We start from the raw sequence: 60,948 nt of genomic DNA, 5'->3' as shown, positions 1-60,948 counted from the left end.
TTAGAAAGGATGGGGGGATATGTGATCCTTCATAGAAAATGGTGAGGTTATGCAGATAAAATAGTTAGCCCCATGCACCTATGTGATTTTTCGCACTTCCAGGGACAGGAATTTTGTCTTTGTTACTAAGACATGAGGGAAATCTTAGAGATAAACAAATGGAGATGGAACATAGATAAAAGTCTATTCTATGAAAGATAAAATGAAACAATACTAAGGTCATGGACTAATTAATCATGCCTTTTATCAAAACTAGCACACAGAAAGTTTGCTAAATTGTTAGATGACAACAAATTGAAAGGACCCAACTATGCAGGCTGGTTTTGTAACCTGAACCTAGTGCTCACGTTAGAGAAATTGGATAACGATGCCAAAAACCCTACACCGGAACATCTAGGTGATAGGACTTCTGAGGCAAAAAGGAGGGAATATCAGGAATGGAAAGAGAAAAATTCTCTTGCCCAGTGTTCTATCATAGCCTTCTTGGATAATTCTATGTAGAGACAATTTGAAAAAATTGATATCTGCAAAGATATCTTGGATAGTCTAAAAACCATATACGAGGAGAAGAATCGTTCTGTAAGACAAAAGGTCCTTAAGCTGTTGATGACCACGAGGACGATCGTAATCCAATTAGTTCATGACCATGTCATGCGGATGATAGGTTATATAAATGAATTGGAGGTTGTTGGCTCCCAATTTGACAATGACACCAAAACTAATACCATCTTGAACTCTCTACCCTCATCCTTCAATCAGTTTGTCATGAACTACAACATGGACAGGTTAAAAGTTAGTTTTCATGAGATCAGGAATATGTTGCAAAGAGCTGAAGAACTAATTAAGAAGGATAATCTGGTAGCCATGCTTGTTGAAAGCGACAAATCTGGCATGAAAAAAAAAGAAGGGTAAGAAAAGGCCTTAGAAAAAGGGAGCTAAACCAAAGAAATAGAAGATAGACAAGTCATCTGAAGAATGTTAATTTTGCAACCAGACTGGGTATTAGAAGAGGAATTGTCCTCAGTATCTAGAACCCCGCAAGAACAAAGAAGGTAATTTTGAATCTCGTGTCATAGAAACCTATATGCTGATCACTTCTGCATCTTGGTGTACTAACTATGGGGCTTTCACTCATGCATGTAATATATTGTAGGGGTTTAAGGAAAGTAGAAGGTTGAATGATGATGAGATTGTGCTTTACTTGGGGACGACTGCAATTGTTGCAGCTATTGGTATAGGAACAATAGATTTAATTTTTTGAGAATGAATTGTTACATTTAAAGATTGTCTTTATGTACCTTTACTTAGAATAAATCTGATTTCAGTTTCTAAGTTGTGTAAAGATGATTATTCTATTTTGTTTAGTAATAAGATTACGATTAAATTGAATAACAAATTCTTTACTCACGGAGAACTTAAGAATGGTCTTTATATTCTCCACCATTTTTTAGAAACAAATGTGACCGAAACTATATCAGAACACATCCCCAAGAAAAGAACACATGATACAGTTAATTCAACGTGTTTATGGCATTACTGACTTGGCCATATTAATATAGAACGTATCACAAGATTATGGTGTAGCTCATAATAGTGTTGGCCGAATTCATTGCTAAACGCAGTGAACCCCTAAGCACATCACTATAGGTTCAATATGGGCCCAACATTTACACTTAAATGATCCTTAAATTTAGCCATCTTATGAAGATCCAAGGATAATAGACTTAAGATAAATCCCATCAGGTAATTAGCCCTGTAATGGTCTCTTACACTTAACCTCTCGGTCCATAATGATCACAATACTACCCAACAAGGAATGACCTTTCCCCTAGCTACAAGGTACATTGTTACATTTTCTGTTTGGATGGATCCCAATAATTAAAACATTTTACAAACATTTTTCATAAAACATAATATATATATATTTCTCAAAACCAAATCTTAAATAGAGTTGAAATCCACTACCAGCAATTTAGGTTTCCACAAGAGAGAGTGTAAACTCTATCATTCACTTTGTCTAATAAAGGGGCCGATCCTATCACTATGATCAACCACTCAGATGAATTCTCAAACTGCCCCAATATACCTAGATTTTGACCCTTAGTGGATCTAGAGATGACAATTTTCCCCATTTCCCCGATCCCTATATGAATCCACTTCGAATGGGGTGGGGATGGGAATGATTTCCCTCCGCCTAGGGAAGGGGATGGGGAAATTTTCATCCCCGTTAGTGGGGATGCCCCATGGGATCCTCACTAATATATATGTATATATGTATTGATACGTTATATATGTACACATACATCTATATGTTCATATTTTTAAAAGGGCAAAATACAAAAACCTCTCCTAAAGTTTTTGATAATCAATAAAAACCTCCCCTATAGTTTCATTTTAGCAAAAACCTCCCCTCTATTTTTGATAAAATTAACATATATCTCCCTTCCATGAATGACCAAGATGGAAAATGTTAAAGGATGATATTTTTTTCAAAATACCTATTTTACCCTTTCTCGAACACTGTTCATCTTCTTCTCGGTTCGAACCCAAAAGCAGAGGCAGCGGCAACGCCCCTCTAAATCCGATCTCTTCCTCTTCTCTCATCTTCTTCGGCTTCTTGTTCTTTTCGGTTCTTCTTCTTCCTCTACTTCTTCTTCTTCTTCCTCTACTTCTTCTGCTTTTTCTTCTTCTGGCATTGTCCCCTTCCATCGCCCCCGTTTTCTACCACCACCGCTGCAACTCTCAGCAGCGGCGGTGCTTCATGCAAAACCTCTCCCTTTCCGCCATTCTCTCCCTCTCGATCTCTCTTTCCTATTACCCCTCTCGTCCTCAACATAAATCAATTGAAAATGCACTATTCCTCCCCTTTCCCGTTTGAACCCAGAAGCAGAGCAGCGGCGGCGGCACCCCCTCTCAGCCACTCCCTTCCTCCCTCTCTCCCTTTCTCTCATTTTCTTCTTCTTCTAGTCAGTTGGAAATACCCCCTGTTCTTTCCAACAACGTAATTTCAGGTGCATTACCGGAGACAATCGGAGGGCTGAAGAACCTTGAGTTTCTTAACCTTTCTGCTAATGCCTTGGTGGTAAAGATTCCTCAGAACCTCACTGCTCTTCGAAATCTTACTGTCATTTCCTTGAGCAACAATTACTTCACTGGTGGTGTTCCAAGTGTGTTCGAAGTCGTTCAAGTTTTAGATTTGTCTTCCAATCTGACTAACAGGTCATTGCCACTAGATTTCGATGGAGTCTGCCTCCGTTACTTGAACCTCTCGTACAATAGGCTCATCGGAAGGATTCCACCGGAATTTGGATAGCAAATCCCGGGGAATGTCACGCTTGACCTCTTGCTCAATAATCTCACAGGAGAAATCCTGGAAAATGTAGCTTTTCTCAATCAGAAAACGGAATCATTCGCTAGCACCCGAATCTATGCGGGAAGCCACTGAAGAACCTGTGTCGTGACTTCCGTTCTTTCTGCTCCGCTATTTCGAAGACCATAGACTCGACACTTGTAACTGGGTCATCTGGAATGATGAATGGGACTCAACCGCAAAGGCTGAGGGGTCTCAGACCAAGAACAATTGCCGGCATCATCTTTGGGGATTTGGCTGGTATTCGAGTTCTGGCTACGATATTCTGTTATGTTTACTAAATAAGGAAGAGAAGGAAGAAGGTGGTTAGTAGTACAGGATGCGCAGAGAAGAAAGACGAAATGGACGGGAAAGATATCTGGCCTTTGTCATCAACGGAACCGAAAGGGCCGGCGTGCTGGTGCCTGGGAAAGAAAAATGACGACGGTGAAGAGATGTCCAAGACGACGAGCATTGATAGTGATGAAGACGAAGACGAAAAGGTGGGTGATGAACAACAGAAAAAGCAACAAGAACAGAAGGGAGGGTCTCTTGTAATTGTAGACGGAGAAACGAAGTTGGAGCTGGAGACTCTGCTGAAAGCATCGGCTTATATATTGGGAGCGACTAGTTCAAGCATAGTATACATGGCCGTGCTGGAGGATGGGATGACACTGGTGGTGGGAAGGATCGGTGATAGTGGTATAGAGAGTTACAGAGATTTCGAGAATCAGGTCAAGCTTATAGCTAAATTGCGCCATCCCAATTTGGTGCGCATACGAGGGTTCTACTAGGGTTCCGAGGAGAAACTCATCATCTATGATTACGTCCCTCGTGGCAGCCTCACCAACTTTAGTTACAATAAGTTCCTTCTCTTTCTCTCCTCGTTGTCTGACTGTCTCTCTCAGTCTGTTTGGTGCATAGTAGCAAAAACCAGTAAGGTTGTACTAAAATGCACGGTAATGCTGTGTAAAGGTGCAACTGTGGAACTGAGAAGTTATTCTCAATGCCCGGAAAGCCAATTGCCCGTGGTAGGTCATTGGCCAGGCTTCGCAAAGCCCTCTACGGCTAACGATAGCGAAAAGTTCATGATTGCCAGAAAATGAAATGCAATGCTGCCCATTACAAGATAATCTGGGCTGATTGGTAATCTGTTATGTTTTCATTGGAAATGCATTGCTCTTTCTCATGTCCTAGTCTGGACCGCCATACCGCTGTCACTGGTGTTGCCGTTGCCTCTACTTTTGGGTTTGAATGGAGAAGATGAATAGTGTTCAAGAAAGGGTAAAATAGGTATTTTAAAAAAATGATCATCTTTTTAACGTTTTCTGTCTTGTTCATTGATGGAAGGGTGGTATTTGTTAATTTTATAAAAAATAGAAGGGAGGTTTTTGCTAAAATGAAATTATAGGAGAGGTTTTTATGATTGTCAGAAACTTTAGGGGAGGTTTTTGCATTTTACCCTTTTTAAATATATGGTTGAATATGTTTGAATATTTTCTAATAGGATTGTAAATTTTAATTATTTTATTTTTATTTTTTTTAAATAAAATAAAAACAAAACAAAATGGTTAACATTATACAAAATCACGAGGAATAGGGATCCCTGCGGGGATGAGGATCCCTGTGGGGATGGGGATGGGAATAACCTTGTCCTCGTTAATGGGGACGGGAAGAGGCCTGCCTCACTCCATTGCCATTCCTAAATGGATCTCACTAATTGGCATATCAAAGACAACCCAATTCAACACCTAGTACAATACCATAATCAAATCTAGGAGTTGTGTGTAATTATCCAGTTTTGCCCATCAATCTCCAAGGTCTAGGGCATAACTAAAACATGGTCGGAGTTTAGTGTTTCATCTAAACAACACAATACACGTGCCTTGGGTCTAACCCTAGCAGTTGAGACAAACTGCCCCAACTTCTTTGATAGTACATCAGTGCCATCATTGGTAAGATAAACTCCCCAAGTTTATCCAACGGTTGAAAACATTCTAAACAATAATGTACTATTACTCATTTACAAAAAATATATTTGTACATTAATTTGATTGGAGCTAAGGGCATACACTGTCTAACATCTTGTCTTCTTCCCTGTTGGTTTAAAGGCACCAAGTTGGGGGATTTTTTTAAGGTTCCCCTAAATAGAAAATATGATTTTATTTTTACGTTTATGCAAGGTTCAAAGTATTGATATGCTCCTATGTATCGGTAGAGGCGTATTTGTATTTACAACCATACGCATTTGTGTTTTTTATTTTTTTTCAAAATTTGGTTTTTACGAACATTTTAAGTATATTTTTAATAAAATATAATTATTAATATTATATTCCCAACGATACGATACGATACATACTATATGTGGCATAATGTATCAAAATTTTGAACCTTGCATTTATGGATGGAAGATTCATAAGATGCTTGATCAACAACTATACTAGATCCTTGGATTGTTGAGGTTTATCATTTGCATTTAACTATGCCATACGAAACACCTATGTATAGTTAGATTTTGCATATGATATACATATTTATCAAAAGAAAATGTTTAGTTTTTCTTGAATATGAAAACAAATGATAATTGATGCAAGGAATATTAATAAATGAAGACCGGTGGTATCATGAATTGTGATGATGATGGAGGGCCCTCCTTTTGTAATGGTGCCTCTTCTTCCTTTATTCAATGAAAAGTGTGCTAAAATGATGACAATGGTAGTAATAATGTATCATTTGCGTATGGAAATTTTAGATGATTACATAAACACCTCATCCAAATATGTGATAATTAGATTGAATTATGAAGTTTCAAAAATCATTGATAAGTCTACCTCTTTGGGTAAACTCTTATTTTTGTAATGTTTTATCTTTTTGGTTTATATTTTTTCTTGTTCATTTATCAAAAAAATATGTAAGATTTAAATAGAGAAAATTAAATGAGGTGAAAAATAGTAGTTCAATTTACAATTTAAACATCACAATTAAATATGGACTAAATTCAAAAGTTCCACAATCTTATTCATATTTCTAATAGTAGTGTAAATATTGAATTATACATGTATTCATTTTTTTATATAATTTTTCTATTTTTGTGTGTAAATATAATTTTGATATGTCACTTACTTTTTATTTAATATGATAAATATATAATATTATACATGTGCCCCAAATGTTTTCTTTGCAAAATTTATGTATTCTTATATTTTATTTAGTTTTATTATTTATTCATGATATTAATGGCTAACACATTTTGATACAAAAGTTGAACTGTTGGTTTTTGTCAAATAGTAAAATAATTTCATTTCAATTTTGTCAATTCTAAATTATGTATTTCATTTTCATTATCAATAAAAATAATTCTTGTTTATTACACATATTATTTTAAGTTGATTAATAAAAATATTATAAATCTATCTAATTTATTCTATATTTTTGTAATTTTTATATTTATTTATATTTTCAAAATTTTGTTACTAGACTTTGACTTCATATGTTGTTCAATTTGATTTGTACGGTTAAATTGCTTATCCACCACTTGAATAAAAAATGGTTTTATTTTTGAGTTTGTTCTAAAATATATGGGTTTATATTGATAAAAATATTGACATAGATCTAAGTAGTAGCATTTATTAGTGAAAAATAACATAAGTATAAGATTTTATAAGAGAAAATAGGAATTAATACTTTAAGTATAAGACTTAATGAGAGGGAATTAAATGAGATGGAAAGTAATAGTTAAAGTTAAATTTTCAACTTTACAATTAGATATGGGTTAAATATACAAATATGGACGTTTTAGTTGCCACTAAAACTGGTATTAAAACTATAATAAAAATGATTTTTATACCCTTTCTCAAACAAAGAAATAGAGTAATTAAAGTTCAAAAAACCTTTCACTCTACATCAATACTTTTATATATAGTATTGATGAGTAATAGGTTTTAAAGACATTATGATAAGGCATCATATGAAAGAAGTGAATAATATTGATGGCATCTATAGGCAAAGTTTTCACCTCCCAAAACTACATAAGTTTCTTTCTATTGATTTTTTTCTCAAATAAATTACTTTATATTATTTGAACTATATAATTACAAAAGAAATCGTCCGGATATGCACTTCATGGAAATCTAAACTCGTGATTACAGGTTTTGATTGATCAAAGCTCTTTTGGTATTATCCCTTTCCAGCATTGAAAACTGAACCAAATACTTGAAAACTGTCATCTACAGTTTTTCTCATAGTTTCGACAACCTACTCTTACCAAATACTTGAAAACTGAACCAAAATGATGAGTTAGGTGATGATATTTTTCAACAGTGAGATATTTTGTATACCAACAGAAGGCTCGCAATACTGTCCCAAGGGGCCATTGCAGTGGTACATTGGAAACACCTTCCTTATTCAAAAGAGATATTATTCCCAATGTGACTCTAAGACAATTCTGGGGCCACTTAAGAAATACTATTCGGGGGTTGTGGCAGCATACTTTGGGATTTGTGGGAGGGCAGAGACAGTAGTCTTCTGTACTCGGTGATGATTATTACGGGTCCTATATATCTGTTTACAAGTGTTTCGGGACCTTGCGCTTGTATCTATGTATCCATACGCTTCTGCTGACACACAGTGTAAAATTTAGAGTTTTTTATTCTAGAAATATCCTTAACAACTATCATTTACTCATTTCAACTACCAAGGAATGGAAAAGGGAGGGAATGAATATTTGTTTAAGGAGAATTGAAAATTCAGGGTATTTATTGTCACTATCCCCAAATTACAGGATAGCTACTTATAATTTGTCCTTTTCTCTTTCCTTTTTTATAGTTAAGAACTAGAGGAGCTACACAAAGCGCCAGGGGAGGGGGATAACTCGACCTCAAGAATCACTTTTAGGGATATTCCATCTCATAGAATGGATGTTGAAGGGTGAGAGAGGGTTTAAGAGTGTTGGAGGTAGAGGAAAGAAGAGTAGTACAAAAGGTAGCCTAAGGGGTGGTGCTTTTTGGTTCTTGTGTCGACTTTCTATATGGGTGACTTTTAGATCTTGCCTGCTTTCTTTAATTCTACTTGCAAGATAGTATGATAAATTAATTAGCATATATATTTCTCTCTTCCATCACTGTTTTCTTTAATTTATTTCATTTAAAGAATTAGTAGCTCTGAGCTCTGAAATAGCTAGATAAAATGTGGATTTAATTTTTTAATTCTTCTGTTTAATTTATTTCATTTATGGGTGTAGTACTGATCATCACGAGGGGAGAAAGTAAGCTGCTTGTTATACTACTAGTTGCTACGCTACCATCAGAATGTGGAGGCTTAAAATTGCCCAAGGAGGTGGCCCTTTCATTTACAGCACCAACAATTACATAGGACGACAGATTTGGGAGTTCGATCCCAACTATGGCACACCAGAAGAAATTGCCCAGGTTGAACAGGCTCGCCAGGAGTTCTGGAATAATCGCTTCAAAGTCAAGCCCGGTGGTGATGTTCTATTGCGCTTGCAGGTGAAGTAGCTAGTAACACACTAGAAGAGCCTTCTTGGTGGCTATTTTCATTTGGCCAAAACCAATGTTTTAAAAATCAATCCGGAAGTCAGAACTGTTTTTGTCTCCAGTCGTCGGTCACCGGTTCCACTGCCCAAGTGGAACGGGTCACACTGTCTCACACCAGCGTTTTATATATTTAAGTATATCTATAGTATACTTAGTCTTATACCCATATTTTACCAATATTATAATTTACATGAAATATATGGTTATTTTTGTTTAATTTATATTTTTTAGTTCAACTGTTAATTTTTTTTGTAAAAAATATTTAAAATTGCAATTCAAGGCAAAAAATTTTGTGAAAATAACAAAATTGTAATGCATAGATTTTGAAAAGTTACCCAAAATCAAAGAAAATATCACCTTAATTGAACACCGGAGCACAAGGTCAAGGCCTCTGGAAGTTTGAGCACAAGGTCAAGGTCAGTCACGGAGTCAAACAGGTCAATGGTCCAATCAGACGGGTGGAATGGTTTTTGACAAAATTCCGGATTGCACTAAAACTAGACCCAGAATCATTGCCAGATGACGGTTGAGTTGATGAATATTTTCTTTTTCTTCTACAGCTCTTGAAAGAAAATAACTTCGTTCAAACCATACCACCAGTTCGGATCGGAGAGGATGAGGAGGTAAGTTATGAAGCTGCTACTGCTGTACTGAGGAGGGCCGTCCGGTTCCATGCAGCACTCCAGGCGAGCGATGGCCATTGGCCGGCTGAAAATTCGGGGAGTAACTTCTTTGTTCCTCCATTGGTAAGTTGGGGGATATTCCATTCGGCACTCCTGCGCTTCCTGAACCAGATCAATTGATGATCAGTTTTTTAATTTGAACTATATATATATTAACGACCGATGATACATAATCAATATATGTATGCAGATCATATGTTTATACATCACCGGAGATCTTAACAAAATCATCTCAGAGGAACACTGCAAAGAGATTCTTCGTTATATATACAATCATCAGGTATATATATGAAGCAGAATTGAAGCTTGGAATATATGAAACTTGATGACTTTCATATATATATATATATATATAAGTTGATAACTGAAGGCTCCTGCTAATATTGCAGAATGAAGATGGAGGATGGGGACTACACATAGAGGGCCAGAGCATCATGTTCTCTACAGTTCTGAACTACATTTCAATGAGGATTCTGGGAGAAGGGCCTGAAGGAGGCCGAGACGGGGCCGTTCCCAGAGCACGCAAATGGATTCACGACCATGGTGGTGCAACTTCAATTCCCTCTTGGGGAAAGGCTTGGCTCTCGGTAGCTAGCTTGGACTATATATACCATTTCTATATATAATACACTAGTTAGCATCCATGCAATGTATAGGCTTTGTTAAGTGAAAGCTAACAATAGAAATATATAAGAGTATATAATTGTTTTTTATTTTTAATTTTTAAATAATTAATAATTATTTATATTTTATATACTATTTTTAATAATTTTTTTATAATACAAAAAAAAATAATTAATTTTAGTTATGATTGTTCATCAAACCAATGAAACCAAATCCAACCCATCTTGACCCGAGTTGGTTGGTTTTCTAGTATTTCCAACCAGCTTTGATTCAACAATTTCCCAACCCAACCTGGTTGGGTCCGTTATGATTTGGCCATTTGTAAACCAACCAAAACCAAACCGATCCGACCATATATATATATATATATATATATATATATATATATATATATATATCGTATTTTAAATTTTTTAATACAAAAAAAGTGGAAAAATTCCTATATTTCTTAATCTAAAATAGTTTATATCGTAAACTAAATTTTTAATAATATAAAATGTAATTTTTAAATTTAAATTTCATTTTTTTTATGTTTAAATCTTTTGAACCAACTCACCAAATTGAAAATTGACCCAAACCTCTACAATTCAAGTTGTCCAGTTTTCAATAATGGTTAGTCGGTTTTGGGCGACTAACTCCTTAACCTAACCAGGTCGATTTGGTTGGTGAAACATCCTATAACCAAGTTGACCCGACCCGTGAACACTCCTAATTTTAGCTAAATTAATAGTCTAATCTCTAATAAATAATGATAATTTAATCTCCAACAATTATTGAAACTTTATAGTAAAAATACACAATTGTTGAAAGTAAATTTATAATGAAAATACTATAAATAAGTAATAAAAATACAACAAGTACAACAATTAGAAACATACCATAAATACTAAAAGATATATAAAATTAATAAACAAATAGAATAACCTCAAATAAATATTTATCAATAAATTATAAAAGAATACATAATTACAAAAAATAAATTTATAACACAAATACAAATAATACAATAAGTAAAATGAATTAAATTTAAAAAGTTAAATAATAATAGTTTAATCTCCAATAATTATTGAAAACATTCTATTAAAGAACAAAACAAAAATAGATTTATATGTAATTATTGAAAATGTATTTAAACAATGCAATAAATAATTACTGAATATACAATTAATAATAATTTTATAAGTAATATTTAAAATATTTATTTTTTTGTTATTTGAATTTTATTTATTTTTAATTTATTACATAATATTAAATATTTTGTTGTATAATTACTTAGCTTTTTTTAATTTTTTTTTATTTAAGATATTTTGTTATTGAAATATTTAAATAATATTTTTTAATGTTAAATTTTTATTATTTGAATAATATTTAAATTGAATAATCCATAAAATTATAATTTATATTGGTAGTACATAATTTTGTGATGAATTTTGTAAAAATATAGATTTGTTAATAATATGAATAATATTAAATCTATTGTAATTATTTTTTTGCTTTTAATATATATTTAAAGTTAATATATATTTTTATTATGATATCTAAATAATTCTTAATTTTTTTTAATTCAAACTATCTTTAGATAGTTATAGATAAAAAGTGGTGGAGAGGATAAATAGGAATTAGAGATAATCTTTTGAACCGACTAATTTTTTAATTCAAACCGACTGGTGGAGAGGATAAATAGGAATTCAAACTATCTTTTAAGTTTTAATTTAAACCAAAAAATCGACCCAAATCGATACAACTTGAGTGGGTCGGTTTTCACAAAAGGTAAGTCGGTTTCACCTAACCAACTCCCCAACCTAACTAGGTTAATTTGGTTGGCCAAATAGCCTGCGACTGAACCGAACCAACTCACGAACACTCATAATTTCAGCTAAATTAATAGCCTTATCTCTGATAAATAACAATAGTTTAGTCTCCAATAATTATTGAAAATTTATAGCAAAAATACACAATTATTGAAAATATACTGATAATTATAAAAAATACAATAAGTACGAAAAATATATTAACTTAGTCAATAAATAGTATAATCTCAAATAATAGTTTAATCTCTAATAAATACTAATCAATAAGTTATAACAAGAATAAAACAAATATTAATAAATAATCATTGAAAATATTATTACAATAAATTTCTTTTAAATAACAAAACAAAATAAATTTATACATATTCATTGAAAATACATTTATCTCAAAAACAATAAATAATTACTGAAATACAATAAAGATATATATTAAATATAGATTAAGAGTTTCAAATTATTATTAATAAATATTAAATTTTTGAAAGTTATATACTCGAATTATTACTTGATATATGTCAAATTAGTTATTCACAATATTATGTAAAAATATTAAATTATTATTAATTTCAATATTATGTTATAATTATTTTTCTACTTTTCAGAAATTTTTTAAATTTATTACATAATTTCTTTATTTTAATTATTTAAAATCTAGTTATGTTAAATACTTTGTTATTTAAAATGCCCAATTTTTTAAATACTTAAAATAATATGTAAAATATTTAAATTTTAAAATAATAGTTATTTATGGAATTTAATTATCCATAAAATCATAATTTATACTATTATTACATAATTTCATTATTAAATTATTATTAATTTAAATATTATGTTATACTTGTTTTTTTGTTTTAAAGAATTTTTTTTTTAAATTTATTACATAATTTTGTTATTTTAACTATTTAAAATCTAGTTATTTAAATATTTAAATAATCTATAAAATATTTAAATTTTTTTGTTATTTGAATTTTATTTATTTAAAGCTATTAATATTTACATATTATTAAATATTTGAAAAACAATTAAATTGATGATCCAAAAAAACATAATTTAAATTGTTAGTTCATAATTTCGTGATATATTTTGTAAAAATATAAAATTACTTATTAGATAATTTCGTTATTTTAACTATTTGAAATATAGTTTTGATAAATATTTAGTTATTAAAATATTTAAATAATCTATAAAATATTAATTTTTTTTGTTATTTTAATTTTATTTATTTAAAGCTATTACATATTATTAAATATTTTAAAAGCATTTAAATTGATAATCTGGAAAACATATATTAAATTGTTAGTACATAATTTCGTGACATATTTTGTAAAAATATAAAATTATTTTTTGTCTTTTTAATAAATATTTTAAAGTGATTATATAATTTTGTTAGAATATTTAAATAATTCTTAATTTTTTTTTAATCTAAACCTTCTTTAGATACATATAAATAAATAGTAGGGGAGATGATAAATAGGAATTAGAGATAATTTAGGAGTGAAACTCTCTCCTAAATTAGAGATAATTGTGGATATAAATAGGAATTAGAGATAATTATGTAGAAAGTGTGGGTGGTAGTTTAGGATAAATTTTAGGAGAAGAGATTATTTAAGTTATTGGAAAAGTGCATCTCATTGGTGGTTTCAAAAATGACATGAAATAAAAAACAAAAAATTCAAAAAAAAGAGAATTTCTTGACCGCTTTGTTTTAATATACATAAATACATAGATAATTAATGTGATTTTCCATTAATTTGGGTTCAAATATATTTCAGTCAAACCAAATCTTGTTGGTAGTGTTGGTTAAGGTTTACACGAGTGCAAGGATCTGTTTAGATGGAATACAAATACAAATATGTAGAGTACAAAATCTTGTTTTAAGTTTTATTTTATATCTATTTGTATTTGTACTATTTCCAAACCGAGCCTAAATTTCTTGGATGCAGGTAATTGGATTATATGAATGGGAAGGCAACAACCCAATGGCACCAGAATTTTGGCTTCTTCCATCATTTTTCCCTTTAAGCCCAGGTTTGCATCACTTTCTCACTCATTCAGTGCCTAAATTATAATTTAAGTTCATAATCTTATATATAACCATGAGTATACAGGTCTCTATTTGTTAAGGGTGTTCAAATTGGGTTGATAAACCAAAAATTGAACTGGACCAAACCGAATAAGCTAATTCAGTTTGTTTAATTTGGCTATCCGTTCGGTTCGGTTTTTATTTTTTTAAAATTGGTTTTTAGTTTCTATTTGATTTGACTGAAATTTTCATCCAAACCGAACCAAAAACCGAATTAATGTTGTTATTTAGTTAAGTATATTAAACATTAATGTTTTATTTAATACTTTATGCTAATTAGTTATTATATTTTCCAATGAACAATTCATAATAGTTAATTAAAACCTAGACTCACTATTTAGTTATTATGCTAATTAGTCATTAATTGATCATTAATCGTTAATTACTTTTGAAAATGGCCAATTCGTCAATTCCCCATTGGCATAGGGCTTTGGGCATATTTTAGTTTTTAATTAATAATACATTGGGCTTTGGGGTCATTCAAACTTTTAATTAATAATAGTTAATAATTAATTAATTAAAACCATTGGGTTTCAGAGCCATTTTAACTTTTCATTAATAACACTTATTAAATGCTTGTCATTTATGTGGAACCAGGGTCCAACCAAACCAAACCAAACCGAATTCAGTTAGGGTCAGTTCAGTTGGAGGATATGATAAAACCGAATAGTCGGTTAGGTTCTCGATTTGAACCAAACTGAAACGAACCGACCGATTGTACACCCCTACCATCTATAGCTAAAATTTTAATGAAGTATATGAATGACTCTTCTCCTGTGTTCCAAACATCCTTAATGAGTTGCGGAAGCTTAATTTAGTTCGTTGTTTATGAATGAGGAGTCCTGAGCATTCAATATCTAGCTCTCACCTCAATATTTATCTTCTTTGTTTTGGTATTTACAATACAGAAAATTTGTGGTGCTATGCTCGGCTGGTGTACTTGCCCATGTCCTATTTATATGCAAAGAGGTTTGTTGGCCCAATCACACCTCTCGTTCTTCAACTGAGGGAAGAGATTCACAGTGAACCTTACCATAAAATAAGATGGAGTAAAACCCGGCATATGTGTGCAAAGGTTGTTGTGCCTAGGTTTAAATTAATGTTGTTTCTCTTATTAATTAATTGATGATTAATTAAAGTCACGTCATAATTAAGCAATTGTGAGAAATTGTTCTTACAGGAAGATTTGCACTATCCTCATCCCTTCATACAAGATTTGCTGTGGGATACTCTCTACATTCTTATTGAGCCTCTTCTAATGCGTTGGCCCTTCAACAAATTAAGGGAGAGGGCCCTCAAACAAACAATGAAGCACATCCACTATGAAGATCAAAACAGTCGATACATTACCATTGCATGTGTAGAGAAGGTAATATAGGCAACAAATAATAGAAAATGTTGCAATCTCAATGTCATACATATCTGGACTTTGTTCAGTCGTTTATATGGAATTACTTACCCATTATATGGATATATTGTGTAATGCATACTTCAATTGGCACAGTCAATTTTAATGCTTGCATGTTGGGTGGAAGATCCAAATGGGGATGCATACAAACATCATCTTGCCCGGATTCCAGATTATATGTGGGTTGCTGAAGATGGAATGAAGTTGCAGGTTAGTTTAAATGTTTCTTATGTATAATATTTTAAATTATGTTGTTTTTACAAAAGTAATTTTGTGCTCTTCTTCTTCCACAACCTACTGCTAAAATCTCTTTCTTCTCCTTTCTTTTCCTTTCTTTCTTTTCTTCCTATATTTTTTGAATTACTGCAAGTGTATTTCTCAACTGTTAGATTTGTATAGGCCCCCATGGGCTAGGGTTTTCATTGGGTTCTCCTCTTTGGAGAGAAAACTAGTAGAGGGCCAATAGGTAAGGAGATCATTCAATAATCTATAAGACATCATGGCAATGATATGCATTCAACCATGATGGGTATAGAAAGCCACCATAGTCTCAACACAGGCCAAGCACTTATGGCCCATGTGTAAATCTCATTCACATAGAACGAAAGATCATATGTAATAAAATAAATCTAATTTAAATCTTGTAAAAACTAAGACCATTTAGATCAGCACACTATCATTCCATTAATGAATCCATTTGTTAAGTAAAATTTAACTTGATATATGGGACCAACTGAAAAAAAAAAGAAAAAAGAAAAAGAGTCTGGCCCATATCATATATTAGTCTAAACCAAATGGATTTTTCTTGCTTTAATCTAACTTAATTTGAGTTTTGAAAGCATGTGCCAAACTGGTTCATGTGTTGTCCTATTATACCCTTGATCCAAGTCTAAATTCGATTGTTTAATCAGTGATCTTAGGGGCTGTTAATAGTCCCCAAAAAACCATGGGTTCGGCCTAATAACTTTGGACTAAACCTTGGTCCGGCCTAGGGTTTGGTGTTCTAAAACATGTACTGACTTCAAAGTTTGTGTTCTGGAAATTAACAATACAGAATCATAATCAAAACACTAGAAATAGAGCAAACAATCATATGCAAATAAAATAAATTGGCTGGGAGTTTGGTGATCTGAATCTGATTTGGAAAACTGCAACTTGCCATCAAACTACACTGTGCACCCAACTTGTACTCCTTTGAGAAATATGATTCCCAGATCTCTATGTAAGGAAATTCACAAAAGAAAAACCCTAATTTTCTAGTTCTTACATCAGAAAAATCCAAGGACAATTTGTCAAAGAATAAAGAAAACAATTAATTACATATTGCATATAAAATTTGAAATCACATGATGTAATTAATTCTTGCAAATAATAAAGATTTTGAGCTCCACCACTCTCGAACCCAAAAATTCAAGATTCTACTACAAAATTATTCTAAATAATGTCAGAAAATAAAATAGATTAAATATTCAAATCATTGGCCCAGTCTGAGAACAGAATTCTCAATGTAGATGATATGCAAGTCAAATTGGCTTATACTAGTTCTGGCCGATTAGATGCATAGTTCAAATCTGCTCAAGCTTAGTATAAAAACTGAAACTAATGCTTCAATACCACTATTGGAAGTCTGAAACTCAGTTGTTTCATGACCGAACTTGTTAGGGTTGATGGCCAAATTACAAAAAAGGAAATCAGCATAAGCTGAAGAACCGATTTCCTAGTATTTAAAAATCTGATTTTTTTTATTGAACTTGAATTAAATTGGATCAGATTTGAAATACAAATTAAACTGAGAATACCTGATATAGAGTCCACAAGTTGCAGCTCTCAAAGTGGTAGTTAATAGCCAAAATTCAAACTTAGATCGGCCTTCCAACTGAAGATGGCATAGTTGGAACTTGAGGCCAATCCTGCAACAATACTTTAGTTGATTTTGATCTCCAACAGATTGAAATTCATGTATCTATATGAACCACTTAATCTCTTATGTCTTTTTCTCAAAAGCATAGTGGAAAGCAGTGAAGAAACAATTCCCTCCTTGGCTGGTCTGAACTAAGGTTTATGTGAAGCAAAAGAGAAGAGAAAGAGTAAAAAAGTGTCTAGGATAGTATAGGTCAATCTCTTCCTCTTATCCCTCCTTGGCTATGTTGTGGGAACAGGGGAATTGGAGCTTAAATGAATACACAGCAGTCTATCCGTCTGGAGAGGTCAAGGTTCCAGCACCGGCTAAGGTGCGCGTGCTGCTCCCATCGAAGGTTAAGATCCATTCTCTGTTTTCTACCAAGGCAACCATGGGTATGTCTCCAGGGACTTCCTTTGATATAGGGAAGTCAGAAGTTGATGGAAGGGTACCCAATAGGTCAGCAGCTGCTTGACACTTGACACTTGATGGCTTTAGGTTGTGTATACTCTAGCTCATATTCGTTGAGCTGCATCATCCATTTTATGAGTCTGCCAGAAAGGGGAGGTCTGACCATAAAGAATTTCATCGGGTCACTTCGTGCGATGAGTCACAATTTTTACCACAAGATATAGTATCTAAATTCCTGTGTAGCAAAGACCAAGGCCAGACATTATTGCTCCATGTGAGAATAGTTCTTTTCTGCCACCTTGAGGGTTCTACTAGCATAGTAAATGGGGCTTTCTATCTTACTCTCATCTTCCTGTGCCAACAGGCACCCTATGGCTTTCGCCCCTTAGCCAATGCTTGCTTCAGCCACTCAAAAGTGTCCTGATGCTCCTAGGTCCATTTGAACTCGATAGCTTTCTTGACTAATTTCATCAATGGAAAGGCTGTGCATGCGAGGCCGGGAACAAACCTCATCAGATAAGAAACTTTTCCGAGGAATGTCTTTAACTGGGACTGGTTTATTGGTGATGACAGATCTAAGATGGCTCTTACCTTGCTTTCATTTGGATGAATCCCAGTTTGATCTACTCTATAGCCTAAGAATTTGCCTGATTGTACTCCAAATGCACATTTTAGTGGATTCAACCTCAATTTGAAATTTCCGCATCGGGTAAAGATCTTTCTTAAGACTTCAGGGTGCTCCTCTTTCTTCTTGGCTTTGATGACTATGTCTCTACATAGCACTCCATTTCTTTGTGGATCATGTCATGGAAAACACTAGTCATGGCTCTCTGATATGTGGCTCTGGCATTTTTCAACCCGAAGGGCATCATTTTATAATAAAAGTTTCCTATGGTCGTTCTGAAGGCCGTATGGGGCGCATTTGTGGGGTCCATGAAGATTTGGTTGTATCCACTGTAGGCATACAGGAAAGAGAAAAGTTCATGTCCCACCGTCGAATCTATCAACACCTCCATATTAGGAGGGGGGAATTCATCCTTTGTACAAGCCTTGTCCAGGTCCCTAAAGTTAATGCAACATCTGCGATAATGTGAGGTTAGTACCTAGGTGTTGTGTTATTGCTAAAGAGTTGGGTGGGAAACACTATCCTTAGCTGTCCATTCTTCTTCTTCACTGGAACTACATTGCCTAACCAAGGGGGTGTGCTATGGGTTTGATGAAGCTTACTTTCAAAAGTTTCTCTACTTCCTCCTCAATCTTTAACGTTAGCTCCGGCTTGATGATCCTCTACGGCTGCTTCACCGGCCAAAATTTTGGATCTATACAAAGAGAATGGCGGACAAGTTCTAGATCAAGTCCTGGCATCGGGTCGTATGACCAGGCAAATACATCCTAAAACTCTGTGGGGAGAGCACGAGTTAGGTTGGCTCTAGGCTTTAAGAGTTTTGCGATAAGGTGTGCCTTTACCTTTTATAAGTACGATGAATTTTTCCTTATCCTTGGTTGCTAACTTGGCAGATATATACAACGGTCTTTTGTCAGATCCATCGACTGCTAAGTTGATTTCTTCCAATGGTTCTTCAACTATGTCGATGGTGTCCTTCATGCATTTTGGGGGTGTCCTAACTTCATTGCAGTATTTTAGTAAACCTTCTTTCGATTCTTGAGGTTGTTCAATTGTCATTTGTTTCAAATTTTAGATATTTTATGCTTTCGTAGGTATATGGTCTGAATGTTGTACCTCTATGCCCAATTCAATGGTTGAGCCATCGTTTGATGGCATGATCATAGCAATATCGATTTGTGATGTGGTGAAATAATGCTAGTTGAAACATTACTTAGAGTCTTTGGTTAGAAAATGTGTATGCCTTTTTTGGAAGTAATAGAAATCGAAAAAAAACCTTTTTGAGAAATAGATTTCACTCTAGGTACATACTTCGATCAAGTTATGTTAAACAATTTATAATGATCATACCTCGGGGATGGCCTTTTTAGTCGTGGGTGTTCCGTCACTCTCGTGGTCCTCGATGATGGTGTAATACTCTTTCCCATCGTCCCCTATCACCCATACGCATTTACTCTTCTTCCATCGTTCTGACATTCTTGCAAGCTCGTTCCTGGGCGGATGTGGCAGCTTCATCCCCTCTACTTTAGTTATCTTCATCTTGTCGTCCTCTGCCAACTCCATGAAATAGACGGCATCTTGGAGGTGTCTCGGATTTGTCAAACAGGGCCCTAGTGGCCGGGATCCTTATTGACCTCCCTCAGTATCTTGCCTTGATGCATTGGTGATATGTTGAAGGGACAAGGGCCAGATCGTGTATCAGTGGCCACCCCAGAAGTGCGTGGTAGGAAGTCTTCCCTTGAACTACTTGAAACTCTTGCATTATACTAAATGGTCCAATCGCGACTTGTAGCTCTATAGACCCTTTGGGGGTTGATGGGCTACCATTGAACTCCATTATTTCCAACAACAGTCCTTTGATGTCCTCTTTTCGAATACCCATCAGCTCTAAAGTGTGGACTGGGATGAGGTTTGTGGAACTTCTGGGGTCGACCATTGATCTACGCATGTCATACCCTCCTATCTTTTCCATGATGTTCAAGGGCCATTGTGAAGGGGATCGACAGCTAGCATATCGTCTGCTGTGAACTCCACGCTACTACCGCAACTATATGGCTATAGGGGGTATCGGGACACTTTTGCCAGCTTCCTGATAGTCAATTTTTGTGTTGTTGTGTTGGCTCCCTGTTTAGTGAAAAATTGGTGCAATTCTTTGCTCTGTCCAGCCTTTCTATCAGGGCATCGACTTGGTATTGTCCAGTTGCCCCGACTACGTTGACGCTACCTCCCCGGGTGTGTACTGATACGGTATCGGTTTCTACACAATTTGGTCCCTTTGTCATGAATTGATCTAGCTTCACTTTCTGTGCAAATATCCTTCTGAGGGTGAAGCAATCCATAAACTCATGATGTGGTGTCTGGCGATAATTACACCACCTACCGCAACGGTTGTCCTTCTCTAGGTCTACTCCCGGAGGTGGCGGCGACAAATTAATAACTCTAACTTCAACCAACTTGTTCATAATCATAATTACCTCCTCCCTGGTGCAGGGGAAGGGAGAGGTACTGGTGCATCTCTTCTTCCTTGGGTGTTGCCACTCTGGTACGGCCCTTATCTTGTTCCCCCATTATTTCTCGACCTCTTGTCGATCGCATACACCTCTTCCTTGTTGTACGGGGGTGTGCTCTTGACAATTCGCACTGTCCTCTGCACATTTCAAAAGATGGCTAAAGGTTTTTACTTCGACGTTTTCGATGCCAATCCGATATGCAAGGCGCATACCCTGAATGCACTATTCAACAAAACTCTTTTCAGTAGCATGCTCATTGAAGATGGAATGAGTGAGCTTCTAGAATCTCATGACATAAGCAAGAAGGTCTTCCCCTGGCCCCGTTCTACATTCTGCAGGTCGGCTATCATCATCTTCCTTTCTAGAGTGAACCACTTCGATAGGAACCTCTTGGCCAACTCACCCCACGAGTTGATACTCCCGGGGGTGAGACTCATGAACCATGTGTATGCTGGGCTGGTCAATGACTTTGAGAACTCTTGTACTTTAAGGTCCCCATCGAGAGTTAAAGGACTGAGGGAATCTTCAAATTTGCTGATATGTTCCTACGGGCTACCCCTCTGCCCATCATACTGTGGCCATTGTTGGGGAGAAGTATACCCGGTAGGGTAAGGTTTGTACAAGATATGGTCAGAATAGGGCCTCTACAAGACTACCGAGTCATGGGCCCGACTGCGGCTTTCAACCATCAGCCCTTGGATGTACTCCTTCAATTCATCTCTGCTGAAGGGAACTTCTGATACGAGGTCGGCACTAGGGAAAGTGCGAAACTGGTGGGCGGGTACAGAGCCCACCTAAGATGGGGCCGGGTTGGTCTTGTGATACTGCTCTAGGACACCGAGGAAGGTGGGTATGGTACCAGAAGTATGGCGGCTAGGATTGGAATTCGGGACACTGGGGATGGTGGCGGCAGGTTTTTGTTCAGCCTAGGCTGAATGGTTAACAAAGATCTGGAGGGCGCTCCTTGTTTCCTCCATGCCCTATTTAGTTTTCTTGAAATGCTCTTCAAAAAGCAGAAGGGAAGGCTTAAACTTGTAGACCTTGTTTGACAAGATCTCAATATTAGCGTGGATGGGTGTTTCTATCTCAGGCTGATTTTCATCTCCTAGGTTGGTGCTTTCTTGAACGTTGCTCTATTCCTCGGGGATGGTATTGAGGTTGATCCTTCTTGAGGCCATCCTTCGTGATCAAAGACGAAACCAGAGATTCTACTGTATGACTGAGGTGTAAGGCTAGGTTGAGGATTGTGGAAACACAGGAGTATTAGTGGCAAAATGCTCAAGATTCAATGGTGTCTAACGTGAGGAGGACCCTCTATTTATGAAGAAGATCCCGAGATCCTAAAAGGTAGGAGATGAGGATCTCCACCCCGTATCGAGAAAGGAAATATGTTGTTTGTTGGAAATTATTGGGTACGCTACTAGGATATCGCCACGTGTCTCATGAAGATATTCTCAAAGATTAGCTTTCCTTATCCTCGATATCCCTCATTACTCACGTGTGCTTCTACCCTTTTGCATGCCATGACTAATCCTATGTGGCGACGATGATGTCACCATCTGAAGGTCGGTATTTTGTTAATGCCTCATGGTGGTTCACAAAGTGCTTCATTGTAATGGGTTTGCATGTGTTTGGGCACGCATGGGCCTTACCATGGTCTCGGCCCATTGTCCTCCCCGACCCACTACTAGGAACGGGTTTGTAGGTGGTGAGTTTCCCGCACATCACCACGAGTGTGACTTCATCACACACTCAAATGTACTTGGGTCTTTTAGGCGAGTCTTTCTGAGACTTGTTTAGGTTTGGGCATTGACTGGACTTGGTGGGCCGCGGGTTTATCACAGTTCTGCTTAACATGTTGTGGGTTCATCGCGACGATAACGATGGACCATAAGTTCATTGGAGCATGGGGGCTTGACTACAGGCTGCTTGTAAGTGTTTCTATAGTATTATTCTTGGTGTTTGAGTGCTCTTTGAGGGTCCGGGTGAGTTGTACACACCTACACTTTGAATTTCTCCTTACCTAAGAAAAAGTAGGATTGCCTCCACCTCTTGAAACACCATTGATTGGTAGCAAATGATTTGTGCTTCTATGGGACCCATGGCCCTGCTATCCTCAACGTCTTCGCCTAGACCTTAGCAACCAAACACTCACCTTGAACTTATGCTTTATGGAGCAATATTGAGCTGGCCTTGAATTGGCTCTTGCTAAAACCACCATGGAATCAACAACCACCATCTTGATAGATCGAACATTGGCTACCCCAAAGACTCTAGCCCTTCCACCACAACTCTCAGTATAAAACACCATCCCTAGAACCTCTACCTCCATCTTCACCATGTTAGGTAGATCAGCCTAAGCTAGGGCCTAAACCAATACAAAAGCACCACTTCTAAGGCTCTCCATTTGAGGTTATCCAAAGCTACATCTACAAAACCCCAATGCATTGACTATTTTCTTAATCGTTTTCTAACTCTAGGCACAAAGGAGCATACCGAAGCATCACACCCTCCATCTCTAGTAGCCGTTAAAGACCACACTCCTTTCAGGTTAGGGCTCCAATACTTGAAAACAACTTTGTGCCCATTGCACCAAAATAGGCTCAAATCTAACAATCTTAAAGCCTCTTCCTCTGATCCCAACATGAACAAGAACCTACCGCCAAATAGGGTTCTAAATTCCCTTCTCCCCTACCCACTACATGAGAACTCCAAGCACTTTTGGAGACCCAAAGTACTCAAAACATCTCCTTCTACCTCACCAACCAAGTAGCTACACAATTCTACCTCTCTTTCATGAACTCCCTTATGCCTGCCCTCAACATTCTAACCTTTGCATCTCCCTCCTCTATAATACCAAGCTCCATTCTAATCTCTACATCCCATCAATGCCGTTGTTTTCAAATGAGATAAATATACATTATTCTATCTAGAGAAATCATTTTTAAGTATTTGTATCCTACTGTAGTCAAATTAATAAAATGAACCAAGAACTCCCTCCCTAGTGAAATGTTCCATTTTATCTCTAGAAATGTGACCTAATCTTTTATACTACAAATTGGATAAGTTCTTATTCACTTAGCTCCTTTTATTCCCAATCATATATTTTTCATGCATACTCTATAGGTTACAAGCTAAATCAGAGTGCAATTTAATCTTATAATGATTACTGCCTAACACCACATCCAACAAGAGTAAAATCTTTGTTCTTAAACTCAAATTCAAAATCAAAGAAATCAAATTTCAAAACTGAAATCAAACTTTGTAGATAAATAAGTACTATCTACTAAATCTCAATAAGCGCAAAAATCTAAAATGGGATGATAAGTCTCTACAACTTCAAAATCCATTTCTATTTTGTTACCAATTTTTATGTTGTGTTCTCCCTTATGCACCAATCGACTTGATAGAAACTATAATATGTGTTGTACAACCTGTATCCACCAAAATGTATTCAATTGGCGCACCAACTAGATTGGAGTTAGAAATCAAAAAGGAAAAGTCATTACCATTCTTGTTGAGACACATTGCATGTTTGGAGCACTCCTTCACTTGTTCATTCTTATTATAAAAGAAGCAAACGAGTTCCCCACCATCTATAACTACTACCTTTTCCTTGCCCACTCTTAAATTTTTCTTTACAAAGTACTTCTAATGTGGTCTAGTGGAAATGTGAGAAATTTTGTTTAATTGAACACACATGGAAATTCGCTCACTCATCTTTCACTTGTCTCTACTTATTATAGTAGACCATAAATGAAACAAATTGTGCAATGAAGAGTTTGCAGAAACTTTTGGATATTTTAATTTTCCATTTTAAGAGTCACCCAATGGATTTTAGTAAAGAGGTGATCTTTATGATAATTATACTCATGTCATTTCAGTGCTCCCACATTTCATACAACCTCATCATCATTCAACCTTCTGCTTTCCTTGAACCCTTGCAATGTGTTACATGCATGAGTGAAAGTCCTAGAATCAATACACCAGGATGCAAAAGTGAGGACAATTCCTCTTCCAATGCTTAGTCTGCTTAGAGAAAGGACATTCCTCTTCTACTTTTTCTATTTGCCTTCCTTTTTTTGGGGCCTCTTCTTACCCTTTGTTTTCTTCTTGCCAAATTTTCCACCTTGAACAAGAATGGCTATTGGCTTGTCTTTCTTAATCAGTTTTCCAGATCTTTGCAACATATTGTTGCACTCCTACAAACTAACTTTTAGCTTATTCATGTTATAGTTCATGACAAACTAATTGAAGGATGAAAGTAGAGAGTTCAGAGTGACATCAATTTTGGTGTCATTGTCAAGTTGGGAGCTAAGAGCCCCCAATTCATTTATATAACCTATCATCTACATAACATGGTCATGAACTGGTTAACTTTTGGCCATCCTCGTATTCATTAACGGTTTGAGGACCTTTGGTCTTGCAAGATGGTTCTACTCCTCATACATGGTTTTTAGACTATCTAGAATATCTTTGTAGATATCAATTTTGTCAAGTTGTCTCTAAATAGAATTATCTAGAGAATTTTTCTCTTCCCATTCTTGATATTCCCTCCTTCTTGCCTTAGAAGCCCTATCACCTGGACGTTCTGGTGTTGGGTTTTTGGCAACCTTGTCCAATTTCTCTGATGTAAGCACTACATTCAGGTTACGAAACCAATCTGCATAGTTGGGTCCTTTCAATTTGTTGTCATCTAACAATTTAGTGAACTGTTAGTGTACCATTTCTAATAAAAGGAACGATTAATTAGTCCACAACCATAATATTGTTTCATGTAATCTTCTATAGAATGGACTTTTATATATGTTCCATCTCTATTAGTTCATCTTTGAGATTTCCCTCATATATTAGTGACGATGACACAGTTCATGTCCCTGGAAATGTGGGAAATCACATAGACGCATGGGGCTAGTTGTTTCAATTGCATAACCCCACCACTTTTTGTGAAGGATTACATATCTACCCTTCTAGTGAGCTTTCACTTTGGCCTCCATCAGACAAGGCTCATTGCCATTTTAGGTTTTATAACCGATAAGTGCAAACCTATCATATCAAGAGCCCCAAGGTACTATGGAAGTGTCTTCCATTTTAGGATAGGCCCCTCCCACTAGTCTAAGACGCCCCTATCATCTCATGAAGCAATCCTACTAACTGTCTCAGTAAAATGGATAGCCCGATTTTATGATGCATCTCCACCCACCAATTCAGCCTATTTTATGCTAATGACGGAAGGTCTTTAGAGAAATCTTCTTATGATATTCCGTATCTCATTGAACTTATATTGATTATGAGGGAACGTGTATATCTGTCCCTAGGTCAGATTTAGGTCATACCGTAGTGTTTCCCACTGACTTTCACATAGTCAAATTCAAATAGGCCCTTAATGGGCTAGGGTTCCTCTGAGGTTCCTCTTGGGAAGGAAGCTATTGGGGGGGCATTAGAGAAAGGAGATCATGTAATGATCAATGAGCATCATGGAAATGATGTGCATTCAACCATGATGATCGTGGAGAGCCACATAAGTCAATACATGGGCCATGCACTTATGGCCCATCAATGAATCACATCCACTCAGCACATCACATATACGTACATAATTGATCCATATCAATTTAAAACTTATAAAACCTAGATCCATTTAGATTAACACATAACCCATCAATGAACCAAATTATCTAATAATTTTATCTTGGTATATGGACTAAACTGCAAAGAGCAATTCAACCCATCTAACATAAAAGGGGTTTTCAAGTATGGGCTGACTTGGTCCATGCAATCAGCCATCAAACCCCTAGCCTAAAACTGATTTTGGGTAACTTAAACAGTGATCCAAGGGGTTGTGATCAAATCCCAATCGGCCCAACAAGATTCGACTAAAACCAGGTTAGATCGGCCTAGGGTTTGGTGTCCAAAATATGCATCAATTCACATAGGTAATGATATGAAATTCTCAGTTATGACTCACAATCATATCATAAAAGAAATAGCAAATAATCAGAAGTAAATGGCTAGGGCTGATAGTGTGATAGTCTGAATCCAATCTGGACAAAAACTGCATCCCTGCGAAACTGCAATCTGCAAATCGATCTCCATCTGCAATCTATCTCTTCTCTGCAAGCTTCAATGATTTCTTTGATAAAAAAAATAGAAAATCCCTAATTTATATTGCTTACATCTGAAAAACTTAATACATTCTTTCTAGAAAAGAAAATTAATTAATTACATACCACATAATCAAATTAATCAATTCGGTGTGCACAAATCTTGCCACCATCAAGAGTTCGATCTCCATCACACTTTTAGCCCAAGATTTCAAGAATCTATAATATAACAATTCTATAATATATCAGAATATATTTATAAAAATTTTAGATCATTGTCCCACTCTGAGAACCAAATTCTCAGAGAACTGCTCAAATCGGGTAGACTAATTCTTATCGATTTGAGTTTTGGTTCAATCTAAGGGCTGAACCTAGTTCTCTGATACCATTGTTGGTAGGGTTAGGATCCATCATATGGATGGCCAAACCATGCTACATGGCTGGGTGAAATTTCAAAAATTTCCTAATCCTTCTAGGAATCAAATTCCCTATGTTTTGAAAAATTGCATTTTTCAGGATCGGTCTTGCACTAAATCAAACCATATTTGAAACCTATCAAAGAGGGAGATGTATACCTGATACGGAAACCACAAACACAGATCCGAAGGTGGAGTTCATACAAAAATCAGTCCTAAAACCAGCCTTCACTAAAGATGGCGCAGTGTATTCCAGAAGCTGGTTCAGCAACACAGTTTTCTATAAAACTGAGATCCAACTACTTGGATCGAATTGAGAATGATGAGCCTAATATCCCCTAAATTTTTCTTACAATAATCAGAGAAGAACTGATCTAAATCAGTCCCAAATAGTTGATGTCAAATTGGGAAAAATTGGAAGACAAAAGGGTGTAGAGAGAACCAGAAACTGCAAAAATATAAAGTTGTCTTGGACTGGTCCACCCCCTCTTCTTTTATAATCTCTTATGGAGCTATCTCCTAATCTAATTAGGAGATAATATAGATATAAATCATATTGACTCTAATTAGAGATATACCTTATCTTCTTATAAGATTAGGTTCTCCATACCTAGATCCAAGCCTAGATTCGCCCTATAACACATGGCAACTTAAGTTACCATGTGACAGCTTAATTAATCATTTTAATTATGAGCCTTAAGCCCATCAGCTATAAGGCTCACGACCCAAGGGTATTGCATGGACAACTTAGGCCTAATTTGTATGAAGTGGGACCCCACAATGACCTCACATAAGTCCACATGGGTTCGGCCCAGCCTCTCTGAAAAGGTTTGGCAGAATTCACTGCTAAACGCAGTGAACCTCTGAACACATTACTATGGGCTCAATATGGGCCCAACATTTACACTTAAATGGTCGTTGAATTCAGCCATCCTATGAAGACCTAAGGATAATGGACTTAAGTAAGATAAAGCCCATCAGGTAATCATCCCTTAATGGCCTGTTACACTTAAACTCTCAGCCCATAATGATCAAACACTACCCAATAGGGTAGGACCTCTCCCCTAGCTATAAAGTACAGTATCATACTCTCTGCTCGGATGGATCCCGGGAATTAAAACGCTTTTGCAAACATTTTTCATAAAACATTAATATATATCATATAAATGTATTGAAATCCATTGCTGGCAGTTTAGGTTTCCATCAGAGAGAGTGTAAGTCCTATCATTCACTTTGTCTGACAGAGGGGCTAATCCTATCACCATGATCACCCACTCAACTGAATTCTCAAACTGCCCTAACATACCCAGGTTTTGACCCTCAATGGATCTCACTGATTGGCATATCAAAGACTGTCCAATCCAACACGTAATGTAGTACCATAATCAAGTGTAGGGGTTATGTGTAACTTTCCAATTTTTCCCATCAATATTCAAGGTCCAGGGCATAATTAGAAAATGGTCCGAGTTCAGTGTTTCATCTAAACATACACTGCATGTGCTTTGGGTCTAACCATAGCAGATGAGACAAGCTGCCCCAACTTCTTTGGTAGCGCATCAGTGTCAGCCTTGGTAGAATAAACTCCCCAAGTCTATCCAACGGCTGAAAACATTCTAAACTAACATGAGTCTCATAAGTATCCAATTTAAGGAGTAATTTCACAGAAATATACCAATATCAACATGAAACAATAATGTACTTTTATTCATTTACAATAAATGTATTTGTACATCAATCTGATTGGAGCTAAGGGCATACACTGTCTAATAGAATATAAGGGCCATTACCCTTTATTCCACCTTGATAACTTATGAACTAGGTCAGGTTGATAATAGGTTCTTGTTCAGAATTATTTATGCATCCATTTTTTCCTCCTCCCCATTATAAAGCCTTGATCCACTAGAGCCACCTCTCTTCACTATTTTTTGGACCCTCAAAACTTTTTGGATCCATGTCAACTACATGAGTTTCCTTATCTTGCACATGAGCACTAGTTTCAACAATAGTATCTCTTACTTTGTAACTTTGAGGATTTGAGGGAATGCCTAGCCTATGTTTAAGACATTGTTGTCACTGAACTTTTTCAATTCCATAATATCCAAATTTTCTTTTACCTTGTATTTCACATCATCTAATTCACCATTAGTTTCTAATATTGAAGATATCTCCTTCCCACTAAATTGGTTTGAGTTTGAGTTATTGGTAACCCCATCATCATCAATGCTCACAAAACAATTATCATGATCTTTTCCCCAATGTGAGTGACCTTGTCATCACCACTATTGTTCTCTTCACCAATATCCCTACCTTTAAGTTGAATCTGTTTAGTTTGATACACTCCATAATCATTATTAATACTATTGTCATCAGTGTGCTGAATGTGGTTGCCATTTTCTCTAGAATCATTTGGAGCATAAGGACATTATCCTCAACAAGTTCAGCTTGAATTGCGGTAATAGTGGTATTATTATCATCCACTTGTTGTGCCTCCAGTGAATTAATCAATATATTTCTAGCCTCTTGGCACACCAGATTGCAAGAATCCAGAACCATTGAAGAGTATTCAATCCTAGTATCTATATTAACTAAATTTGACTAAAAAATCAGAGCACTTATCAAGTTTGTGTTTTCCATAACCGACTCAATCAAAGGTGTATCCTCAGTTAGTAGCTAGATTTGGATCAATTGTAGATGTACTTACTGATTTTATGTGTTCCTCAATCAAAGGACACTTTCCTTTCCCAATAGAGGATGCACTTGCCTTCCTCATATGAGTACCAAAAGGTTGCCAAATTTGAACTTGCATGTTGGAGGTCACCAGAGTAACTTCCCTCACTGTCATCACTGAAGTACTAATTGACATTGGGTCTGTGGTTATAAGAAAGTTTGACTCTAACTAGGGGTGAGCATTGTTTGGTTAAATCCAAAAAATGAACTGAAATTTTCGGTTTAGGTTTGTTTGGTTCAGTTTTTTTGGTTTTCGGTTTTTTCGGTTTGGTTAATTTGGTTTTAAAAAATTTTGATTTTAGTTTCGGTTTTCAGGATTGGAAATTTTGTTAACCAAAAAAACCGAATTACCCAAAATTTATTATATACATAATATAATATATGTTATATATAATATTAAAATATATAAAATACATTAACATATACATATATTATAATATACATAAATATATTAATATATATAATATATAATATGTACTAGTATAATATTAATAAAATTCAGTTTTAACCGGAAATCGAATTAAAAAATTCAGTTTCGGTTTGGTTTTATATTTTATAAGTTCAGTTTTTAAAATTTTGGTTTATTTGGTTTGGTTTTTAACCAAATAAACCAAATGCTCACCTCTAACTCTAACCTCTTCACTTTATTGTGCTTGCATTACATTCATGGTGACCAACCTTGAGCAGTATGCAAACAATTGCTCATATTCTACATGTTGCCAAAAACCACCATGGCTGAAACCAATCTAGAGTGAAGAATGATTTTACTTGGTGAGGTTGATTCCAACACATACTCAAGCATAGAACTGTCAATGATACCTGTAAATCCCTGGCCCGATCCAATATCTGATCTGATAAAAATCCAAGTCCTACATATATATTAATATAAATATACTTTATATATTTATATAATATATATTATATATTTTTTATACATTAATGTAATAAATAAAATCTCTTATGCTATGTTTGGTTGCAATGCAAATAAATTTGCATTGATGCAAAATAATGGAAGTGCAAATAATTTGAATGTAAATTTTGACCTATTTTTGTTTCGAATTTTAGCTTATTTTGTTTGATTGCAATATAAATGAAGTAAATAAGATATGATGCAAAGTATATTAAAACCCAAAGCCGAATTATTTTTTTCATTTGTACTCCCATGCATTCGTACTAGTGCAAATAAAATTGCACTGCAACCAAACACAGCCTTAGGGGTAAATGAGGAAATCTATTCCTCGCCAGCCTTAAACCCTAAGGCTGTGTTTGGTTGCAGTGCAATTTTATTTGAGGATGATACCTAGTTGATCAATTGAGGATGATAAAATGAAAAAAAAAGTAAAATAAAAAGAGACCATACCTTAGTACCTTACCTGGTTGATTGTTTTGACATGGAAAAGAAACTATCTTGGTTTAAAGAACAAAATGAAGCATGAAAAAGAAACCAAAAAACACTTTACTAGGTTGATCCATTTGAGGATGAATAAAAAAGAAAAAAAAATAGAGGATAGCTTACCTAGTTAATCAGATGGCTTGCAGTTCTGTTGTTGGTTGGAGAAGATGATGGAGATGAAAGTGACGAAGAGCCAAACCCTGTGTTTTTGGTCAATCAAAGGGCATAAGTGGCACTTTGAAATCTAACCGGAGATAATTTTGGAATAAAATTTTAAATAAGTGCATATTGTATAGGCACTTAAAAAAATTGGAATTTTGGAGTTCTTCAATAAGTACTTATTTTGAGCTTATTTCCCAAAGACCAATAAGTGTTTATTGGTGTGATCCTGACCCAAAATAATTGTTTATTTGAATAAACACTTATTTTTAAGCACTTCCACCCAAAATAATCTTAAAACCCTCATTCAACTAGATTTTAAGGTAATACCCTTCATCCCCAATGATGCTTAGAATTTAATGATGCCACCCAGATCTCATTCTTAAGGTTGAATGATCTAACCATAGTATTTGATTGCTGGAAGAGAAGGATGACCATACATGCAGTTCTTGATCGAAGAGAACTTTAAAATTTCACAAGACTGCTGTAGGACATCTTTCGGAAAGATTATTGGCTCCCCCTATTGGAGCAAAGCTGGAAAGATGGGCACATCAAGAGAAGAAGTGGAGTAGAGATAAGAGAGAGCTTAGAGATGAATGACAGATGCAAAAGGTTTCCACTTTCCCTGCTTGAGGAAGAGAAGACGCCATATGAGTTAGTCATGCCATTCTACTTGTTATGTTTATTCAGATAATCTATTTACCTTCATAAAACTAGTGGAAATATTTAGCTGGTTGACTTCTTGGTACTTTGATCCTTTTGAATAGAAATTACCACAAAGCATGTATTCGCTGATTGCTGAAGCAGTGGGGAAACAAAACTCACTACAACTTACATAAACCATAATATGTATAGCCTTGCTCTAGCTCCTGCCATGAAAGTTCAATCCATCTCTATCTCTTCAAATGTGTTATATATATCTATATATATATATATATATTATTAATGTAGTATCAGAGATGTTTCAATAGTTCTCTAGGGCAAAACACGATTGTTTTTTGTAAGTGTCACAAGTAGACAAAGAATGGCCATAATTTCTGAATTCTCAAAACTTAATATGTCTTAGAAGAACAACTAAGTTTTATTTCCAAGACAATTCTATTGCAGTGTTGTTCTGGCAGTCAGTCATGGGATGCTAGTTTTGTGGCTCAAGCTATAATGGCAAGTAATCTTTCTTTTGATGAAATTGGGCTTTGTCTTAAGAAAGGACATGACTTCATTAAAAATTCACAGGTTTAACTCTACTCTCTAAATTTATTTCCTAATTACAAGTATTTCTCTACATTCCTTCAGTCTAAATTTTTTATCTCACTTTTAATTAAGGTTCGAGACAACCCATCTGGCGACTTTAAAAGAATGTATCGTCACATCTCAAAAGGATCATGGACGTTTTCAAATCAAGATCATGGGTGGCAGGTCTCAGATTGCACAGGAGAAGGCCTAAAGGTAATTGGATGAAGACCATCATTATGTTCCAAATGTAAACAAACAATTTAGCTACTATAAAGATTTGTAATAATTATCCTCTCTTGTTTTATAGGCTTGCCTCATGCTTTCACTAATGCCACCAGAAATTGTTGGTGAGAAATTGGAAGAAGAGAGAATATTTGATGCTGTGAATATTCTCCTTTCCCTACAAGTAAGGAGGTGTTCTTTTTTTTTTGGATTTTGAGAGGGGGGAAAGTTGGTTAATGGGATTTTGGTTTCCATTGACCAAAAATCCTATGTTCATTTTTCAGATTTATGTGGGGACTAGGGAAAGTTTATTTTCATAGTTATCACTTACTTGGATAAGTGATATCCCTCTCCTAGGTGGGTAAATAACTTTTCCACCTAGGGGGAAAGTTGGTAACACTTGAATGGGACAAAAATACCCCTTTTAATAATGGATTTTTAAAGCTTAAATAGCCATTACCTTATTTAGCCAGGACATAAAAGAACATGGGTAAATGCACTTACCTGGGAAAGTGTTTCTCACGAAAAACTTATCCAGGTAATTGCATTTACCTGGGTAAGTAACTTAATGAAAAGAGAACGGGGCCTAAGAACCAAATTATCATAATCTACTTTAATTTATAGTAGTTAACCTATATAGACCATTGGATGAAGTTAATTTGCACCATGCTTTCTCTTATATACATTTTGAAAGAAAAACTGGTAGGTGCTACAAATGAAACATCTTTTTACAATTATTTTGAAGTAATCTCTTTTACAATAAATATCTTGAAATTTTTAAGAATGAAATAAATTATAACAAGTAAATTCCCATATTTTCGTTGCTAGAATGGAATGTAGCACTAATTTTGAAAAACATTTTGATTGTAGAGTGAGAATGGTGGCTTACCATGTTGGGAACCAGCGAAATCAAAAAAATGGTGGGAGGTAAGCTTTTTTGGATATTAACTTCTGTTATGCAAGATAATTGAAAGAACATAGTTCCATAAGATGACAACTAAATTTCTCTTTTTCATTATTATAGATTATTTGATAGTTATAAATTATAATAATTATACAAATAAAAATTATAGAATAAATAATTATAATAGTTTTATTAACCTTTCCCCTAAGTAGCAAACCTAATTGAGCCTTATCAAATGTTGCATGATTAACTTCCCCTCAATGTATTAGAAATTGAATTAGTTAGGTTACATGCATGAATTTCCTCCAAAAGATTACATGAACCTATCCTTTGTCATTCCTACACATATAAGGCATTGAATTGTCATAGATGGGAGTAGACAACTTGTCTAATGATACTCCATGTCACAAAGCAAGAAGGATACCTGTCAATTCAATGTTAATAAAAACCATTTCACTATATTCAACCTCAACACTAGAGCATGCTACTATAGGCTCCTTTGTGACTACCATGAAACATTATTAGAGCTATGAAATATACAACCACCAATGGTGGACCTATGAATATGTTGGCAACCTATCCAATGATTATTAGATAAATCATATAGGTCAATAACACTATTGAATATGAGATGAATCCGATAATCTATAGTTTCTTTAATATAGTCTAGAATATGCCTAACAATGTTAAGAGTGATGGATTGTAGGATCATTCATATATTGTAATATTCTAGATTAATAGAAGAAGGCAAATCAAGATGTGTCATGGCTAAGTCAACTACAACACTCCTGAATTCCAATGGATAAAAAAAGGGAGTCAATTGATCCGACATTGTAAAGATTACTTTGCATTCAACAATTTAAGCTCTATTAAGAAGACTTATATCATATTTGGCTTGAGATAAGAACATGCCATCGTTGGACTTTTCCACTTCAATTCCAAGGAAGTGGTGAAGAGGTTTCAAGTCTTCCATTGCAAATTCAGCACTTATAGTGTCAATGATGTTATGCAAGAATGTAGATTTGTTGTTGGTAAGGATTATTTCATAGTTAGAGTAAAAGTATGATTGTACTTCTATGGTGATGAAGAATAAAAAGAGGTGAGTCATGAATACTAATCAAACCAAGCCTATTACACATGCTTCAAACCATAGGCCCATTGTAGTTTACAAACATAATCAGGATTGGAGGAATCATGAAATTGAAGTGGCTACCCCATGAACACGACTTCTCTGAAATATCCATACAAAAAGAAATTTTTGATATCCCACTATTTGATTTCCCATTGAAACATCAAGGCATTGGACAACATTAATTGAATAGTCCATTGTTTTACCATTGTAGTGGTGGTTTCTTCAAAGTAGACATGTTCATGGGTCCTGCTTCATGATCAGCCCATAAATATTTTATAACAGTTAGGGCTCATTCTTTAGAATGGACCTATTCAAATTTTGGAGAAAGAAAAACTTGAGACTAGCCCATGAATAGGTCTACATCATAGTTCAATCCTTGAATTTGTTTAACCCCTTTGGTAACCAATCTTGGCCTTTAGATGCTCAAGGGTTCTATTGTCAATGTTCTTAATCTTGAAAGGCCATTTACAAATAGTAATGTTCAATTAGAAGTTCTTAGAACTAGAGTCCAAGCCTTGTTGGTTGTTAATGTCTCTAGTTCTTCTAGCATGGTTAGAAACCATCCAAGGTGTTTCAAAGTAGATTTAAACATTTTAGGTTAGGTACATCCATTCTATCAACAATAAGACCCAAAAATTCTTATTGTCTAAGTTAATGGAATATGTAGTTTCACATGAAGAAAGGGAGATATATACATGTGGGATCTAGGATCCACTGAGCAGGATCATGAGAATCACCAGCTAATTGTTTATATAAAATTAGGCAAAATAGGGAAAATATGGAAAGTAGGGTAGAGATAATTTAGAAAAAGATTTTACTTAAAAACAAGTATATTAGGCCCAAAACCATCTATTAATTGACTCCATATCTAGTCTTTAACTAAACTAGGTAATGGATTAAGTTACAAGTGTGTAAATGGTTAGGCACCACACTCACATGAAATCATAACTCTAGTTTTACTTGATTCCTTCATTCCCTAGAGTATGAAAGATCATTACTTTTTGCCTATTTTATCATAAAATTAAGGGATTTTTAAATTTGGTCATCCCAACCCATCCTTTAAAGAGGATTTAAGGGGAAGAATGGTTTTCTCATAGGTTCCCATGCACTAATTTACCTAATTATATAAATGTCCAGATGCAAGTCTACATGATAGTTAAAGTATGGCACAATAAAGATAATCTCAATTTTATTCTTGAACATTCCAACAAATGGATAATGTTTGAGCATATTAGAATAACCATCAAAATAGAGGAATAATATGGTGTATGAACATGTGAGACAATTTAAGTAATGTAACTAGCAAAGCATTCATTATATCACATCTAAAACTATGCAATTTTAGTATAACAAAGTGCCTAAGATATGGCTTATTAATTTCACAAAAAAATGGCTTATTCAAGATGAGAAATCATGAGATATTATGCAAAAATGTGCAAAGCAATTGTATTAAAATTTATTATAACTACCTCAAGGTTGGAACTAAAGTGTCTATTGAAGAGAGAAAACCCAACTATAAGTTGATAACATCAACAATCTATTGCAACAAAACTAGCAAGAAGGCACATATTAAGTTGATTCCATGACCTCTATATTCCTCCTCTAGATGTGAAATTTTGATAGGACAAACTTCATACTCCAATATTTATGTAAGAAAAAGAATCAACCAAAATGAACATGGAGAGAGATATTTGATTTGCAATTTGGATACTCAAGTTGTTTTGCTACTAACAAAATGATGAAGTGGCTAATTTCCTATTTATTTCATATTCTCTACATACCTCCCTAATCTAGTCTTTATTTAGGAACAATAATCAACCGCAAGTGTCATTAATGGGGGAGAAATAGAAGTTACAACATAGTTACTCAAATTTTTTGTTATTGTAACATTGGTGATGTAGCCTACTTTCGTATGAAAATTGGATGGATGATTCTTCATACTCCTAAGTCATTAAGGAAAGTGATATCACCCCCATTGGACTTCCCAATTCAAAATAATTGCTCAACCAACCTCAAATTCACAAGTAGTTATCCCGTTGCTCTAAGGATACTTTATGTGCCTCAAAAGCCTTCACCCATTTCTACACTAGATACCTAAGAAATGTGAACTTGATTTGGTCAATATTCATAAAGAATTTTAAACAAAAGAGGCATCTCAAGCAAGATTTCTATGTTTTATCCTTTTAGATTTAAATTAAATCTTGTTTAATTCAATTTGGAAGGTTTTAGATAGCTCTTATTTTGGGAGTTGGCTACAACATTTAAAACAAATTTTCCATGAAAAGGAATAAAGGTGGATTAAGTTGAAATTATTACACATACATCAATTAAGATGCAACTTTTAGGTTGGAGCTACTACATTGAGGAACTATTGTGTGGCACATTAAATTAAAGAAAATTCAAAGATGTTGGGAGGTTTATGAAATTGATCTATAAAACTAGAAGTAATAATTGTTAAGCCAATCATCTTGACATATTATATGTCGAAAAAGGACACCCATATAAAACATTATGGCCGTTTGAATTGTTAGCACTCATTCGAGTCCCTTTGGCCCTTTTCACCTATTCCCAAAATTTGCATGTTTTTTGCTACCATAACACCAAATTAGAGGTTAACCTTAGGTGAATACAAGCTTGGATTGGTTTCTGAAGGTTTCAATATAAAATTTATCATCTGAAGTCCAAATAAGAACCATATATACAAGAATTATGCAAATTATGTGCAAATGCATGACTTATGCAATATGTTTTACAAGAATTTTGTGTGTAATACATGAAAAATATGAAAAATGTGAAATTGTGAAAATACTTTAAGAATATGTAAACTACATGTAAAATGTACAAGTCATGCTAAATCATGTGAATTGTGTATCAAATATAAAAATTGCATGTAATGTGCAATGTACATAAAAATTAAGCAAGGAATGTGTAAATCATGTCCCAATTATGCAAACAACATGAAAAATGTGCAAACTATGAAAATACTTTCTCCAATAGTGAAATGATTGAAATAACCCTAAGAGGCAATGCTTACAAGGATCAAAAGTATGATCAAAATGGGGTGTTTAAAGTCTTTTACTTTTTTAGCAATGGAGTTGACATCATGGGTTGCTTGAGAGGTTTCAGATGCATGATTATCACTAGTAGAACCAACTTTTTCATTTAATTATGAGGATGTAAAGTTCAAAGATAGTAACTTGTGCTCTCCTTAACCATAAACATAATCTAGAGTTAGTAACAATTATTACTAAACAATTGATTACTTTTATGGTTGCAACCAATAAGTCTAATGAAAAGGGATTTATTTAGAAGTACAAGTCAAATCTTCATCATGAAACACATACAACTCAAGACTGACCTAATTACAAGTCATGAGATATAAACACAACCTATAGGAGGATACATGCAATCATATCCCTTCTAGAACACACAAAATGATCTTGGTAAAAATTTTCTCTTTGCATAATCTCTTAGATATGAATAACACTTGTATCTTAAAACTTTGAGATATGAGTAATTTGAATTTTGTCTTGTAAGGAGAGCATAAGGATTTTTCCAATTGAGATGATGACAATTGGTGGATTAAAAAAACCATTAAAGAGAAAACATAAAACAAAGCTTAGTAGGCACTTTATTATAGAATATCATTGAAAAGAGAAGTTCAACAATGTTTTTATGCTTTCTTTCAACCAAATCATTTTGATCATGGGTTCCAAGGCATGACACCTGCTTGAGTTCAAACTCCTTTCTTTAACACTTTCTTTCAATCATTCTCATTCAACACATTCTTTACTTCAAGGAGTTCAAACTCCTTTCCTCTATCACATTGAAAAAAAATATTTTATTGACTATTATATTAAGTCATCATCATCTTATAAATTTTTTGAATATAGAAAAGTATTATGACTTAGGGTATACCAATGTGAATCAAGAATAGTCATCTAGAAAACTAACATAGTATGTACTTATATCCTTGAGAAAAGGTCACAAGGTCTAGGCTCCAAAAATCACAATGGATTTTTGGGAATAAACTAGTAGTTCAAGTACTACTATTAATAAAAGGTAATCGACAACTTTTACCCAATTGAGAACTTTGACAAACTAAAAAATTTTTATTCCAACTAGTAATAGAAATAAGATCATTTGAAGTCAAATATTTGACTATTCTATCATTAAAATCCTTTTTTAGCTATAAATTAATATTTTATATATGAGATTTCTTGCTCATTTGAGGAAACTTATAAAATAACACAATTAACATACACTTTATAGAGAACATTTTTGTTCTTAATATGCACTACTTGAAATTCTGTTTTTTTTTTTCATTACAGCTATTCAATCCTACAGAGATTTTCTCAAATGTGACCATCGAGAATGAGTATGTTTTTCCTCTTAATCTTTTTATCTTTCGTATCTAGTATCCTTTATCTTCTAAGCTATACATATATAATTGCTTAAGACTAACAAATTTGTTGTTCTAGGTATGTTGAGTGCACAGCAACAACAATCCAATCAATAGTATTATTCATGAAGTTATATCCTAACCATAGAAAAGAAGAAATAGAAAGTTTTATCTCAAAAGCAACACATTATATTGAACAAAAGCAAATGCCTAACGGTTCATGGTATACCAACTCTTTTTCTATGATTATTAGAAATGATTAAATGAGATACATTATAAAAAGATCAAGATATTATTTTAGATTGATCACCTAACAATAAGATACATAACAGGTATGGAAATTGGGGAATTTGTTTTATCTATGGTACATGGTTTGCTCTTAGAGGACTAGCAGCAGTAGGGAAGGGATATGATGATTGTGTAGCTGTTCGTAAAGGTGTTGATTTTTTATTATCAATACAAAAAGAAACTGGTGGCTGGGGAGAGAGTTATCTTTCATGCCCAAATGAGGTATTTTCATAAAACTATCTTAATGTTTTTATTTTTGTTTTAAGATTATGCATTTCAATATTGCCTCTTTTTTGATGAGATAATAGTTGCAAAGAAATAAAAAGAGTAAACACTTATATAACTTGTCTATTGCACCAAAGCGCAATTATATGGGTTTGCAGAAATGATACAAGATAGTGAGGAATAATGTAAGAAAATTAAATACATAACAACATATTGTTAATGTTTTACGATAAATTGTTTGCAATTATAGGCAAAGGTGAACACAAAATCCACTATTAATATTAAGAAATAGGGTAAATTTCTTAAACTACCCTTATGGTTTAGTTAATTGACTAAGTGTACCCTTACTGTTTGAAAATTGACTAATGTTATCCTCATTGTTTTTTGACAATTGTCTAATTCTACCTTTACCGTTAACATCTGTTAGTATTCCGTCAAAACCTACGTACACTTAAGACCATGTGACGTTTAAAATTCTTTTAAAACCCAATATTACCCCTCCCTTGGACTAGCAACCCCTTTCTCCTCAGAACTCCGGTCTCTTCTCTCTTACCTCTGCAACTACAAGTACTGCAGGGGAGGCAGCTCTGGCTTTGCAAGTGCTGTAGGGGGAGCATCTCTGGCTCCATCAACTACAAGTGCTCCAATTTCTACTACCCACTTGAAGCTGAAGGAGTGTATAAATAAATACCCAACCCCCATTGTTAAGACAATGTTGCGTCTAGCTCCTTTCGTCCTTTTTTCTCCCTCTACTGGTTGCCATGGAAGTAGAATGTAAAAAAACATTTTCGCTCTGATTATAAATTTTTGCAACGTTCATGATCAGTTGAGAGAGAAAAAAATAGGCTAAATTTTTTAGCTCTAACTATTCAATGCTTCTGGGGCCTTCTTCCAAGCACCACAAACAAGCAAAATCATCGAAAGAGATTGGAAGCTCCGCCAGTTTTGCATGGCATCCAGACCCTGCAAGACAACTTTCTTCGGTCTAGTTATCGTAGGAGATTCTAAAACTCTTTAAATCAACCGATGGGAGTCATTAGCGGATAGCTTCCCACCTATTTTGCCAAGTCGTCGATGCTTATTTACCACACACAAAGATGCGAATTATCTATAGGCTTCAGATCAGAAACAAGTTATCCGAGAATTGCCAGATGGATTCTGAGAATTTTTATCCAGAGAATTGCTAGATGTGTTTGGCATAGTTATCTGATTCTTGTTTCCCAAAAACAAAATCATGTTTGGTAATAAGGTCATGAATTGATGGTCAAATCTTGAGATGATAAGAGTGAAAAAACAGGTCCAAGTTAGATAGCATAAACTCCATTCCAAAACATCAAAGGTTAGGTTCATATCCAACCCCACCCCTCCCAACATTTAACCAAAATCAGGATGTCAGACATGATGCACTGTTGTAATACATGAATGAAAGAATCGTGGGGAATGGATTGACACACCATTGAAGAAAAGGTTACTAGAAGGAACTCCCACTAAAAAAGCAAACCTACCAACAAAGTAATACTTCTTTTTTTGGATAACTATTCAAAAATTTTATTATTATAGAAAAAAGTAGATTACAAAGTTATAAAGGTGATTAGCCTAAGTTGAGCCCTATTATTACATTTATATCACCCCATTAAGTTGTAATGCCCTTGTACATATGATCTCTTAGGGTCCCTTGCTTTGTTAGGCCATTTTATAAAACATTTTGCAAACCGAAGTATCAACTTCATAGTTGTTCTCAGCTCCCTCTTAGTTCCTTGTTAGAAATTATGGAAAGTCAGGATATTAGCACCACCATTTTAAGAATCAACTTGTCCAAGTAACAACCAACATGTTATATAGAATCTGTAGAAGTACATCACATTCTAGAGTCTAAACTAATGTACAAAGGCCACTTTTAGCATGCTCGTCCTCCAGTAATGACAACCTTACGTCCTTTGATATAGTTATTGCTACTTGAAAATTGCACTAGGGAGGTACTAATGCATCTTGAAAAGTTATACCATAATTCAAATCTTACACTTCCTTTGAGATTAAAGGCTAGTCTTCTAGAATGTTTTGATAGCAAGCAGTGTAGTTTGCTTTCAACTTGATACGAGGAGAAAACAAATCAATACAATATATATTAACAAAAAAAAAACAATATTTTACTTGGATGTCTTAAGATAGGTTCTGAGTAAATAACCAGAACAATAAATTTTGTAGATGCTTAAAAAATTTTGGGAACAAACACAGAGAAAAAGAGAATAAAAAGTGAAGAAAATGGTAAGTTTTTTGGGGTTGTATTTGATTGAAAGGGAAAAAAAGAAGGGATGAGAATTTTATCTAAGATCTTATGAGTTGCAAAGAGCCATTGGTGAGCGGAGAACCATTGGAAGTAGGAGAAGAAGGTGACTGAGAGTTAGGGATTTTGGCCAGCATTTATTGTCTTGCAAAATTACTTACTTCCCATGTTCGCACGTGCAACATGGGTACTTGTGTTCACTTTTTAATAAAAGACTGTGAGAAATGAAAAGATGAAAATCAATCATCTTTATAAACAAAAAATGGGATTTGGAAAATCAGCCTTCCAGATGAGAGTTTTCATCTAGAATTGGAGCCATTCTAAAGAGCTAACAACCCGAAACGCCATTCTATTCCAAAGAAACATGAGAATCGCCAGAAGTGATGCCAAACAGAGCCTTAATTGCCTAAAGGTAAGACCATCGCATGTTGGTGTGTCCGAAAGCGTGTCATTAAACATTCCGGAACACCAGTTTTAATATTTATAATTTTATTCCGATTCTCAAACAATTACTAACGTAGTATATAGGTGAGAACGGGTCGTATCCACAGGGAAGCGAGGGAAAAATAATCATGTACTTAGATCCGGGAGAAGAGAACGCAAGTGGGAGTTGCGGAAATAAAAAAAATAATTAATTGAAAAATTAGAATTCATTAAAACAAAATTCGAATAGTACTAAGAATAACAAGTGCATAAAATTAAATAAAGAACATAAACAACTAAATAAAAGAAACAAAATAAAAATGTTTGAGAATCCGATCAGAGGTAGCAGTTTTCGGATCTCTCCTTCCACCCTCGAACTTCTCGAGTTACGCCTTCCGTTTTACCTGGCCAAATTTAAGATTTGCAGAAAAGAAATAAAACACAAATTAAATCTAATAAAAATAAATTTGTAGGAAGGAAAAATTAAACTGGAAATTAAAGAACAGAAAGTAATTCTAAAACTGAAGAAAATATGGTTGGGATTCACATCCAAAGATGGCAATAGTAGTGTTGGCGAACTGCAAGTAAGAACCCCTCCTCTTGCTTGGGCGTCCTCCTCTTCCTCTACCCTTGAACTTCTCAAGATCAACATTCCTTCTTACTTGGGTGAATTGACCAACCCCTTTTACGGGGCCCTTGGGACCCTTTTTATAAAGAAGGGTGGACACAACTAGAAATAGGGAGAAAGATAGAGGGCGGCAGCTAGGATTTAGCAAAGTTAGGGATGCCCTAGGGTTTCTAATGGATGGATAAGATGGTTTTGGTGTGATCTTATGGCTAAAAATAAAATGAGAGGGCACCCAATATTATGTAGGGCTGAGATTTGGACACCTAGAAATGGAGGGTGTAGATTAGAACATCTAGGGTTGAAGGGTTAAGATTAAAAGAATAGGTGGTGCCCTAGATTGAATGGTTGGGATATAAGATGGAGGGAGTGGCTTAGATTTGGAGGTGATGGGTTGAATGGTGAGGATTAGCAGAATAGGTGGCGCCCTAGGGTTTAAAAGCTTTAAAGGAGAGCCTTAAAATGAGTGGTTGAGATTAAAAGAGCTAGAGGGTGGAGATTAAACACCTAGTGGTGGCTAGGGTTTGCTAAGAGTGAAAAGATTAGGTTAAAAAGGTTCCCTAGGTTTTGCTAAGGAGATGGGAGCATGGTAATACAATAGGATGGGCGCCAACTGGGTTTAGCAGATAGGAGGCACCCTCCTATTCTCAGTTCTGTACAAAAACACCCCCTCTCTCAGCTGGTCTTCACACCAGCTTCCCAAAAACTGCACAGAGACACTCAGATGTCACATAATTGATTTTAATTGAGAAAATGATACACTTTGACTAATCTAAGGCCGATAATACCCCTGAATTGATGCCCTTAAGGCATCAAAATGCAGGGTTATCACATGTCATCATGCAACAGATGTGATGTTGAAGTAGGAAGGGTACTAGTAATTACCTTCAAATCCAAACAACATGTAAATTCCCCATGAGGAGTCTTCACCCAAATCACAGAATCCTACAATTCATTTCTTGGGTGTGGCAGAGAAATAGAATATAATTGAGTAGAATCAAACTTGGAAAATAACTATTGAAAAAGAGTGAGGTGCAAAGTCATATCAATGGAATTGATTAGATGGGCTAAATGGAAAGAGTTTTGCATAAAATCGTTCATATCAGCAAGGGGAAAATTTAGAGCACACCAAGGGTCATGTAATAAGCATGGTTTTCAAAACCAGACTAGATAAGATAGTTAGACTAAAAAACATGGGAACCGGTTAGGTAACCAGTTTTGTTTCACCCTAAAACCACTTTTTTGGCCAAAAGCCATTGATTTGGTCAGTGATCCATTGACCTGGGCAGTTGCACCTTTGAATTGTCAACTCAGACAACGGTTTTGGCCATTTTTATTTTTTAATTTTTTAAGTCAAAAAGGGTTCGTCCATTCGAACCGGACGATCAAACCGTTCAGCCTAGGAACTAGTCCCCGTAATAGTTCCATGTCTAGTATGGTTTTAAAAACCTTAGTAATAAGTAAATAGACCACCTATTTCTTATCAACTAAAGAGCACCCTAATGTACCACCTCTCTTGCTTGCAACAATCGAGACCAAATAGATGAAATACCGTAAGATGCTTAATATTACCAAAAATTGGAATTACTATTTTTATGATCAAGCACCTTTTCCCATAGGGAATATTTATTCTTCAAAAAGCACCAACAAACTTTTGATAAAAAAGCAATGTTTCTATGTTCTACTACCCACAAGCCTAGATCACCTTCAGCCCTTGGTTTCAACATAGATTGCAAATTAAGTACAAGATGCATGATATTGCATATGGTAAACTGGTAGAGCCTCAAATGTAGATTTTATGAGTATTGTATGGCCTACTTAAGATAAGAGATATACTTTCCACATAGCCAGTTTTCTTCTCATTCATTCCAAAAGAAACCATCACTCTTGACACTTAGGTCATCCCATAGAAATAGCTATTCCCAAATAGCATTTAGAATGTGACATGGGGCTCACATCTAAAGACAAGATAATGAATTATGAGTGTCTCTTTTGCCTATTCATGGAGTGAACAACTTCTTGTGTTGGAAGGGTTAGAGTTCAGATTAGACGTGGCTGAAGCAGATCTAGTGGTTGGGTGAATTTTAAAAGTTTTATAACCCATTGTAGAAACCGTTTTCCGGATGATTTTAAAACCTGAAATTTTGGAATCAAATTTGCACTAACTGGATCAGATTTGAAATCCAAATTAATTTCAAATTATACCTGAAGATGTCGCAATAGTGAAGTGAAACTGATTCAACAACATAGTTTCTGCACTTTAAACCTCCAATCTTATTGGGATTAATGCAGCAGTGAGATCCTTCATAGGACTAATGTTTGTCCAAAAAACACATTTAGGAACTGAAAGAAGCGTCCCTACTAGGGTGGAAAGAACTAGGATTTTATTAGAGCAAGGGAGGTGAGAAAGAGAGAGAGAGAGAGACAAATTTCGGAAAGAATGGTTTGCCCATCCCTCTCTTCCCTTATATAGAGTACTCTCCTAGTCCTAGTAGGAGTTGAATTCAAATCAAATTTAGATTAGGGTTTATCCTTATGGATAAAATCCATGACCCAAAATTTCCCCAAGTCACATGACAATGTTGCCATCTGCTTACTTAATTAATCATATTAATAATTGGCCTTAGGCCTATTTTCCTTAATGGCTCACTTTCCTATGCATTATAAGGCCATGTAGCCTAAAACTTATATGGAGTGGAACCTACAAAGGTCTCACACAAGTCCATAATGGTTCTAACCCACCTCTAGATAAGGCTAGGCCAAATTCACTACTCAAGGGCATTGAACCCCAAACCCATTCAACTTGGGTTCAATTGGGCCTAACATTTACATGTAAATGATCAATGGATTCAACCACCCTATGAAGACCTAAGGATAATAGACTTATATAAGATGAAGCCCATCAAATAATCAACCTTGTAATGGTCTCTTACACCTAACATTTCACTCCATAATCTTTAAAATACTATTCATAGAGAAGGACCTCTTCCTTAACTGTAAAAAGTAGTGTCACACTCTTTGCTTAGATGAATCCTAGGATTAAAGCCTTTTAAAATCCTTTTCTATAAAATATTAATATAATATATAAATACATTTTACAAATCAAATTTCAATTATAGTTGAAATCCATTGTCGATGGTTTTAGGTTTCCATTAAAGAGAGTGTAAACTCGAATATTCACTTTGTCTAAGAAAATGGGCGATCCTATCACTATGATTACCCACTCAGGTAATTTTCTAAACTACCCCAACATGCCCAAATGTTTGACCTCTAATAAATCTCACTAGTTGGCATAAATTAAAGATAGTCCAAAACATAGTCAAATATCATAATCAAGTCTGGGGTTAAATGTAACTTTCTAGTTCTACCCATCTTTCTCTAAAGTCCAAAGCATAATTGGAATTTGATCTGGGTCAAATGATTCCTCAAAACACCCATTGTCTGTGCCTAGGGTCTAATCCTAGTAGCTGAGACAAGCTACTCCACCAATTCCGTAATATATCAATGTCAATCTTGTGAGGATAAACTCCCCAAGTTTGTCCAATGACTGAGAACATTCTAAGTTAACATGTGTCTCATAAGTATCAAATTTAAAGATTAATTCACATAAACATACCAAATGTGATCATGAAACAATAATGTACTTATATTATTTATAAATATTTGTATACATCAATCTGATTGGAGCTAAGGACATATGCTGTCTAACATCTTGTGCCAATAGAATATTATCACAAGCTTGTTTTCAAAGTGTGAAAGTATTTTGGCCATTACCTTATATGTAAAAATAAAAAGGACCAATAGGGTGAAATCCTTTGCTTGCTATACTAAACCCGATTTTGGAATGAGATAAATGTGAGTCTAATTAATATTTACTATTTTTCTAATGATAGAAAGCAGGATTGCATAACTGTACTAGTTTTGTACCCACAATATTCCAACAATTTTGATAAATTGCATCTTAGATCCCATCTAGGCCTAGAGTTTAGTGCGTCCAATACTAAATAAAGTACTCACTTCTTCATTTGGAGGTTGGCATAAAAGTTGATTGTCACTGTTAGCAATACAAGATGTCGAAGCATCACAAGATGTCAAATTGAGTAATGGTATAGTGAGTAGTTGTTCAAAATAGTCAATTTGCCAATGTAATTTGCTTTTGTTTGAAGCCATCACATGAAAATTTTTAGTGGTGTGGTCACTGTCTTTTTTCCAAGCAACACATGCTTTATTTCGCCAGTAAATCTTTACTTTATCTAACAATTCTTCTCGGTCAGAGTATAGTTTGTGCTACAATAAGACATTAGCACTCAAGGGTGGTTCATGTAGGGCTACTGCTAGTTCCTTTTCAAGATCTAAAAGTTGTTTATTCAGAGAACCCGTGATGCTTTTCCTTATCTATTTGCTTCTTTAATTGTGTTGGGTCAAACAGGAATACACTCCTCTAAAAGGTGGTAAAACAAATTTAGTTCAAACAGCATGGGCATTGATGGGTCTCATTCATGGTGGACAGGTTAGTTTGAAGTTATAAAGTCAAATACATGGATTATACTGATTGTATACAGGAAAATCTAAAAGAGTAAATGAAGTTTTAGAATTAAGTTGGAGTTCGTTGGCAAATTCTTTCAATAAAATGAGTTTCTTTTATCCAGATACTAAATAATTAGTTTTCAAATATAACCAGGCTGAGAGAGATACAACCCCATTGCATCGTGCAGCAAAGCTATTAATTAATTCACAAATGGAAAATGGGGACTTTCCTCAAGAGGTAAGATATAGCCAATTCTTATATGATATGTGGTTTGGAGCAAAAAAGGACTGAGCAGATGATGTAAAATATGACACAAATTGAAGCTATCTTCCTTTATTATTGCATTTCCTTTCATAATTGTCTCTATTAATTCTTTATTTTTCATGTTCTCTAATATTTTTATTCATTACTACAGGAAATTACAGGAGCCTCTATAAAGACTTGTATGATACACTATGCAACATACAGAAATATATTTCCACTATGGGCACTTGGGGAGTACCGTACACGAGTTTTTAAACCTTCCAAAATCCTCCAAAATTAAGTCACTCATTCTACAATTATCCTTATATAAATAAAGGGGAAGATATATGATACTGAAAAGACATGGTACTTGAACAATTTTGACCAATCAAAGTGCCTCCATCAATTTTGATGAATAGCGCCTGATTGATCATCTCTTTTATGAAATCAGTTGATCAACTGTAGGTTTTTTCTGGTATCATAGTCAAATAAATAAAGTGATGATAATCTTTCCATTTGGCTTTTTATAGTCTTTCTCCAAATTATTGTACTCTATAATGGAGATTTATATTTAATGGATTTTAATGATGCTTGCCGTATAGACCTAGTTAATAAATTATTTCTTCATTACCATATTCTTTTGATTAATAAATCCATGAGCTTTATATTCTTGTTTTTCTGCTAATGCAAATATTTCTATGATCCAAATATTACATTTGAGAGCAAGCCAATGTATGATGATATGTTTGTTCCACTAGGATCTGAGTAATCCAAGAACTACATGAGTTGACGACAGAATTTAGTGCATGAATGCAAAACATATATATTGATTTGATTACTTAATACTATATCGAGATTTGCATAGCATAAGGATCAAGCTATACCTTTTTTTCCAAAATTTTATTAACAATTATTACAGGGGAGAACATATCCTGCCTTGCTCCAAACCCATGAACAAAGAGCTTTCCCTGAAAAGCTCCATCCCAATCCCATAAAAAGAATAAAACAAAAGAATTAGATAAGTTTGATACGAAAACAAAAATTTCCAACTTTGTCCTCCCTTAAGCTTTTCTTAACTGATGATGGCAAACTATCACTAGGTCAAGACATTTAGTTTTGTCTTGTATCACAAGTATAGTTAGCCAAAGTACCTACTATCCCTATTGCATTCTCTGTAAGCATGAAAAACTTTTATTGACAACCATCTTCTAATATGCTCCAGTTCCTCCGAAAGGGAAGGCAGGTACTCAAGGGATCAAAACTTTACCATTCACCAGGTTGACAAGCAATTTTGAACCCAATTCTACCCAAATTCCAATTAGACCTTCTATTGAAGAGCTTTTGCTTCTGCTTTACTATTGGTTATTTCCCCATAGTAGTTAGCAAAAGCCATTAATAAGTCTCCAGTTATTGGCATCGATGATGATTTCTCCTTACCGATTATCTAGAAATCACCCTGTAATCATTGATTTTTTGAAAAATCATCAAAAATTGTTGTTTGGTATCATTTATGTCTTGTAAGCTGATTTTTGAGAACTTAGCTTTGAGTCTGTTTGATACTGAATTTCAAGGGCCAATTATTTTTGCATTAGAGTTATAATTCAATGCCATGTCATGTCATCCTCAAAAAATCGGAATCAATTAAAAATCAAGGAATCACCAGAAAAGGTGATCCCTGAAAGGGGCTGATTTCAATAACCAATTTTGACTGATTTCCCAGAAATCGCCATAATCAGCCAATCAAACATTAAAAATGTCACTTATATGGATCCTATGTGGTGCTGATTTCTAGGAAATCAACATCAATGCCAAACATCACCAGCATCTCTAATGACACCTCCTCCACTATCCACTCCTGATCCACTATGACATGCACCATACATATCAATGTTTATAATTTAAACCCTTGAATTGAAGGCTTCAATCATTAATGACTATCTCACTAACTTCTTGTAACTCGACCGGAGCTTCTTGATGGCCCAAACAATCAAAAATCACTTTATGCCTAACTGTGTTTGGGCTGTCGTCGGGTCTTGACCAAGTACATAGAATCTCTCAAATGGTCAGTTACTTTTCTCACTACATCACCACTTGAAAAACAAAAAAAGCCTACCCTTGTATTGCCTAGTACATATTTCTTTCCAAACTTGCTAGGGAATGAAGGGTAATAGTACAAGCCGACCAACAAAGCCCATTTGGGAAGCAGCAAAAGGCATAGAATCTGACCAGCTAAGAACATGTTGCGCAATCGAAATTGGAACATCTAATAAGTTTGCAAAATTATTCCACACTTACAAGCCGAGGTACCTATAACGAACAGGTGATCGTCTATTCAAGATTGCTATTTGCACAACATGAGCACTTTGAGTAGGAAGGGATAATCTGTTGAATCTTATCATCAATTGGAACTTTGCCCATGTGAAGCCTCCACAAAAAGTGATTTTTTATGGGAATTGCCTTAAGCAATATAGCTTTCGCCTATTCCATTTGATCATGTCTCCTTTGCACTAGGGGTGAGCATGGGTTAGTTCAGTTCGGTCCCATGGAAAAACCTGGAACCTATCCTATGAAGGTCAGTTCCAGGGTCAGTTTTAGCATTGGTGGTTCCAGGGCCATAGAACTTGTTCTTTCTTTACTCCCTCCTTCAAAAAAATAATTAAGTTCTTAAAAAACTTGATTTTTAGTAAATATAATATATAGTTTAAAACTTATATTGTCTTCACATCCCCAAAAGTATTTTGGAATTTATTTCAGGGCAAGCTTGGTTCCAAGGCAGGTTCCAACAAGGCCAATTCCACTTAGGCCAAGCAAGGTCAGTTCAGTTAGGGTAAACTCCTAAACCCTAGAACTGGCCTGGGTTAGGGTTGGTTCGAAGAATTTGGAACCATACCCTACCCTATAACAGATTGGGTAGTATCAGTTCATGGATGGTTTGAGGCCGGTTCCATCTAATTCCAAGTAGAATCTACACATTTGCATAATAACCAAACCTAACTTGACTCAAACACACCACCTTAAATGCTGCAATCTCATCTACATTATTATCTCTATCTTAATCCCTAATACACCCCTTAGGGGTAGTTTGGAGGTAGCAAGTAGAGATATCGTTGATTCAATGATGTGGTGATGTTTCCATTCAACAAATTCGTTCTGCTCATGAGTGTGGAGACAAACCAGTCGATGAGTAATGCCTTGTGAACAGATGCCGATATTTTCCTCTCCAATTAGAATGGAGGGATTTTAGTTTTTGCATCAAACAAAACTTCTATATGCCTCTTAAAATTCAAGAAGATATCAAATACATTTGACTTGCATGCCATAGGGTATAACCAATAAAATTTTGAAAAATCATCCATAAAAATCACATAATAAGAATAATCATTATTTGACTTCATTGGAGAAGGTCCTATACATCAGCAAAAAATTATTTTAATGGACGCATGGACTGAGCATTAGATAATTATAAAGACAACCTATGACTTTTACCCATTTGACATGATTCACAAATTGACTGACTTGTCCTAGACCCATTGAAAAGAAGACCAAACTTAAAAATAACTTGTCGTACTATACATAATGCGGCATGACCCAGACACAGATGACATCCATGGAGAGAGGTACATTCTCTAACAAGAGCTTGTGGTGAATGAGAAATTGTCGCTAATGAAGGAAAACTGTACAGGCCATCTCTACTAACTCCCCGTACTAGTAATTTTCCCAAATAATCATTCACAAAGCAACAATCACTGTGGAATTCAAAAAATAAGTCATTATCCTTAGTGAACTTACTAATAGATAGTAGATTTTTGCAAATAGAAGGGACATGGCAAATCTCATTCAAAATAAAAGAATGTTCATTAAATATCATAGTAGAGGAACCAGTATGTCTGATTCTCAAACCTTGGCCATTCCCAACCTTCACTTTGTCGGACCCTGTATATTCAATCCAATTCTGGAGATTTTCCAACTCTAGAGTCATATGATGTGTTGCCTCTGAATCTAGATACCAGTTGGAGTCAAAGATACTTGCATTGTAGGGACTCTAGAAATAAGTAGTGCCAACTCTACCATGAAACACATAAGTTTCATTGGTGCTATCATTGGAAAATCCAAAAGCATATTTCACCTTTCGACATTGAAGATCACCATGGCCAGGTTTAGTACAGATTTGACAAATTATGTTACCCTTACCTCCACGTCTGCCATGAAATTGTTGATTAGAAAATACTGATGATTAAATTGAGAAACTCCACGTCCTCGCCCTCATCCTCTTGTTTTTATTAAATGAAGAAGCAAATTGTTGGAAGTTCTTCAATTGAGAATTACCTTTGTTCTTAGAGCTTACTCCAGCAAGATTTGCATTGTGAGAACCTGATGGATGAGCTTGTTCCTTGAGCCAACTTTCCTGATTTAGGAGGGAGCCCATAATATATGTGATTCTCAAATTGGCAGCATCAGTATGGTTGGTGAGAGCGGTGACAATGGATTCATACTCACTTCCTTGGCCGACAAGTATATATAGTACCAGTTCAGATTTAAGAATGGGTTCAGCCATAGTTGAGAGACTATCAGCAATAGATTTGGCACGCTGGATGTAGGCTAAAATTGAAAGAGATCCCTTCTTGAGACTTTGTAGTTAACGTCTCACCTGCAAGATTCGAAACTGAGAGTGTGTGCAGTAACTTCGAGCAAGGGTAGTCCAGACTTTGGCTACTATCGATAGACCCAGAACCTGAGTCAATACGCCTTCTGTGAGAGAAGAAATTAATCAACTCAGCACGAGTTGATCTAGTTCCAACCATCTTTCAAATTTGGGATTGATGATGGTTCCTGTACCAGTAGCATCAGTAATGATTTCCGGTGGTGGCTTCTTCTTACCTTCGACGAGATCCATAAGGTGATGGTGTCATAGAATAGGAAGGAATTGAGCACGCCAAAGAAAATAATTGATCTCACCAACCATCTTGATGTTGCCGATCTGGGAATTGCAAACATTATGGGCTCTCTACTTAATCATGAAAGTTGGCTCGAGGAACAAGCTCATCCATCATATTCTCACAATGCAAATCTTGTTGGAGTAAGCTCTAAGAACAAAGGTAATTCTCAACTGAAGAACTCCCAACAATTTGCTTCTTCATTTAATAATAACAATAGAGGACACGAGCGAGGACGTGGAGTTCCTCAATTTAATCATTAGTATTTTCAGCAAAATATGATCTCTAATCAACAATTTCATGGCGGACGTGGAGGTAAGGGTAACATAATTTCTCAAATCTGCCCCTAAACCCAGCCATGGTGCTCTTCAATATCGAAAGGTGAAATATGCTTTTGGATTTTCCAATGATAGCTCCAATGAACCTTCTCCATTTCATGGTGGAGTTGGCACTCCTCAGTTCTAGAATCCCTATAATGCAAGTACCTTTGACCCCAATTGGTATCCAGATTCAGGGGTGACACATTATACGACTCAAGAGTTGGAAAATCTCTAGAATTGGACTGAATATTTCCGACCAAGTGAAGGTCAAGAATGGCCATGGTTTGGGAATCAAACAAATTGGTTCCTCTACAATGATATTTAATCAGCATTATTTTACTTTGAATGAGATTTGCCATGTCCCTTCTATTTGCAAGAATTTGCTATATATCAATAAGTTCACTAAGGATAATGACTTATTTTTTGAATTCCACCATGATTGCTGTTGTGTGAAGGATTATTCAGGGAGAATACTAGTACGAGGAGTCAGTAGAGATGGCCTGTACAATTTTCCTTCATTAGTAGAAATTTCTCATTCACCACAATCTCTTGCTGGAGAACGTACTTTCTTCATGGATGGCATCTCCGTCTGGTTCATGCCGCATTACGTATAGTATGACAAGTTATTTTTAAGTTTAGTCTTCATTTCAATGGGTCTAGGACAAGTCAATCAATTTGTGAGTCATGTCAAATGAGTAAGAGTCATAGGTTGTCATTACAATTATCTAATTCTCAGTCCATGCATCCATTAGAATTAATTTTTTCTAATGTATGGGGCTCTACTCCAATAAAGCCAAACACTGGTTATTCTTATTATGTGATTTTTATGGATGATTTTTCAATAGCTTGCAAGTCAAATGTGTTTGATACCTTCTTGAAATTTAAAAGGCAAGTAGAAATTTTGTTTCATGCAAAATTAAAATCCCTCTAGTCTGATTGGGGAGGAGAATATTGACCTCTGTCTCACAATCTGGATTCCCAAGGCATTACTCATCGACTGGCTTGTCCCGAAACTCCCCCTATCCTTTTGGGCTAAAGCAGCTGAATATTCTGTTTATTTGGTAAACCGGTTACCTACCGGGGTTTTGAGTGGTAAGACTCCTTATGAAACACTGTTTCATTGAGCTCCAAATCTCCCTATACTTCGTTGTTTTGGGTGTGCATGTTATCCTCTCTTAAGGCCTTATAACAAGAATAAGTTCATGTTTCGTTCTCTTTGATGGATATTTATTGGATACAGTAGTTCTCATAAAGGCTATAAGTGTTTCCATGCACCCACAGGCCATACATTCATTGCTCACTATGTGGTGTTTGATGAATCCCTCTTTCCAGGATTAGATAACACCAACACTATCGCTGGTTCATCATTGCCAATAGGAATATATATATTAGCGTCGATCCCACAATCTGATCGCACTCCTCCGGTACTCCATGAACAAAGGTCCTCTCCGTCATCTCTGGTACCTAGTGAATAGAATACCTCTTCTACTAAAGGTGGCATCACCACTTCTGCGCCACCTCCTACATTTGAACCCCCGGCTAGGTACAAGAGTATTCAAGAACTTTTGGATAACACTGAACCAGTTCCACACCACCAGCCCACTCTCACTCTATGCATACTAGATCCATGATTGGAGCCCTACCTCGAGCTCACACTGCTACAAAGTATCCCATTCCATTGGCTTCCATATCACTTCTCTCCAGTGAAGAATGAGAACCGAGATCTTTTGCTCAGGCTACCAAATCTGATAATTGGCGATCGACTATGTTGAAGGAATATCAAGCATTAGTAGAAAAATGGCACATGGGAATTAGTGTCATTTGATGCATCGATGAATGTGGTTGGAACCAAATCGATCTATAAAATCAAAAAGAAATCTAATGGATCCCTTGATTGTTACAAGGCCCGGCTTGTCGCCCAAGGTTTTCATCAAGTTCTCGTGACACTTTCAGTCCCATGGTGAAACCAGCGACTGTCCATACAGTTCTTGCCCTATCCACATCTCACTCTTGGACAATTCATCAATTAGATATCAAAAATGCATTTCTCCAAGGTACTCTTGATGAAAGAATTTGTGTCCACCAACCCAAGGGGTTTATTGATCTACCCACGTGTGCAAACTTCGAAAACCTCTTTATGGTCTGAAACAAGCTCCTAAAGCCTGGTATGCTTGGCTTAGCACAGTTCTTATTAAAATGGGTTTTTGCAATTCTACTGCTAACCCATCTCTCTTTATTTTTTATCATGGGAGTATAGTTATTTTTATGCTGATCTATGTTGATGATATCATCCTCATTGGGAACTCTGCAGTCGTCATTGATTGACTCCTTCAATCTCTCTCTAACATCTTTCCTCTAAAAGATCTAGGGCCATTACAGTATTTTCTTGGAATCTAGGTCAGCTCATTCTCTGGGGGTTTATTTCTCTTGCAATAGAGATACATACTTGAGCTTTTGCATCATACAAATCTAGGAGTCAAACAGTCGCCTCTCTCATGGCAACCTCAAGCAAGCTCTCTCATGACTCTAGCACCCCTATCTCTAACCCAACATGATATAGAAGCATAGTAGGTGCTCTCCAATATGTCACCATCACTCGGTCAGGTATCTCATTTGTTGTGAATAAGGTTTTCCAGTTCCTACATTCTCCCACTGATGAGCATTGGAGTGCATTTAAGCGCATTCTCAGATATCTCAAAGCTACTATCTCTCATGGATTCACTTTGACTCATCTTTGTCACTTCAATTGACAACATACACTGATGTTGATTGGGTGAGCTGTCCGGATGATAGACGATCCACTGGGGGATACACAATTTTTTTGGGTTCAAATCTCATAGCTTGGAGCTCCATGGAAACAACCTACTATTGCTCGTTCTAGCACTAAGTCTGAATTCTGAGCCCTTGCCAATGCTATCACTGAACTATTATGGATCCAGTTTCTACTCAAAGATCTTGGTTACTCATCACCACCTCCGGTAATTTGGTGTGACAATATGGGTGCCACACATCTAGCAGCTAACCTAGTTTTTCATGCTTAGATCATACATGTTGAGGTTGATTTCCATTTCCTCCAGGACCTAACACTCCAATAGAAGATTCAAAGTTGGTACATCCCAACTAGGGATCAAGTGGCTGACATCTGCACCAAACCACTCTCAGTACCATGGTCCGCCACTCTCTAATCCAAACTTCACATTTCCACATTCAGTTTGCATGGGGCTGATAGAGTAGTAGAAGTTGACAAGCCTACACATGGGCCATGCAAGAGTCAATATTGAATAAACCTCATCTCAAAATCAAATCTAAAGGACTATAACACAACTAATTACATAGGGATAATTTCTATGTAATTACCCCTTAAACTGGACACTTATGAGACTTGTGTTAGTTTAGAATGTTCTCAGGCATTGGAAAGACTTGGGTAGTTTATCTTGCCAAGGCTAACATTAATGTGCTGCCAAAGAGGTTGGGGCATCCTGTCTCGTCTGCTAGGGTTAGACCCAAAGCACGTGTAGTGTGTGCTTGTTTGAAGCACTGAACCCAGACCAATTTTCAATCATGCCCTAGACCTTGGAGACTGATAGGCCAAACTAGAATGTTACACATAACCCCTACACTTGATTATGGTACTGTATTGAGTGTCAGATCAGGCTATCTTTGATGTGCCAATTAGTGAGATCCTTTGGGGGTCAAAACCTAGGTATATTGAGGCAGTTAGAGAATACACTTTAGTGGGTGATCATAGTGATAGGATCAGCCCCTTTGTCAAACAAAGTGAATGATCAGGACTGCATTCTCTCTAATGGAAACCAAAACTGCTAGCTGTCGATTTCAACCGTGTTTAAGATTTGTTTTGCAAATTATATTTATATGATATATTATGTTTTAAGAAAAAGTGTTTGCAAAAATGTTTTAATTCTTGGGACCCATCCAAGCAGAGAGTACAACACTGCACCTTGTAGTCAGGGGAGAGGTCCTTCCTTGTTGGGCAGTGTTTGATCATTGTGGGTTAAGAGGTTGAGTGTAAGAGACCATTAATGGTTGTTTACCTAATGGTCTATATATTACTTAAGTCCATTATCCTTGGGCCTTTAAAGGATGGTTGGACTCAGGGATCATTTAATTGTAAATTTTGTGCCCATTCAAAGCCCATATTAATGGACTTAGGGATTCACTGCATTTGGTAGTGAGTTTGGCTAGGCTTTTTCACAAAGGCTGGGCCAAACCCATGTGGGCTAATGTGAGGTCATTGCCAGGGTCCTACGCCATAAAAATGAACCTAAATGGGCTAGAATATATCTTGGGAGATGAGCCCCTTGCTTAATGGGCCTAAAGCCCATGGTTAATGAGCTTTATCAAGCATAAGCTGTCATGTGGCACTAGTTTCATTCAAAGCTGTGCCATCTTCAGCGGAAGCTGCTTTTGGGATTCAATTTGGGCGTGAACTACCACCTTGGGAGCTATACCTATGGATTTTGTATCAGGTATAATTCTCCCTTCCTTTTGGTTTCAAATCTGATCTAGTTTCGGTTCAAGAATGATCCTTGAAAAATGCAGTTTTTCTAAAACTGCGAGTTCAATTCCCAGAAGATTAAAGAAAAATTTTTGAAATTTCGCCCAGCCATCTTGCATGGTTCAGCCATCCATATGATGGATTCTCACATTCCAACAGTGGTATCAGAGCCAAAGATTCAATCTTGAACCAGAAAAGATCAAATTTGAACCAAGACTCAAATCGACAGAACTAGTCTAGCCGAATTTGAGTAGTTTGCTGTGTTCTAAGAAATCGGTTGTCAGTTTTGGGCTTATTGATCTGAATTCTTTTATTATGTTCTGATATAATTTAGAAAATTTCTACTGTGATTTCTTTGGTTCTTGGGTTGTTTGTATGATGGAGATCGAATTCATTATTGGTTTCAATAATAGTTTTCTTTTTAGAAAAATTGTATTAGTTTTTTCTCTGATGTAAGTAATAGAATATTAGGGTTTTTCTTTTTTTTTTTTTTTTACACCGGAACATCTGCTGGAGCGCGTAGAGAAGAAGAAAGTTTTTGCAGAAAAACTACAATCTACGATTAATAGTTTTTTGCAAGTTTGCAGTTCGTCCGGATCAGATTCAGACCATCACACTTGCAGCCCTAGCTTATTTGTTTTCTGCTGTGATTGATTATCAATTTTTGGCTATTAAATTTCAGATCATATTCTTGTGAATTTTTACATGTTTTGGACACCAAACCCAATGCCAATTTTACCTAGTTTGGTCCAAATTAGTTGGGCCGAACCAATGCTTCGATGGGGTCTGATCACAGCCCCATGGGTCACGTTTTTGGTGGCTCAAAATCAGATTTGGGCCAAGGGTTTGATGGCCCATCACATGGACAAATTCGGCCCACTCTTGAAAACCCCTTTTGTGTTAGGTTAAAGCAAATTCAGCCCATTTCACCATGGGCTACTATATGGGTCTAACCGCCTTTTGCAGTTTAGCCCATATACCAAGATAAAATTATTGGATAATTTTGTCCCTTTAATGGGCTGATTGTGTGTTAACCTAAATAAATTAGGGTTTTACAAGCCTTTAATTGATTTGGATCAATTTGTATGTGTGCTTGTGATGTGCTGATTGAATGTGATTCGTTCATGGGCCATAAGTGTTTGGCCCACATTTAGACTTATGTGACTCTCTGCGAACATCATAGCTGAATGCACATCATTGTCACGATGCCCTTAGATCATTGCATGATCTCCCTTTTTTGATGGGCCCTTGATCAACTTCCTCCCCAAGAGGAACCTCGCAGAACTCTAGCCTGATATGGGCCCATTCAAATATGACTTTATGAAAGCCAGTGAGAGCCACTATGGTATGACCTAAATCAAATCTAGGGACTGTTTTTCTTATTCCCTCCGGTTTAATATAAATGCAAAGAGTAAGGGAATGGCATATGATGAATTCTCTAATGGCCATCCGTCATTAGCATGAAAGCAGGCTGAATTGATGGGTGGAGATGCACCATAAAATTAGGCTATCCATTTTGTTGATCCAATCAGTGGGATTGCTTCATGAGATGATAGGGGAGTCATAGACTGAGGTGGAAGAGGCTTATCCTAAAATGGAACTCTTTCATGGTACCTTGGGGTCCACAATATGATGGGTCAACTTACCAGACATAAAGGTTTAACCTAAAATGGCAATGAACCTTCACTTATGAAGGCCAAAGGTAAATCTCATTAGATGGGTGGATATTTGATCATTCACTGAAAGTGGTGGGGTTATATAGCTGAAACAGTTGGCTCCATGCACTTATGTGATTTCCCATATTTCTAGGGACATACACCGTGTCCTCGTTACTAAGATAGGAGGGAAATCTCAAAAATGAATAAATGAAGATAGAACATAGACAAAAGACCATACTATGTTAGATAACATGAAACAATTTTAAGTCATGGACTAATAATTGTTGTTTTTTATTAGAAATGGCACACAGACAATTTTCCAAATTGTTGGACGACAACAAACTAAAAGGACCTAATTATGGTGATTGGTACCATAATCTTAATCCGGTCCTCACGTTTGTGAAATTAGACAAGGTTTCCAATAACGCAGCACCGAAACATCCAGGTGATAGGGCTTCTAAAGCACGTAAGAGGGAGTACTAGGAATGGGAGGAGAAGAACTCTCTTGCACGGTGTTATGTCATAGCATCTTTAGACAACAACATCTAGAGACAATTTGATAAGATCAAAATCTGCAAAGATATTCTAGATAGTCTAAAGACTATGTATTAAGAGTATAATCGTTCTACCAAACAAAAGGTCCTTAAATTGTTGATGACTACAAGGATGACTAAAAGTTAGCTGGTTCATGACCATGTCATGTGGATGTTGGGGTATATAAACGAATTGGAGGCTCTTGGATCCCAGCTCAATAATGACAAAAAAACTTATGCTGTCCTAAACTCTTTACCCGCGTTCTTTAATTAGTTTGTCATGAACTATAACATGAACACAAGCTAAAGGTTAGCCTTTAGAAACTTAGCAATATCTTGCGAAGGGCTGAACAACTGAAAAAGAAGGACAAGTTGGTAGCCATGCTTATCGAAGGTAGTAAATCTGGAAAGACAAAGAAGAAGGGCAAGAAGAGGCCTTAAGAAAAGTGGGCAAGCCGAAAAAGCAGAAGAGAGATAAGTCATTGGATGAAAGTCACTTTTGTAAACAGACCAGACATTGGAAGAGGAATTGTCCTCAGTGTCTAAAATCCCGCAAGAACAAAGAAGGTAATTTCGAATCTCTTGTCATAGAGACCAATATGTTGGTCACTTCTATATCCTGGTCTATTGACTTTGGGGCTTCCATTTATACATGTAACACATTGAAGGGGTTCAAGGAAAGCAGAAGGCTAAATGACGACGAGGTGGTACATGGGGACTTCT

The 60,948-nt window shown here is 35.5% G+C and overlaps 1 protein-coding gene and 1 pseudogene across 5 annotated transcripts; both read left to right on the top strand.

The window, feature by feature from the left end:
* Positions 1-1,118: 1,118 nt before the first annotated feature.
* Positions 1,119-4,789, top strand: LOC148790023 (putative LRR receptor-like serine/threonine-protein kinase At4g37250; annotated as a pseudogene).
* A 3,075-nt stretch (positions 4,790-7,864) lies between these two features.
* On the top strand, positions 7,865-48,880 carry LOC104589208 (taraxerol synthase-like). 5 transcript variants are annotated; one of them, XM_010247451.2, is made up of 19 exons: positions 7,865-7,977; positions 8,589-8,853; positions 9,462-9,647; positions 9,775-9,864; positions 9,974-10,171; positions 13,963-14,047; positions 15,011-15,177; positions 15,283-15,471; positions 15,607-15,720; positions 32,863-32,988; positions 33,079-33,201; positions 33,296-33,394; positions 34,081-34,137; positions 39,578-39,624; positions 39,728-39,871; positions 39,981-40,158; positions 47,923-48,003; positions 48,175-48,258; positions 48,437-48,880. In XM_010247451.2, exons 2-19 carry the CDS (start codon positions 8,656-8,658, stop codon positions 48,563-48,565), a joined length of 2,295 nt encoding a protein of 764 aa, XP_010245753.1. In that variant the 5' UTR covers positions 7,865-7,977; positions 8,589-8,655; the 3' UTR covers positions 48,566-48,880. The 5 variants fall into 5 exon arrangements, with proteins under 5 accessions (XP_010245753.1, XP_019051840.1, XP_010245752.1 ...); XM_019196295.2 differs by having other exon boundaries at positions 7,935-8,099; XM_010247450.3 differs by lacking the exon at positions 7,865-7,977 and adding an exon at positions 8,174-8,329.
* The last annotated feature ends 12,068 nt before the right edge of the window (positions 48,881-60,948 follow it).

The sequence above is a fragment of the Nelumbo nucifera genome, chromosome 8 (assembly GCF_055504915.1).
Source record: "Nelumbo nucifera cultivar China Antique chromosome 8, China Antique-T2T, whole genome shotgun sequence".
In the NCBI taxonomy this organism is placed as follows: Eukaryota; Viridiplantae; Streptophyta; class Magnoliopsida; order Proteales; family Nelumbonaceae; genus Nelumbo; species Nelumbo nucifera.
This window is presented reverse-complemented; position numbering and strand designations above follow the sequence as displayed.

Excerpts from the sequence above, each read along its gene's own strand:
- LOC104589208 (XM_010247451.2), top strand. The coding sequence starts at position 8,656 with ATGTGGAGGCTTAAAATTGCCCAAGGAGGTGGCCCTTTCATTTACAGC. Across the intron at positions 10,172-13,962 it reads GGGGAAAGGCTTGGCTCTCG|GTAATTGGATTATATGAATG; the intron begins GTAGCTAGCTTG and ends TCTTGGATGCAG. Across the intron at positions 15,721-32,862 it reads AAGATGGAATGAAGTTGCAG|TGTTGTTCTGGCAGTCAGTC; the intron begins GTTAGTTTAAAT and ends ATTCTATTGCAG.